Source organism: Pelodiscus sinensis, chromosome 10 (genome assembly GCF_052426305.1).
Source record: "Pelodiscus sinensis isolate ZL-2025 chromosome 10, ASM5242630v1, whole genome shotgun sequence".
NCBI lineage: Eukaryota > Metazoa > Chordata > Testudines > Trionychidae > Pelodiscus > Pelodiscus sinensis.
Genome location: NC_143061.1, coordinates 19,518,728 through 19,590,816, shown reverse-complemented (window position 1 = coordinate 19,590,816; position 72,089 = coordinate 19,518,728). Strand labels below are relative to the sequence as shown.

The 72,089-nt window shown below is 42.8% G+C and overlaps 1 long non-coding RNA gene across 2 annotated transcripts; it reads right to left on the bottom strand.

Annotated features, from left to right (window-relative positions):
• Nucleotides 1-23,930: 23,930 nt before the first annotated feature.
• LOC142830868 (uncharacterized) lies at nt 23,931-61,247 on the bottom strand. Of its 2 annotated transcripts, none has more exons than XR_012906400.2 (3): nt 60,805-61,247; nt 28,011-28,057; nt 23,931-24,900 (listed from the first exon to the last, which is right to left on the bottom strand). It is a non-coding gene; the product is annotated as an uncharacterized LOC142830868 (long non-coding RNA). The 2 variants fall into 2 exon arrangements; XR_012906399.2 differs by lacking the exon at nt 23,931-24,900 and adding an exon at nt 26,656-27,119.
• Nucleotides 61,248-72,089: the final 10,842 nt, after the last annotated feature.

Below are 72,089 nucleotides of genomic sequence, written 5' to 3'. Positions count from 1 at the left end.
TATCTTCTGTGGAATTAAGGTTACCATATTTGAACTTTCAAAAGAGGACACCTCTGAGAGGGAGTGTATCTGTATCAGTATCTACCAACTCATGTTGTATTATAACACATTAATACAACATGAACTGGTAGATACTGATACAGATACACTCCCTCTTTTTTGAAAGTTCAAATACGGTGACCCTAGTGGAATACAATACATTCAGCAACACATATTGTAAAAATACCTTAACATTTTCAGTACTTCCACTATTGTATGGATTAAATGCAAATCTAGGGGTGCTCCCCTTGCATGGCGAACGGGGGTTACTCCCGGAACCCATCCGCCCACGGGCGCCAAAGGCGCACCTCCCCGGGCTGCTTCCTTTCCCCCTCCCGGGTGATCTGGCCCAGGGAACCGTCGTGGGTCCTTACCCCCGCTGGGCCGTTCTCTGGTCCTCCTGGGTGGTCCGGTGGCCCTGGGGTCCCGTGCTGCTTCCTCCAGTGCGGAGGCAGGTCCTCCCTCTCTTGGCCGGGATGGGGCCGCTTCCTCCGAGCATCCCCCCTCCGCCTCTAGTCCTGCCGCTTTTCAAGCGGCCTGGGGGCAGATGCCAAGTGATGGCGCCCCGCCCCCTCCGCATCACCCCATGCCACGTTGGGCAGTGCGGCAGGGGCCCTGCCCCCCGTGCCTCCCAGCGTTTGCCGGCTTGTCTGCTCCCCCGGCCTCATGCCGGGGACTGCCGGTGTACCTTGGCCCAGCCTCCCACGTGGCGGAGCTGAGCCGCTTCCCCGTTCCTCCCCAGCCCCGCTGAGCCAGGGATTGGGGCTGCCGCAGCTGGCCACAGCACCGGCTCGCCTTCTCCGCCTCCGGGGGGGGGCGGGTCCTCCCCCTTGGCACTGCGGGTCTATCACACACCTCCCCCCCTTGCGGTATCTGGTCCGGAGTGAGTTCTAGTTCCCCTACCTGCGGAAAAAGGTCCGTGTTTTGGGGCGCGATCCCCGGCCAGTGAACCACCCCAAAACAGTACAGCTGGAGGGCCAGGTGCCCGCATTATGCGCTGGTATTTGTGTCCTTCATTGAATTTAACCACACGAGAGGGGCATGGTCCGTTATCAACTTAAATTTATTACCCCACAAATAATACCTCAATGAGTCTATAGTCCATTTTATCGCCAGCGCCTCCTTTTCGACTGCGGCATAATTTTGCTCCCGGGACGCCAGCTTCCAGGTAAGGTAGAGGACGGGGTGCTCTTCCCCCTGGTGCTACTGCTCCAGGACGGCACCTAGCCCAACATTGGAAGCGTCTGTATATAAAAGAAAGGGTCTGTTGAAGTCGGGCTGAGTCAACACGGGGGCCTTAGGTAACTGGCTTTTGAGTACCCGGAAGGCTCGTTCGGCCGGAGTGTTCCACCGTACCCGTGCCGGTTCAGTTTTCTTGATTAACTCCGTTAAAGGGGCAGCCACGGTGGTGAACTGCGGCACAAACCTCCTATAATAGCTGGCTAACCCCAGGAACTGCCATACCTGTTTCTTCATGGTCGGTGTGGGGTAGTCCCGTAACGCCTGCACCTTGTCATAAAGGGGTCTAAGCTTGCCCTTCCCTGCCATGTATCCCAGGTATGAGACTTCTCTCTGGGCTAGATGGCACTTCTTCGAGTTCGCGGTTAGTCCAGCCTTACTCAGGGTGGCAAGTACCTTTTCCAAGTGTACCAGATGGTCTTCTCAGGTCCGGCTATAGATAACGATGTCATCTGTATACGCGGCTGAGTACTCCTGATGGGGCATCAGCAGCCGGTCCATCACCCGTTGGAAGGTGGCGGCGGCCCCATGGAAACCGAAGGGCATGGTTCGCAATTGGAACAGCCCAAACAGGGTAGAGAAGGCGGTCTTTTCTTTGGCTTCGGGCTCCAACAGTATTTGCCAGTACCCTTTAGACAAGTCAAGAGTTGATATGTAGGTGGCTCGTCCCAGGCGTTCCAAGAGATCATCTACCCAAGGCATCAGGTAGGTTTCGAAGTGGGAGATGGAGTTGACCTTTCTGAAATCGATGCAAAAACGGGTTGAGCCATTGGGCTTGGGGACCAGCATGATCAGGCTTCGCCACTCACTCTCGGAGTCCTCTCTCACGCCCCATTGGTGCATCAGCCGGACTTCCTTCTTGACTGTCTCCCATATTTTCCTCGGCAGGGGCCTGTGAGGTTCGCGCACTATTTTCTCCACTCTCGGTGATTATTCGGTGGACCCCGAGGGGAGTTCATCCAGGTTGGGGAGTGAGGACTCTGGGGTGGCGACGTAGAAGGGTTTCCAGTTGCCCTCGTTGTTGGGTCGTTAACTCCCCTTCCCCCACTTCGACTTGGGTCTCCTCTCGACCATCTGCCCCCCCACGGCCCGAGCTGGTCTGCGCTCCCCGGCGGGGCAATCAGGACTTCAAGAGACCCACTTCAATAAATTGATGTGGAAAACCTGAGTGTCCCTCCGTTGTCCCGACATGCGCACCTCATAATCTACCTTGCCTACTTTCCGCAACACCTCAAAGGGTCCCTGCCATTGAGCCAACAGCTTGGACTCACATGAGGGCAACAGGAGTAGTGCCTGGTCTCCGGGGTGGAACTCTCGCTGCCTCACGTTGTTGTTGTAATGTTGGGCCTGCCTCTTCTGGCTCCCCTCAAGGTTCATCCGGGCATATCTCCCCAGGCGGCTCAGCCTCTCTCGCAGCTGGGCGATGTATTGAGCCGTCCCCCGTCCCGTCGTGGGCTGTGACTCCCAGCCCTCCCACTCAGGAGGTCCAAGATCCTTCTGGGTCGTCGCCCGTATAGTAATTCGAAGGGGGAAAACCCAGTTGAGGCTTGGGGGACTTCTCTCACTGCAAATAGGAGGGCTGGAAGCATCTGGTCCCACCCGCACCGATCATCCTGGACGAATCTTCGTTGCATTCCCTTGAGAGTCTGGTTGAATCTTTCAACCAGCCCGTCCGTTTGTGGATGGTACACTGAGGTTTGCAGTCGCTTGATTTTCAACATTTGGCATAGCTCTTTCATGATCCGGGAGGTGACGTTCATCCCCTGATCCGTTAGGATTTCCCTGGGTAGCCTGACTCTTGAGAGGATCTTCACTAGTTCGCAGGCCAGTGTGGGGGCAGTAGTATTCCGAAGGGGGACCGCCTCAGGGTACCGAGTGGCATAGTCCAGGATGACCATTATGTATCGATGCCCTCTCCCCGAAGGTTCCAGGGGCCCCACTAGGTCCAGTGCTATTTGCTCGAAGGGGACCGCGATGATGGGTAGGGGAATAGGAGAGGCCTTCGGGACCCAGGTGGGGGCCGTCTTTTGACATTCTGGGCAAGACTCACAGAAGTCATGCACTGCCCAAAATACCCCGGGCCAACAGAATCTCTAACATCTGGGCCAGGGTCTTTTCTTGTCCTAAGTACCCTGACCGCAGGTTGGCATGTCCCAACTCCAGCACCTCTCGCTGGAACCGTCCGGGGACCACTAATTGTCTCAGTTTCCAATCCCTCTGTGCCACCGTCACCTGGTACAAATGGTCATTCACTACCTGGAAGTGGGGTCCTTGTGCTTGGGAGTCACAGCTCCCCTCGGGTCCCTCCTCGGTGTCCGCCTGGTCCCACACATTTTGCTCAAGTTCACTCGTACCAGCGTGATGGCTGACCCGGAGTCCACCAGTGCCTCCGCCAACTTCCCCTCAACCTTTACCCAGCTGACCATTTGGTCCCCCTGAGGTGAAGGTGCCCCGCCCCCACCGCATCACCCCATGCTGCGGCTTCAGGCAACGCGGCGGGAGGAGCGCCAGCGTACCTTGGCCCCGCCTCCCGTGCAGCGGGACTGCGCCGCTTCCGCGTTCCTCCCCAGGGGATCGCTGAGCCGGGAATCGGGGCTGCTGCAGCCGGCCGCAGCACCGTCTCATCTTCTCCGCCTTCGGGGGGGGCGGGTCCTCCCCCTTGGCAGTGCGGACCCTCGCAGGTCTGTCACAAGCACCTTAATGTCTTAACGCCAATATCCGTAGCTATTTCTGTTTCTAACTCACCTATTCTACTAGCTTCATCCAGTCTCTTCCAGTCGTGAGGAAATGTGGAAGAATGATTTTGAACATCTCAAGTTCACAATGCTCAATATGAGACAGCTTAACAGGGCTGTGAGATTCTGAAATAGCTGAACACCCAACCTCTGAAAAATGACACCTACATCCTAAAAGTCTAAACAATCTTCAGTGTGGATTAGGCACCTAAGTACTTGTGGATCTGGGCCTAATCCTCACTAAGGTGTCCAAAGTTGGGGAGCCACAAACTGAAGCACCTACAAATCACTAGCCACTTTTTAAATTGAAGGCTTATTTTTGCTAAGAGCTGTTGGAATAGGGAGAGTAAAGGTTGAGAATACATTTATCAGTGTGCATAGCTTAATCAAGGAAGATGTTTCATTTTATATTGTGGTTTTACAAACTCTCTCTCAACAGCCCAGAGTTGACATATCAGAGTTTACAAATACACCACTGGCAAAAATAATTACAATATGTTTTGCACCTTCATATGCTGACACTATTTGCAGTCAAGAAGATGATATGGAGGAAAGCACAGTCAGAAGAGCTGTGTGATAAAGAGAACAACAAAAAGAGACTTTAATACAGAGCTGCTGTGAGTTGGCAGGATGTCATTTAGACAAATATGGGGTTATGCAATCCAGCTTTTTGAAGAAAGTGTTAAAGTTTAAGTATAGTATTACATATCCGTATAAGATATTTGGTGCCAGATTCACTTTTTCCTAGCTAACATGTGAATGAAAAAAATTGATAGAATTTTTATGAGGTCACAGCATGTCAGTCACTGAATAAATATCTCAGCCTTAGAATTTTAATCTCCTCCTATCTGCAGTTTGTAGGAATTGCAGTAATAGATTTTTACTTCCCAAGCAGCATCCTCAACAAAGAGGCATACGTGCTTTATCATCCAGTTGCATTAAATGACATTTACTCATTCTCCCTCTAATGCAATTGTTAGTATTTCATGCCAAATTACATTTTTTAACAATGAAATGGACTTGCACCCGTAGTATTTATTAATGGTGACCCTACACTTGAGTGATGGATCCAAATATCTCCCCCAAAGTTGGAATTTGGAACTGGATCTTGATCCAGACACCATGCTTCACATCTCTCTATACAGTAGACCAAACCAGAACAAATCCAATTACCCTGAAGAGTTGTGGAGAATTTCTTGACTGATTTGTTTCCAATACACAAACCCAATATACCCAACAATAAGCTTAAACTTTTGTAAATATTATATATTGAATAAGGTTGTGCAAACATGGTTCAGTGTCTCTTCTGTCCTCTTTTATGCTGCTCCTGCTACAGATATTGCTTTGTAAATAGAAGTCTCTTCTTGTACAGTGCTTGATGTCTCTGGTGTGTTGGCAGCAATAAGAGATGTATTTATCCATAAGAAGCTGACACTTTTCACCTTCCATGTTTAGGAAAATCCCAAATGAAGTAGCAGAAAATAAATATGAATCAAAGAAAGAATGGAATAGAAGTAAGAACTGTCTGAAGAGGTTTCCATTGCATGGTGAAGGCACCACGTTCACATCTACATTTCTTACGCAAATACTTGTATTTGGAAATGGAATGGAAATATTTTTCTTTGTTAAAGTACAAAGTGGATATCACAACAGATATTCCCTTTTGAACTCTGTTTTGGCACACAGAACCTACTCTCTTTATAAATATGGTGTCCTGGATGGAATGGAAGAATAGACTTTTCTTAGTGCTTTTTTCCCCTCTGAGCAATTATGGCTTCCCTGCTGCCCTAAGTCTTATATCTTGACCATGCCCAAATATGGCATATACCTTGAATTGACATCCATGTGCTCGATGGGGACTTCCTGCTCTGGGATCCTTTTGCATATTATACTCATTTATGAAAGGCTAAAAATCTAATTATCCAGTGTTCTAATGATTTTTGATGGGAATATGCTTTAGGAAATCAATGCATTTCCTTAGCAACAAATGAATACAAAAAGACCTACTGGTGGAAAAAACTGGTTTCACCAATAGGAGTCTAAGTTGAAATATACTGTGTTAATCTTCTGCAAGGCAGTATACAATAGAAAGGCAACTTCATATATAGCACATTAATAAGTATTGCAAAGTGCTTTACAGATTACAACAGTGTAATCACTAAAATAAACAAAAGATAATAGATTAGCTAAAATATTAAAAGTCACAGACAAGTCAGGAAAGCTGTTTTCCAATGACATTTTTAAAAGGATGGTGAATCAATGTGATGAAGATTCAGAAAGGCTGTTCTAGATGGTAGGATCTTGAGAGGAAAAGGGTTGAACATTAGTAGCAATATAATATTACAGTGAGAAAATACTAGATGAATTAACAGAGGAAAAAAAGGGCACCAGAAGAAGAGAAAGCAGCATGGTCCAATGGAGTGGGGCATTCTAGAGACATGAGTTGCATTTACCCATTTGCTGGGTAAATGTGAGTAGTCTCCCACCTTCAGTTTTTTACCTCAAACCCTTTGTTTCCTTTTTGGATGAGGATGAGAACAGTGAGTAGCACAGTAGCAGAACCATATCAATGGGGCCCTCCTGTAGGCATTAAAATAGGAACAAGGGCCATAAAGAAAAAAATCCAGTGAGAGGAGAGAGAGAGTCTTTTAGAAGAAGGGCAATCAGGAACTGCAGAAGGGGAGATGTCAGATAAGCAACATAGTCAAGTTGCTTATTAAGTAAGAGCGAGAATTCGGGGAGGTCATAGAGAATGAAAGTGAGAATTCCAGGAAAGAATCCAGGTACAACATATAGGGAAAAAAATTGAAATAGGAATCTTCTTTAGAAAAAGATTAAGAGTGGAATTTGTATATCGGGGGAAGGGGGAAGAAGGGGAAGGGAGGGGTTTCAGACCTAAAATAAATGGCAAAACTATTTTCTTGTTCTCAAAATTAGGGGGAAAAGGCAGAATACCTTTAGATTCTATTCTCACCTACATATAGAATTAATCAACTTCAATGGAAATTTGTCTGTATAATTATAGGATTGATCGCACACAAGTTTAGGCTTGGAAACATTCCTTCTGAATCTTATCTAGAATATGCAAACTACTAATGCAGGGTATCAACAAACTTATCAGTCATGTACAAATTTCTGAGCACATATTAGTTTGGATTATGTCCAAGTTCAAGGGATAATAATACAGCAACCTTTTGTTTTTTCCCTAAACTCCTTAGAAAAAAGTGTACGTCACTAAATGTCTTGTCTTTGCTTGGGAAAACTGTCATTTAACTGGAGTGTATTGATCATTAGCACCTGTGTAAAATATTAGCATCATACATGCAGGGTGCCTTTTAGTCATACAGTATCTGGTACCATTAAAGCTATCTACATAATTGAACAAACTAAATTAAGTAGTACTTGTTCTGCGTGCTGATTTTAACAATATCTTTAGATATCATTGCAGGTGGCATTCTGCAGACTTTTAGAAAAAATACAGCATTTTCAATTAAGATCCTCCATACTTATATCTAAAGTGCATGAACATCACAGAAATGTGATAAAAACCATTCCCTGTTTCAAGCAAAGCCATTATTGCATATTAAATTGGTATAATTTGATTAATGGAAAAATTGAATAACTAAAACTATAGTCTGCACCCAAAAAATAGACTTTGATCAGTTGAAAAGAAAGTGTCAGAGAGTGTGGTTGGCCCTATGTGTGTGTGCAGAAGAAAAGAGCATAGGCTCCTATTTGCTTTCCTCTAATCATAACTTAAAGCATGTTCAGAGTTTGGTTGTGCCAGAATAATTGGAGGTGTTTAGAATTTGATTGTTTCTTGTAAAATGGAAAACCAGTGGTCTGGTGGGAGGGACAGTTATATTGTAGTGTAGAATGACCACAGGAGGCGACCAGGGTCCAGAATGGGGACTGGGACAGCTATAACCCAATTGGGCCAGCATGGGGCAGTGGTGGAGAAAGAGAGGGCTATCCACTATATACTTCAGAGAGTTTATCTGTGTGCCTGTCTGTCCGTCCGTCAGCTGGGGGACATGCACCCCTCCTACCAGCTGTGGCTATTGGAGCAGCAGCAGCCATGGAGAGTTGCTTCTCATCTTGCCCCAAACTTCTGTGATGAGAGAGGGCTGGGATTGTCCTCTCTCCCCAGGGCAGCCTGAATACTGAGCTCCTCATCCCCAAACCCATCCCAGCGCAATGATTTAAGTGAAGAAAAAACCTTTTGAGTTAGGACCCGAGCAACACCAGGTAATCTAGTAAATCTTTATAATTGTTATTGAATGATAGGCAAAGAGCTACATCTTCAGTGACTTAAGGAATGATATCAAATTAAATAATTCTTAAATTATTTTAAAACAAATTTACTACGAGTCATTTTCACATAAAAACAATGTTACAGATATATACTCTCAGCCTAATTTAAAATCACAGACACCATTAAGATTATGTCTACACTACCAGGTTATTTCAAAATAAGTGACTTCAAAATAACTCCCAAAACAGCCATTTTGAAATAAGCTTATTCCTCTTGGCTTGGTAATGTGGACGCTCTCCTTGGGGTTTTTTTGAAATAAAGGAGGTTATTTTTAAATAACTCCCCATAGTAGACATGCCCTAATTATGGAGCACATTTAAGAAGAGGTAACAGTGCTTCTATTTCTTTATTTGCATTGTATAATAAAATAAAAGAGGACAAGGTCTCTCCCTTGGTTATATATGTACATTTCCAGTTTACTTGAAAATCAAGACCATCTGTATTTGATGGCAGATTGTAGTTCATTGTGTATTAGCATTATAGAGTACTGCTCACATGTTGGTCCAATCTATTGTCTTATTTTGTACAATATATTCAAGAGATTGTCATTTATCTAGACTTTGTCATCTCAGGCTCCTTTACCTATAGGTGCTTAACAAGTTTGGAGAGGTGCAAAGCAATAGAACTAGTGGAAATCCTGAACTCAAATTTCTTAAGCAGGCAATGCACAACCAGATCTTTTTTAATTTAAAGCACCAATTGAACTCTGACTCTCAGCAATTCATCACTAATTTGATGTCCCATTTTTTTTCCTCACCGCCATATGTACCTAGGCCAAAACTAAGAGCTAGTCATCTTTACTGATCCTTGTGAAGACCATCTGCCACCACCGTATCAGCCATTTTTATGAGTTCATGAGTTAAAACAAAAGCCTCATTTTATGGTTGTTTTTTTTAAAGTGTCTGCTCCACTTCACTGAAATGCAGTTCTTACTTCCTCTCAGTTTCCCTTTAACAATCTGTGTCAATACTCAGTTAAAATAAGTCCTGAGTGAAAGAGTAACTACAGGGCTTTCATTCCTCACCCACTTCTACCTGTATTTAAAAACAAATACCAATTCTTACATTTTGTAAGAAAAGCTACATAAACAAATGTTTCTACTGGATGTCACACACTTACTGCAAAGATAAAGAAATAACTTGTTCATTATATTTAGGGTATTTGCTATGTGTATGCTTACATTTCTGTACTAAGCATTTTAGTGAATGAATATATCCAAAAACACAGCTAAGGGTATGTCTAGATTACGTTCTTCTTTCAAAAGGAGATATGGAAATTCGGTGCTAATCTGCATATCTTCTTTTGATTGTGTTTTCTAAAGCGTTTTTTCAAAAGTGAAAGCATTTTAGATGGGTTTTTTTTGAAAGAACCCCGTACACCTCATTTTTAAGGAAGAAGGGTTCTTTCAAAAAAAAAAAAAAGGGGGGGGGGTTCTTTCAGAAAAAAACATCTGAACTGCTTTCACTTATGAAAAACCCATTTTTGAAAAAGCGATCGGAAGATATGCAAATTAGTGCTATATTTGCATATCTCCATTCGAAAGAAGAATGTAGTCTAGATGTACCCTAAGTGTTCTAAATATGATTCTAAATCAATTTATCATAGGCTGGAAAGGATGACCATTGAAGAAATAGTGCCATTAAATATTTTTGTATAAAAGCTATGTTTAGCCATTTTTATTCCGCTAAATCCTTTAACCCAAAGGATCTGAGAACACTTTACAGTCTAAAGATCATCTCATCCCTTCTGCATTTTGCCACAAGGAGGAAGAAAGGAGAAAAATAGCCAAAACTGTGTCTCAAGCATTGGTCTCATATACAAATGCCTCTCTACTAGTCCTGCCAGATTCCCTGTACAAAACCTATGCCTGTTCAGTGTTGCGTCAGTTTTGATGGGAAGTGGTTGTGTGGAATGGGGAGGGAAAGTTGGAAAGTTACAAAATCATCTCCCTGAAAACCTTAAGAAGTGGTTGAGGGGCTTCACCAGCTCAAAATTCTTTTTGTGTAAGGTAATTCCCAGAAAGGGTAAAGATCTGTTAAATTGATTCAATGGCAGGCACCTGCTCCTGGCATAGTACTATTCCAAGAGCACTATCCTGGCTACTCCTGAGAACTTGCTAAGTGATACCAAATTAAAAAAAATACTCATCTCCCCCCCCCCCACCCCCACCCCCTACACACACTACAAACACACACCATCCAGAGTGGGACTGATGCATTCACACAGACTTGGATGTCGTGGCCTGTCTTTATAAGAATCACACTGATTATTTTTCTCACTTCTGAAAATTCTCATTTAGACAAGAAGAAAAACAGTGAAATAGAAATGATTTCACTGAGGTAAAAACTGCAGAGCATCTCCACATATAATATACCTCCACAGTTACTGAAGATCTTGGAAACAATAAGATGTTTCTCAACTATTTTCAAAGTATTAAGTGGAAATTTTAACGAAGCCCAAGAAATAAAAAAGGAATTATAGTGAGATGATAGACATATAGAATAAAGGAGACTTCTTTATATGTAACTAAAATTGTATTATGATAAAATAATAAGCTTAAACATATTTAGCTAGATTAGCTGTACATTATCCAAATCTCTGACTTTATAACTGAGTGGGTCTACTAGATTTGTCAAAAAGGCGCTCAAAATAAAAAGTACAAGATCCCACTCTGGATATTTTTCAATATAATATCAAATCAATTGTCAGTCACTTGCCTCTCATTTTATATGATGAGTAAACAGGAAACTAGTTTCAAAATTCTGGATGGGGCTATACCATAGTTTATCCAATTAAACTTATAGCTCCTGGATCCAGTTATTTATATGATCAATCATGTTAGTCTATAGAATTTGATACAGGATCAAAATAGGAGCATACAACAAGCGTGGTCTGTCACAGTAAAGTGAAGGAAGGAGGTTTCAGGAGAAATATATAGTTAGAAAGGGAATAAGTTAAAAAAAAAAATCTCACTTACATGATTAGGCACCTAAGCCCTGGTCTACAGTAGGGAGTTTTTTCGAAATAATCAGAACAGAGCATCCACACTACCAAGCCTGTTATTTTGAAATAACTCCTGCTTTCCACAAGGAATAATGCTTATTTTGAAATAGCAGTAGTGGGGATGCTGCACTACTGCTACTTCAAAATAACTACTCTCTAGAGTCATTCGAAGTAATTACTCCCCATTGCTTCCTAGGGCTCTATGTCAAGGTAGTATGTCTACATTAAAGGAGCCTGCTTTGGACTAATTTTGAGGCTTCTCTGTAGTGTGGGTACACTATTTCAAAATAGTTATTTTGAAATAAGTTATTTCAAAATGATGTCCTAGTGTAAACATACCCTAAGTAACTTATCAAGACTTTGATTTTTTTAAAGATGTACTGTAACTCAAAGAAGTCATGAGCCTGCTGTGAAAAGTTAATGGGTAGGGTTCCATGACCTGTCTTATGCAATTGGTCAGACTAGATGATCACAGAGGACTTTGCTGGCTTTAAATTCTGAATTTAGGTTCCACTCTTCAAGGGAACTGAGGTACTTTGGAAATTGTACTGAAAGATCTATCGAGAGATTGCTACTTTGTGATACTAAAACCTAGAATCTTAGGTCCCAAACTGACATTGAAAAAGTGTTTGTTTCTCCATTTCTATAGAAATGACCTTGCTATAGCTTTTTGGAACATACTTCTCAACATTGCATTTAAAAACTGCATGCTCTTCATAGTGTGCATAAGCAATCACGCATAGATGTGTTAGACTTTTTGTAATGTATTTACATGATATAAGCTCAATCTCTACTTGTTTATCAATATTCAGAGCATGCCCAGGGTGCAGCAGTAAGAAGGCTACTTGTCAAGCTTTACAAAAAAAAAAAAAAAAGAGCAAGAGCTACTGGAGTGAGGATTCTGCAAAATGACATTTGCTAAAGTGACAAGATAGAAAGTGCTTTGCATCCTCTTAAAATGAGGGCAGCAGCAAAAAGATCTGGGGGACATGAAACCTTCCAAAGACATTTAGTGGATCAGGTATTGAATTATACTGCCTATTTGAAGATGAGCCATCCTTACAACCTGGAAATAATTGCACAAAATAGATGTCCCATCTTTGAACTTGGCTTCATCATGTTATTAGCAAAATATTTTTAGCTAGTTCAATTAACCATTTAATAAAAATATAGTTTATCTACAGAGAAGCAAAATAAAAACACTTTAATTTGATGTTTTCTGTCTCCAATATAACTTTTAAATATAGAATACATGCTGCCTGGATATAGATTAGAAGCCAAGAACATTAACTCTTAGCTTGAAAGTGATTTTATATATAATCCATATCCTGAAAAGCGTGTGTGTGAAGTTTAAAATAGCATTTTAGGGAAGTATGCAGAGATTCAAACATACCGTAGAACAGAGGCACTAAACAAGTTCTCAGGGCCATGAAAGGGGATGTAATCCAGCCCTAAGTCATGTGTACTATTGCAGAGACCTGGGCCTCTGCCAGCTTTTGGCATATGGGGGCACAAAGTAAGATGGTGAAGCTTCTCTTCTATGCCAATCCTCAACTGGTATAACTCGTTGCTACCCGGCAGCATCTCTAGGTGGCATTGAGGACTGAACTATTCCTCAGAATAAGAGCATCAGAACCAAAATGAAACCTCTTTAGATTTTCATTTATTTTCTAACTACTAAATAATTCTCTCAGTTACAGCAGTTTAATACACTGTCAGTTGACCTTCTCTCAGATGTAGCTGCTATATATTCTCTAGCTTTAAAAAAGGGAAAAAAATAGATTGATATGAGCAGATGTAGTTTGTCCACTGGAGCAAAACTCAGGAAGCTTGGGTTCTATTCCTAGCCATGCCATGCGCGTAAGTCACTTTACCCTCAGTCTTCTGTTTCCCCATCTCTAATATAGAAATACTGAACAAGAGTAGTAGGTATTACACATAGTATTGCTGTCCTTGGATTTAGAGGAAACTACATAAATGTTTAAAATAAAGTTAATTAAGCTCATCTGAATTCAGAAAACAAAACTGGTGGGGAGTATTCTTCAATGGTAATATCAACATGTAGCAATAACAGACAATAGCAAATTATTATTGAAACGCTGCTGGACATACAGAGAGCTGTGAACCGTTGTTATTTCTCTGCCTCAGCAAGCATGAATTTTGGTGGCAATTAGACTGTCAGCTCCCTGCCCCACCAATGAACCTCTCGGCTCCCTGCCCCCCTCAAAGCTCTCTTGGTCCAAACCTTGCCTAGTAGGTATCTCCAAAGTTTCACACAGATGTTTTTCTGCAGTACACAGTTCCTCCCACTCTTCATTCACAGGAGATACTGAATGATCCATTCTGTCAGAGTCGGTACAGCACATAAAGGGATGTAGAGACAGAATTTATTCTCCAAGTAAAACAAAATACGGGACTATGTAGCACTTTAAAGACTAGCAAGATGGTTTATTAGATGTGGGCCAGACCCACTTCCTCAGATTATATAGTGGAAGAAAATAGTCACAGCAATATATACCAAAGGATACAATTAAAAAAAATGAACACATATGAAAAGGACAAATCACATTTCAGAACAGAAGGGGGATGCGGGAGGGGGGAGGGGGAAGGAAGGTGAATGCCTGTGAGTTAATGATATTAGAGGTGGGAAAGGGTAGATGTCTGTGAGTTAATAGTACTAGAGGTGATAATTGGGGAAGCTATCTTTGTAATGGGTAAGAGAGCTGGGGTATTTGTTCAGCCCCCTGTGGAGAGTGTTGAATTTTAGCATGAATGCCAGTTCAGAGGATTCCCTTTCAAGTGCAGATTTGAATGTCTTCTGAAGTAGGATGCAGGTTAGCAGGTCATTCAGACAGTGTCCTTTCTGGTTGAAATGGCAAGCAACTGTTTTTTCTTTGTGATCCTGTCTGTCTGTTTTGTGGGCATTGATTCTTTGGCGAAGTGTCTGAGACGTTTGTCCAATGTACATAGCAGACGGACACTTTCGGCACATGATAGCATAGATTATATTTCTGGAGGCGCAGGAATATGTATTCTTGATCTTATAACTCACTTGGTTAGGCCCAATAATGGTGTCAGCAGAGCGAATATGTGGACAAAGCTGGCAACGGGGTTTGTTGCAAGGGAAAGTACCAGGGTTACTAATTTGGTATTAGTGTGGTATGTCCTGTGGTTGTTGGTAAGAATCATCTTGAGGTTAGATGGTTGTCTATAGGAGACTATGGGTCTGTCTCCCAGAGCTTCTTGGAGTTTTGTATCCTGTTCCAGAATAGGCTGTAATTTATTGATAATGTGTTGGACAGGTTTAAGTTGGGAGCTGTAAGTGATGACAAGTGTCTGTCTGCTATGTACATTGGACAAACGTCTCAGACACTTCGCCAAAGAATCAATGCCCACAAAACAGACATTAGACAGGATCACAAAGAAAAAACAGTTGCTTGTCATTTCAACCAGAAAGGACACTGTCTGAATGACCTGCTAACCTGCATCCTACTTCAGAAGACATTCAAATCTGCACTTGAAAGGGAATCCTCTGAACTGGCATTCATGCTAAAATTCAACACTCTCCGCAGGGGGCTGAACAAATACCCCACCTATCTTACCCATTACAAAGATAGCTTCCCCAATTATCACCTCTAATACTATTAACTCACAGACATCTACCCTTCCCCACCTCTAATATCATTAACTCACAGGCATTCACCTTCCTTTCCCCCCCCCCCCCCCCGCATCCCTCTTCTGTTCTGAAATGTGATTTGTCCTTTTCATATGTGTTCATTTTTTTTTAATTGTATCCTTTGGTATATATGGTTGTGACTATTTTCTTCCACTATTTAATCTGAGGAAGTGGGTCTGGCCCACAAAAGCTCATCATCTAATAAACCATCTTGTTAGTCTTTAAAGTGCTACATAGTCCTGTATTTTGTTTCAGCAACACCAGACTAACACTGCTACATTCTATCACTATTCTCCAAGTGAGTTTCTTTACAGACTCAGACAACACTAGTATTCAATTCATTTGTGAATGTGATAAAGACTTAAGAAATTTTTTCCAAAAGTGTTGAACCTGTCATAATATCATCATGACAGTTTCTAGTACAACGCCTATTTATTACTAGAAGTTTTACCTGGTGTTGCACTGGTCCTTCGAGGCACGGGGCTGTCATTGTGGGAGGTACGAGTCAGGGTAGTAGCCGGGTGTGGGGCTCAATGCAGAAGATTGGAAAGTGTGAGTACAGGAGTCAAGGCAGAGGGTGGAGGAGCTCAGGGAAGAGGACTGGGTGTTGCGGGGGGACCGAGGTTAGGCATATATGGGTACATGAGTCAGGAGAGGGGGTGGAGGGGCTCAGGCTTATCCATATCCCTGCATATGATTTACTGACTCTAAGGTTACATCTACACTACAGCGCTATTTTGTGATATCGGAAATATCCTGAAGTAGCTAATCCACATCTTTTGAGCACGCCCATTATTTTGAAATATAACAGGCTTGCTATTCTGATGTCCCTGTAAACCTCATTCCATGTGTAGTAAGGGATATTTTGAAATAGTGATTTATTTCGAAATAAGTGCTGTATAGACAAAGCCAAATTTCGAATAAGCTGTTTCAAAATATCAAAATAAGATACATAAATTATGTAGCTCAGATCTTATTTCAACCTACAGTGCAATGTCGATGCACCCTAACAGAGCAATGAACTTAGTATCTCTTATGACTGTACTATGATAGGAGCTGCACACTGCAGAGAAAAAATCCATGTGAGATCTGGACTTGCGGACTGGATTTAAACAGACATTTTGGGTTTGTTTCCGATTTTGGATCAATTTGCATGATCAAATTATTGCTAGGGTGGTTTAAGATTTGTGTGTGTTGTTTTGTTATGTGTAAAGGAATAAAATGAACTGGTTTCTTTCTTTATGTTGTATATTTACTACAGAACACTGGTGGTTTATGTATGCCTGTTGAGCATAGGCACAAGTGATCTATTTAAGCGCATCTGTACCCTTTAAATTCGCATCTTTAATTAGTTTGGATTAAATTGTCCTTAAAGTCGATTCATTGAACTGCATTAAATTCTTATGTGGACACACTTATTCAGGATTGAAGTGGCCTATATTCAAATTTTTTTAAGTGTACTCTGGGTGTCCAGCCTAACTACACTGTTAAGAGAGTAGATTTCCAGCAAATCTCAATCACGTCTAAAAAGTACTGGAAAGTCCCCATTCAGCTAGGAAGAGCTTTCCTCTGGACATCCACTTCATGTGATTTTAATGAAACTATGGAAATATGGTTCAAAATGAATTTCCCCTGATTTAGCCAGCTTGTCTTTAAATCCACTTTTACTTTATGATTCATGAAGATTAAATTGCATTTTAACCTCTTGTGACAGGACGCCTGCCCTGCACTGACCCTTTAAGACCAGGACTCAGGCCCTGAGCTGGGGCTGGAAACAGAGAGGCCAGATGAAGCTGCTCGGGCTAGTGAGAGCCCAGCTGGCAGCTATATATAGAGAAGCACAGGGCTTAGGAGAGGGAAGCCAGTGAGGGGCTGACTGCGGAGGAAGCAGGAGCTCCCAGGAGGGAGACCCGCCGGGGATAGCCAGCAAGGGCTGGGAGAAGGCCAGCTAAGACTCCCCTGGCTAGGGGCCGGAGGCAAGGCCCAGGGTTTGGAGGCGGATCACAGTGCGGCTTAGGAGATAATCCCGATGCCAATGATGAGCCACCCATACAGACTGTAATTTGCTCTGAGAGGGGCTATATGAGGACAGTCGGGGGTACTGAGGCACAGTGGGGGGCTTGCACCCCTGACACCTCTAATAAAAATAAAGTTAGCATAATCAAGATTTGCCATAGCTCCAGTGGGCACAGCTGGGAGAGGGGCACCTCTTTCCCAGTTGGGGGAAGTGCAGGCTAGGCTGTGGGGGGGCACAGAAGGGGCACCTTTTCCCTGGCAACAGTATCTTTTGGACAGCTCCAGGTGGGGTGCCATGGACTAGGGAGGAAGGCACCGCTTCCCCACCAAACCCAGCACAAAGCCGCTGTGGCCAAGAGGGAAGGAGGATGCCCCATTGCCGCTGACCCTTCACAGAGTTGCTGAGGCAGCTTCTTGCTGAGAGCCAGCAGGTAGAAGTGAGATGCTTTTTCAAGAAAGGGTTTTCCGAAAGTGAAAGCGCGGTCTAGATCGGGTTCTTTTGAAAAAAAAAATCCCATTTTTGAAAGAACCCATACTCCTGAAAAAAAAAAAAAAAGAGTGAAAAAAAAAAAAAGTGAAATCAGTCCGGGTTTTTTCAAGAGAACTCCGTCTAGACTGCTCTTTCACTTTTGAAAAACCGTTTTTCAAAAAAGTGCTCGGATGCATATATGCAAATTAAGCGTGGGATATTTAAATCTGCGCTTCATTTGCGCTTTCGATTTCCCTCATTTACATTCCTCTTTCGAAAGAGGAATGTAGTTTAGACATGCCCTAAGACACCAGAGTTTTCAGAAGAGATTACTTTTCCAAAGTTTTTTCATCTGGAGGAGTTAGTTCAGACGAGTGTCAGTGCTTTTAATATTTTGCAGCATATTCCTGTTTTGGGCCATTGGTACTTGGCTGGATCATAGATAAATGCAAGAGTTCTCTGGAGGTCCATGGGAATTCAGCTCAGTTATACTATTCAAGGGACTTATTGTCAAAATTATGTCTTTTCTGGAAAAAGAAAGTTATCCATAATCAAAAATGAGATATTCCATCTGATTTTTTCCCCCTAGTATAGAAGCATGTGTAATGTACTTTAAATCTACCTAGGGAGGCTACTGGTTTTAAAGAAGAATACATTCAAAATTTAACAGTAAGTTAGTCGACCTTCATACTGAAGCGTGATTTCAGATCTGTATCTCTAGTTTAATTTAAAATGGATATATTCAAAAATAAAGTTGGCCCAGAAAAAAGGTAGTTTATATTATCATATGTATTACTTCCTTCCACCTACATAGAAGGAATGGACTTTTCCCACAAGAAGGTTAGGTCTCTGCTTCTTTTTTATTCCTTATGAGGAAATATGTAAAGCACAATTATAAATTATAAGCAGCAAATGAGACATCAACATCTTGTGGGAGAAAACTGATGCCAAGCCATAGAATTTAGAGTGGCAGAAGTTCCTTTCCAGAGATTCGTGGTCTGGAAAATGAGTTAAAAGCTTACAAACACTGCCAGTCTTACGACAAGTATCAAGCTTCAGACTAGCAGATGTGGACAGATTTATCCTAACTCTATTAAGCTTTTGCCATTGTGGAACTTAACGAGGACTACCAATTAAGGACATTCTTTCAGAAAGGGAAGGTTGCATCAGTGATCAAGAAGGAAACATCACAGCCCAACACATTAGTGATACACATCAAGGCTGAGACATTAGCAAGTTAGCAAAGGGATGTACCATGCGGGCAGGAGACTGAACTCTATGACCTCTCGAGGTCCCTTTCAGTCCTAGTATTCTATGAGTCTGATTTGGCATCCTTTCAGTATCCTCAGCTCCAATGCTACTATGTGTGCTTTGCCACCCGTGGAAAACCCACATGGTGGAAGACAAAAGCAGACAAAATACCACTTCTGCTTTTTAAACGTATCTGCTGCAATGGGAAGGTGACACTGCCTTATGCTACCTTGGCTGAAGCTGGCTCATTCCTATGCAGGGCCGAATCCTTAATTCCTTTCTCTCAATGACAAATTTTGAGTGACTTGAGGGAAATTTTGCCATAGCAGTCTGAGTAAAGATTGAGTTAACAAGTCATTCTGAATTCAGGAACACTCCATCTCAATCACCTGGGCCTTTACAACTTACAGAACCTGACATTTTCCCTAGATTTGTAAGCCAAGTCTCTCAGGGCACATCTACACTGCAGTAGGGAGCCAATCTTCCAGCCCAGGTCTGCAGACTAATGCTGACACTTTTTTTTTTTTTTAAAAGGAGCAGCATAGAGGATGTTTTGACACTGCAGATTCAGAACTCAAGCCATATCATCCACACTGCTATTTTTTTAGAACATCAAAATGATCTGGAAGGAAGACATCCCCAGATGCCCTATGAAGTTTTGGCTTGTTAATTTCTTTAAAAATATTAACAATTAAATAGAATATATTTCTCAAAGCAAAACAGATTCATCCCTCATGAACAGGTATACCAACTATCTCTATATTTCATAAAAACTGACCACATCTATGTCCTAAAACAGGAAGAATACCGGTTTGTCCTCAAACTTTACATCATAGGATAATTTCAAACTTCATTACCTTTCTTGGAAAAAAGGGCAGCATTTTATATCGAAATGAACTCCGCTGGTATGTCTGGAGAGTTCTCCAGTGCATTCCCTTTGTTAGGCATCTAATGGAACAGCTGGTGTTACATCCATCCATTAAATCAACCCTGTGTTTAGAGAAGTGGTACAGTCCCGTGGGTAAGGCAGTGCACTTTGAGTCAGCAGCTTTGCTGATGGATTAGTATGAACTTTGGCAAGATGCTTAGGTCTAGGTCCTCAAAGGCAGAGAGGCAGACAGACTTCCCGGAGCATGCCACACCACCCCCCAGGCATCACAAAAACCTGAAGCTTATTGCTCTGTGCGCTGGTGGCAATATAAAGGGTCCATAACGCCCAGCTGCTACCGCAGGAGTAGCGGCGACCTGAGTCTCTTTAAATTGCTGGGTTGCAGTGCAACTGCCACTTTTTCCTGACCCCCATTGATGGGCATGCTCAAAGGTATTTCAAATCTAATTTCCACTGATTTCAAATAGACCATAAGAGCCTGAATGGCTCCTAAGAGAATAACTTTAATCACGATGCCTCTGTTATCCTTTTCACTCTTCGTATGGTCTTGTGTATTTATACTGTAAGCTCTTTGGGCCAGTGTTTGCCTCTTACAATATACAAATACAATGACTAGTGCAGTGGACCCAATCTTGGTGGTTGAATCTCTAACCGGAAATGTAATACCAATAAATTATACAGACATGGTCATGTCTAGAGACGGAGACTATAAGGCCTGGTCTACATTGGAGGAGAAGGTTGACCTAAAATACACAACTCCAGCTACATTAATTGTGTAGCTGGAGTCAATGTACCTTAAATCCCCGTCCATTTTGTAGGAGGCCGATGAGAGCACATGCTTCCACCAAGTTCCCTTACTCCTTGCAAAAGGAGAGGTACTGGATGCCGGTGGAAGCTGCCCTCAGTGTTCAATTTAGGGGGCTACACTAGACCCACTAAATCAATTGCTAGGAGAGCAACCTCTGGAGGGTCCATCTTCTCTGTAGTGTAGACATGCCCTAAGTGTCTAAGAAAATAGGACTTACAAGCTGATAGCAAAGTTAAAGCTATTGTTACTTCACCACCAGCAATTGATAACAAGTATCCAGTTCCTTCAAAATATCACAATGTACTTGTCACAGGCACTCCCAAGCTTTATGAAAATTGGCTTATGGATAGTTGTATTTATAACTTGAATAGACTTTAGACAAAATATCTCATGCAACCTATCAAATTTAATGTTACAGTCTACTGAATGTGTATATTCTATTTTTTTGTACGTGTCATTCTTTTATGTGAAGTTAGAAATATGATGTGTGGATTGGTTTATAATTCTAAATGTGACAATGAGAGCCAATATGATCCAGTACTCAAACCAATGATTTGTAAATGGATTTAAGGACAAACATGAAAATACTGTAGTAGATCCTACAAAAACACATGACCATGACACCTGATAGAGGAATCCATCTTGAACCTCGTATTTTTCCATGGGGATAGGCGTGTGTGTGCACCAAACATAGGATTCCTGACCTGGGAGAAAGTCTATTTAAACAATGGGAAGCAATCAGCTTTTGTTTTCAGCTGGTCTTTGAAACTACTGGCACACCCAAAGAGGACACAAAAAAATGTTGAAGTATGGACCCCAGTCTGAATGATCAACTCTGTTTGGAAACTCTTTACCCAAGATAAGAAAAACAGCTGTTTATAGTAAGAATTTGCATGTAACAAGTGTCTTACTGGATTAGAAGTAGTTAAGTATTTTTGTTCATTTTAATTTAGTATCTTACCTTGATCTGATTATTTTCACTTAAGCCACTTAAATCCTACTTTTTATACTTAATAAAAACACATTTATTTTCAAGTACGCTGTAAATAATTGTTACCTGGGGAGAGAGCTACTCTGTGCATCTCTCTTCTTCATTGATAAAGTAGGCAGACCTTAGAATCACAGAATACTAGAACTGGAAGGGACCTCAAGAGGTCATCAAGTCCAGTCCCCTGCCCTCATGGCAGGACCAAGCATCATCTAGACTATCCCTGATAGAGGTCTATCCAACCTGCTCTTAAATATCTCCAGGGACAGAGATTCCACAACCTCCTTACACAATTTATTCCAGTGTTTCCCTGCCCTGACAGTTAGGAAGTTTTTCCTAATTTCCAACCTAAACCTCCCTTGCAGCAGTTTAAGCCCATTCCTTCTTGTCCTATCGTCAGAGGCCAAGTGGAACAATTTTTCTTCCTTCTCTTTTTAACACCCTTTTAGATAGAAGTTTTCAAGTATAATGCCCCTTTTTAGTCTCTTTTCTAAACTAAATAAGCACAATTATTTCAGTCTTTCCTCTCAAGTCTTGTTTTCTAGACCTTTAATCATTTGTGTTGCTCTTCTCTGGTCCTTCTCCAATTTCTCCCCATCTTTCTTGAAATGTGGTACCTAGAACTGGACACAATACTCCAAATGAGGTCTAATAAGAACATGAGAATGGCCATCCTGGGTCACACCAGCAGTCCATTTAGCCCAGTATCCTGTCTGCCAACAGTGGCCAATACCAGATGTCCTAGAGGGAGGGAACACAACACGTAACCCTCATGTCACTCACTTCCAGACAAAGAGGCTAGGGACACCATTCCTACCCATGCTGGCTAATAGCCATTGATGAACCTAACCTCCATCAATCTACTTAGCTCTTTTTTTAACCCTGTTAAGGTCCTAGCAAGGAGATCCACAGGTTGATGGTGCACAGAGTAAAGAAAAACATCCTTTTGTTTGTTTTAAACCTGCTGCCTATTAATTTCATTTGGTGACCCGTAGTTCTTATATTGTGGAAATAAGCAAATAACTTTTTTTCATTTTTTCCACACCAGTCATAATTTTATAGACCTGTCATATCCCCCCTTAGTCTCCTCTTTTCTAAGCTGAAAAGTCCAAGTACAGTCGAGTGAAAGAATCAGTGCAGAGTAGAGCAGAATGATTTCTTGTGTCTTGCTCAAAACACCCGATAATGCGTCCCAGAATCAAGTTTGCTTTTTTTGCCAGTGTCACACTTACCTTTAGCTTCTGGTTCACTATAACCCCTAGATCCCTTTCTGCAATACTCCTACCTTTAGCTTGTGGTTCACTATAACCCCTAGATCCCTTTCTGCAATACTCCTTCCTACACACTTGTTTCCCATTGTGTATGTCTGAAACTGATTGCTCCTTCCTAAGTGGACTGCTTTGCATTTGTCCTTATTAAACTTCATCCTATTTACCTCAGACCATTTCTCTAGTTTGTCCAGATCATTTTGAATTAGGACCCTATCCTCCAAAGCACTTGCAACCCCTCCCAGCTTGGTATCATCTGCAAACTTAATAAGCATACTCTCTACGTCATCATCAAAATCATTGAAGACGACACTGAACAGAACCAATCCCAAAACAGACCCCCGAGGAACCCCACTTGTTATGTCCTTCCAGCATGGCTGAACTGGAATAACTTTAATAGCTTTATCCGCAGAGCTGGCCTTACCATAAGGCGAATTGAGGCAACTGCCTCAGGTGCCAGACTGTGGGGTGGTGCCACTAGGACCTAGAGTGTAGAAATTTGTGTCTGCTGCTGGTGCATGTATTCTCTCTGCTCTAGATGCACAGAGATGGTGGACTGCTGTGCTGGCGGAAGGAGGGCAAAAGAGACATAACAGGCAGGAGAAATGGGGAATGGGGGCGTCATTTGAGCTCACCACTTCAGGTGCCAAAATATTGTGGGCTGGCCCTGTTTATCCAGCCAGTTATGCTCCTTATGAGCTTTCACTGTGTGCAGCTTTTACACAGTGTAAGAAGGATTTGTTTGTTCCCTTTTGCAGGTTGTTTTCCTGGTTGCTGAGCCATTAGAATTGAGTCCTCTCAAAGCTGAACTAGTTACCATCACTGGAGTGGAGATGGTAACCACACACTGCCCTATTAGGGAAAAGATAAGAGCTTCTGGTCCAGCAGCACAGGTTGGTGGGGCTCCCGAGAGAGCAGGAAGATCAGTGGCATGCTCTCAGGTGACTTCTGTGATTCACCCCATCGTATTCCAGTATACTGCTTAATATTTAGAGTGTCTGGATTGTTTAGTTCTGTCCACACGGTGATTTAAATCTTAAAGAAAGCAAAGAAAACTATAGAGAAGCTGGCTCAATGTAAATCATCTACAAGTTTTGTTTCTATAGCTAATTAACTAAATGTCAACGTAATGCTTATGTAATCAGTAATGTAATACCTAGAAGATTGCTTTGGTCCTGGGCTTTGTGTATTATTCTTCACATTTCTCTAGTCCTTCACAGGGTTCACGTTTTGATCAGACAGTAATGTTTTAATAAAACACATCTGTATCTCATGGTCCTATTTATTCAATATATTATCAGTGAGGTTAAGCGGCTCTTTCAAAGTATTTTGCTCAATGCCAACTCATGTTCTAATCCCCAGACTCCACAATCAGGCTAAGCAACGCTCTGGGCTCTGCGAATTCCAATAGACGGTGTCCACAAATGACCTTTACATGAGGGTAGCTCAGTAGATCCATTGCAGCTTAGAGAACTTTTCCTTCTACTAAACAGCTGAAATGTTTTTTTGCAAATACTTTATACTACCCTGCATTCTAAAGAGCCTTCCTGGAGCTGAGTTCTATGAAAGGAGCCCACATTCCTGTACAGCCTTCCCCTACCCAAATTCAGCAATCAGTTCTTTCACCAGAAGCAGGATTTGAGCCCTATCATCAAAATCAAATGATGGGGATTACCAAGTATGAAATCCTCATCTGAGCAAAGCCAAAACAGACTTGGTATGGGGAAGATTAGAATCAGTCCCCCACAGCCCATGAAGTTGCCACAAAGGTAGTGTAGTATTCATGGCCCATCAGACTCTCCTGCATTAATTTTTGACCAGTGGCTATGCCTAGTCATGCTTCAAGCAATTTCCTTCCTAGACTGTGACAGTGCAATAAATAGAGCAATGAAGGAGGGCAGAGCATCTACACAGATTGTCCACTTCTCACATAGAAGAATCACATCAAGTTTCACTACATTTGGGGTCTTGCGTATCTAAACATGGGATAAAGATGGGTGGATTTGTCGGTTAAAGGTGCCTGTGTCAGTGGTATGTAGAATTTAAATCCAACATAAATCAACCCCTTCATAGCTTTGAAAAGGTTTCCCTTGGTCTTCTCTTTTCCTTTCATTTTCAGTTGCTGTGCTTCCTGGTGGCCAACAGCAGTGAAAGGAAAGGGTGCTGGAGGGGTGGGTGAGAAGCTGTACCACACAACCACACTCCTGTAAGAAAGTTTGAGATTATTTCCATTACTTTGCTTCTGGCCAAAAAATTTTACGGGAGCTTTTGTCTGAAATATCCAGCTCTGTGCTCAACCTTTTTGATCTAAGACAGACCAGATAATCCTCACAAAATTCTAAGCCTTTTGAAGTTCACCCATAGATAATTCTCCCTGGATGCAGGTTAATACTATGAGCTAATAGTATTTTACCTTTCAGAAAATATCTGCTCAAACTTACCTGTTTGTGTGAGGAGAGGGACTCGCAAAAGAGAAAGTCTCTTTATATATTTACTCAGTACTCCAATTTTTCTAGGACAAATTCAATACTCAGCAAATAATGGTGCTTGTTACACAATTGGATTGGCCCTCCATTCACATGCCTAGAACTTGCACATGCGTATGCAACACCAATGGTTTTAGTGGTTTAGTGACCCAGTGACAGAAGAGTCTCAGAATAGGTCTGTATTTACAGAGACAACTGGTTTGTGTGTCTTACCTTTCTTAATCTCTAAAGTAGCCATCTTTTTTAGAACCAGACAAAGAAACAGCAGAGCTGCCATTCTGTGATTTCCAGTCCATGCATCTGACAATGTGGTTTTTAGCCACAAAAGCTTATGCCCAAATAAATATTAGTATAAGAGACCTGCGACAGGGTGTACCAACCTGGCATTGGGCCTGAAGGGGTCAACCAGGGCCATCTAGCTGAAAGAGCCCCTTCCCTAAGCCCTTTTAAGCATGCTCCAGCTGGAGGACCAGAATAAAGGCCAGGGGAACAGCACAGTCAGTTGCTACTCCTGGAGCCCTGCAGGAGCAGCTGCTGGAGGACCGAACCATGGAGGTCAGTCAGCAGGGAACTTCCAAAGAAACCATCAGGCTGGATGCAGCAGGAGAAGAAGCTAATATCAGGGAGGCTTGTAGGAAGTAGCCCAGGACAGGGAGATAAAACACCTGAGAGCTCAGCATGTTGTGCGTCAAATGGTAGGACACACCCACCACTGACCCAGTGGACAAGGAGGGCCCCAGGTCCCTATATCCCCACCCAAATAACCCCCCCAAGCAGGTGCGACAATGACTGCTACTGACTTTGGCTGGTAGGCCTTATTGCTCTGTGAAAGGGGCGTGATTCCTACAGACTGACTGCTAGGCTTTATTGCCCTGCAAACAAGGTGGGATTGGTACTGACTTGGGCTGCTAGACTATCACTGCCCTGAGGGAAAGGAGTGGAAAAGACTGTGGCTGTGGTGCCCCACTACTCTCTGGGAAAGGCTGTTGACTGGCTGTCAGGCCAGAATTTTTTAAAGGAGAAGGTATGTAACGAGAGGACATTGGCCCCTCGAAACTGAGACACACACAGGATGGGGCACCTGGTGAGAAGCCTGAAATGCTGAAGGCCCTGTCTTCAAGGGGGATAGGCATGCCTGCTCCAGTGACAGCGTCACAAGACTCCTCGTTTTTATAGAGAAAAAAAAGTTCTTGAACTACTGCTCATTCCAGCAATGATTTCTATACATAAAATGGAAAATAGTTAAAAAGGTCAGTAGTTAGAATCAGAACATGCTATTGAAGACCTCATTTCAGGTCGACATTTAAACATGCGCTTATTCTGCTCAACATCAATGGCACATTACTCATGTCTTCGTAGCTAGGTTTATGCCTAAATCAACTGCTGGTTCAGGGTCACTGTGCATAGGAATCAGGCTCAGTAGATGGGCCAGATGATTTATTTACACCCAGAAGGCTGCCACTCTACCACATCCTGGACATTCAGTATTGAGGGGACAGCTGGTCTGTTTATCTCCAAACAATTGTTTTGGGAGCCAACATAATTGGCCCTTTCTCCACAGCACTTCATTATCTTTTAAAACAAGTCATCCTTCCAGCCCTACCATTAAGCATTTTCAGCCCTGACAACTGCATTGTCACATTCAAGGATCCTATTTAGCTCATATTTTGAATGTCGTATTTCAAGATTGGAAAAAAATGTTCATCTGATCCCTTTATTTACATTAGATGGATTAAGATGACTGGAAGGCAGGGATGACTGAAATAAGAGGATTAGGGTGACTGGAAGGCAAAGGGAGTAAACTAAATATATTCACAACTTTCTTCCTGTCAATTATCCATGTGTAATCCTTCTCTCCTAGAAACCCTCACTGGATGATGATGATGATGATGTGATGTGTGTGTTTATAGAATCCCCAAGTAATGGAATGCCAGGTACTAAAGAGAGAACAGAAAGAAATACAAGATCATTAAAATGGAAAGACACCAAACAGAAGAACCGGGGGGGGGGGGGGGGGGGAGGAAAAAGCTTAAGTTTGTAATCTTCTGTTTAGCTAGTTAGGAATTAAAGCTCATGGGGAATTTTTTGCCAGATGTGTCTCATTGGAAAATGCCTATTGGTCTAAATTTAAGTTGTTCATGTAATTCTGTGGGATGGCAAACCCACTGCCCTGTTCCCAGAACTCTACTAGGAGCAACAAGCCAACACACTTGTCATTAATGTAACCTTTCTGATAACTGCTCCCTGCATTTCTACTCTTTCCTGTTGCTTTTGGAGTTAGGGAATTCCCCTGAAAACCTTTGATGCATCTTGCAATATAATACTTAGTATCTTTCACCACTCTGGAAACTGATAATACATAATTCTGCCATCTCAAAAACATAAGAATTTATGTTAGGCATGTTATTAAAGCTCAGTATTTAGCATAAAGAATAAGTCTGATTATGTTTTAAAATTTATATGGAAATCTTTACATTATTAATTACATTTTTTTAAATCAGATACTGTAACTGGTAAATTAAACAAATATAGAATTATTTGTTCAAGTCGCCAGTCTGAAATAGGAAATAGGACAGAGAATGTGTGGTAACATAAGCCATCATTTTCTATGTTAAAAATAGTATTGCAATGCCATCTACTTGTTAGTTTTGAATATTGCTAGCTGAGGAAACAAGAACTATCTAATATGCCTCAGCGAGGCTGCAGCCTTTAAGAGTGTGTGTGTGTGCGCGCTCTCTATCAGCTATGTCAAGACTTTAAATGAGAAATGAAGGATCAAATTAACATGCATCTGGCATATTCAAAGCATCATTTCTAAAATAACCTACCTCAGTTATCCCTCTTCTTGAGGTATTGCTTCCCAAAGGCAGGATTTCTGAAAATCATATCAGAGTGTCAGTTTATTGGCACCTTCTAACACTAGTGTCATTCTACATAATTGAAAACCTTTGCCAAGAGTCTGATCCTACCCCCACTGAAGTCATTGAATGTATCGCCACTTTTATGGGGGGGGAGGGGGAAGAGAGGAAGTTCAGGCTCCAAATTCAGAAGCAGATAATGTACAAAATTACCCTATAGATTATAGGATGCAAACTTGTGTAGGTTTTTTGGTTTTTGCATCTACGTTTTCAAGGAGGACTAATAAACAGCTGTGTAGAGCGTCAAACAAGTGCAGATGAACCAGAGACTTTGTGATAAGAATCCTTCTTATCCCCCTTATGTGATTTTTTCCCCCATTACAAAACCCCATATCATAAAATACCTGCAGAAGGAATCTGTTTATCAGGAAACAAAAGGCAGAAGGGGAAAACAAAGGCTGATTTAGAATATTTCCTGCTCCGTTTTTCAGAGACCTAAGCCGATTCATTTGTTTATTTTCTAATTTTCCCCTGCATTTTGTTGTGGCTTCCATGTGGGTCTCTATCACTGGCTTGTAACACTTCTGTTTTGTTAAATAAGTCTGTTTCCTGGAGCTGCAAAAGACTGATGTAGCCAGTGAGTTTGAAATGTAGAGCAATTCTTGTTTCCTAGCAAAATAACGCATAGTGTGACGAAAAGCATTAGAAAGGAGACCTACGATTATCACCTGTACCAGTCAGATACCATATCACCAATTTTTTAACATTTCTCTGTCCAAAGCATTAACTCTCTTTTCAAAGATTTTAAAATTAAGTTGGATGTGTTTTCTAAAGACATTACTTTCAACAAGTTTTGTTGGTTTCTTAGGAATCTTTAAAAAAAAGCAAGTCCAAGGAGGATTCACTATTCTGTAGATTACTCTTTTTTTTTATTAAAGAAGCAGAAATTTACTATCAATAATACCAAGAAAGATTATTTGTTTTCAGTCCATCCCATAGCAATAGCCAACTACATGCTCAAGGAAATGCATAGCCTGTTCTATCACTCTCTGGGTGGGACTATGACTTTGTTTCACTGTGTGAACTACCTCCCTATGCCTCAGTTTATCAGTATTAATGTCAAACATTTAAAAAGAACCCAAGAGTTAAGCCTTCATCCAGGAAAAAAGTCTGGAGATTGGCTTAATAGGATATTTTGGGTTCTTTTTATTTGCCTTCTAATTTTTGAGAGTGTAGTGTACAAAGAGGGCACATTTTCCTAATTTACTTTGCAATCAAGAGGACTAACATCTTCCTTTATTAAATAAAAATGGAAGCAGATATTCTTAGTCACAGGTCCCCAAAAGCTAGGGCTTTAAGGAAACAGATTATCACAAGACTTGTCATAAGATCATGAAAGTTGGTACCACTAATTTATTCTTCTGAAATGTCCATACAAAATACTAAAGGATTAACCAATCACCAGTTGAAAAGGCACCATATGAGCTGCAGAGCTAGCCAGTGGGACTCAGGTAAGTCTACACATCCCGGGGAAGGCATATAAACCTTGCCCCTCCAGCAATAGCCTCTCACGCTCAAAACGGTGAGCGGATAACCTCCTTTGCTAGCTCCTTAATCCTCAGACAAGGGGAAGGTGTGAGAGGGTGTCCCAGCAAAGAGTTGGCCCAATAGCACCCCTCATGTAGGTAGAAACTAGGAAAGGTGACCTGTGCTGTATATGTTCTTGCTGGTTATTTTCCAGTTGAGTAAAGTTAATAACATTGTAACCTAGTTCATCCATATCCCTTGCAGCTTCTCTTTTCCTGCATGCCTGGATAAGAACCCATCTTAATCCTCAGACCTTCAAACTACAAGGCAAGTTATCCCATTGTCAGAAGTGTGACTGGAGTATCATCTAATTCATGTCCTGAGAGGGAGAAACCCTACAAGCACTTACTAGGCTCCATTTTCAGTAAACGTCATCGATTGTACATACAAAACTGCGCCTAGAATAGATCATTCTCTATGCTTTGTGTATGCAGAATGGATGCAGCTTCAAATTCTGCAGGTCCAGCTCAGGATAAACAAGTAGCAAAACTGAAAGAACATGCATGCATCTGAGAAAGTGGGTTTTTACCCACGGAAGCTTATGCTCAAATAAATCTGTTATGCTATATCTAAACAGTGGTGCTATTTCAGGATACCAGAAGTATTCCAAAAGAGCGATTCTGCATCTTTAAATGCACCTGTTATTTCAAAATAATGGGCATACTATTCCAGCATCCCGTAATGCTCATTCCATGAGGGTTAATTGACATTTCAGAATAGAGCTTTATTTCGAAGTTGGCGCTGCAAAGACAGCACTGGATTTCGAAATAAGCAATTTTGAAATTAGATACACAATTTGCATAGCTCAAATTGTGTATCTTATTTTGACCTATGGGAGCAATGTAGATGCACCCTTAGACTTTAAGATGCCACAGAACCCTTCAGTGATTTTGCAGGTATGGACTAACACAGTTGCCCGTAAAACAGATATTTGTAAGAGGAATTTAATTTAAAAAATAAATCTGATTAAAATGCTTGATTGGAGCAAGGTGTTATTAAACTATAAACAAGTAGCAGGATGTTATCAGATTTTGGAGATGGGAGCTGTTGTGTAAAAATGCACAGCATACTGTGGGCACTACATAGATGGAAGAACACATTGTCCATGTCCCAGAGAGCTTACAGTCTGAACAGCTAACTTAAGAATGACTGTTGGGGAAATACTAACATTAAAGTATCATCTGGACACCCTCACTTCTGAATCAGTAGAATACCAGGCAATCTTGCATGAAAACTTTAACTTAGCTAACTTCTTTGATTCAAGATTTCTTACTGCTCTGTAATGGAATGGGCATGAAGGATGTGAAGTCAGACATTCTGATGTTCCATGTTCTGTGATCAATTGCATTCATGGTCATTCATGTGAGAAATGAAGACAGTTTTCTTTCAGTAGAAACTCATTCCCTGACATATTCTGATTACTATCTACTCAACTACTACACTATATCCAAAACCAGAACTGGGGTCTTTACATAGTTTCAGTTGCTATTTTGCATTTGGTATATCTATTTATTTTGTCTGGAGCTCTGAAAGAAACAACCTGCTGTGGTATAACATAGGATAATAGGAATATATAAAACAAAGCCATGCCAGTCTGGGGTAGATTTGAAATAGGAAAATTCCAAGAAAGTTTTTCAGAACAACTTATCCTTCTCTGTAACTGTTAGAAGGATTTTGTTGGTGTGTCACACTATCATTCCAATTAGGAAGGTTTAGAAAGAGATATTTATATCCGCTCCCCAAGTTGAGAACAGTCAAGTTACCACCGTTCGCACTTATGACCAAAGCTCCCATGGAGCGGCCATAAAGGCGGTCCCCGAGTTACGAACGCGACCCGCGCTTATGAACAACGTGGTCGCATGTAACTCAATGGGGTCTGAGTTATGAACAGATCAAGTTACGGCCAAGTGTTTGGTCCTTATCTCATTCATAACTCAGGGAGAGGCTGCATAGGGGTTATCTTTCCAGGATGCTTTGTTTATTACTTTGTAGCAAAAACAGGGGCCTTCTCTCTTCCCTTTTCCATGTCCTTTTCTCGGATTTTTCTTGATGTATTCACCAACTAACAAGGGCTAGATCTCCCACTGTGACCAATGTTACCTCTTATCTTTTCCATTCATGTGCAGAATAAATTAGTGTCCATCAAGGCATGTGTGAGTGTACACTACCAGTAGAAACAAAATCGAGTTTTGGGCACTCTGCTAATCAGCAGAGCAGCATTTGAATCTCTCCTCGGTGGCCGCACAAGGGCATAGCTTACAGGGAAGACTGGGATATGTTAGTATAATTCATTGAGTCTCGGAGGTCAATGTGCTTAGGTCAGTGTGGGCCTGCTGCTCATCTGTTGTAAAATATTTGTTTTATCTTAATTAACATGCAGAGTGGTCTTACAAAGAAAGACACTTTGGCCATTTACAGGGGTTGCCACCAGGACTACAGCACCAGATGCATAAACCTCCAACCCCTCTAACTGCTAACAGGCTGCTACAACCACTATAGAATACACTTAACAAGAGGTGGACAAAAGTACCTCCACAAGTAGGTTGATCCAGCCCATGGAGGCCGTGCTGCTCCCCGCGCCCAGGCCAATCAGGGCCTAGGACCCAAGGAGCATGCAGCGCTTAGAGTCAACCTTAGTGGCTGACTAAGGGTGTGTCTAAACTACATGGCTCCGTTGATGGAGCCATGTAGTTTAGGCTGATCAGCAGAGGGAAATGAAGCTATGATTTAAATAATCGCGGCTTCATTTAAATTTAAATGGCTGCCGCGCTGAGCCAACAAACAGCTGATCAGCTGTTTGACGGCTCAGCGCGCTAGTCTGGATGCTCCCACGCCGACCTGAAAGTCCTTTATCGACCTCCCTGTTATGCCTCGTAGGATGAGGTTTACCGGGGAGGTCAATAAAGGGCTTGCATGTCAACAGGAGAGCGTCCAGACTGCCCCAATCTGCCGACAAACAGCTGATCGACAGAGTGGGGCAGCCATTTAAATTTAAATGAAGCCACGATTATTTAAATCGTGGCTTCATTTCTCTTTGCCGAACAAACAAATCTACATGGCTCTGTCGACGGAGTCATGTAGTCTAGACGTACCCTAAGTGCTGCATGCCCGAGGGCATAAAGCTTGAAACTTTGTGTGCTGCCCCCACCCCTAAGCCAAGCAGGACTTGGAGATGGGGAGGGAATACATGAAGTCTCCTCCACCCTGCTCCCATCCTGCTGCGTGCTCCTGTCGTGTACTCCAGCTGGTGGTTCTCTGGGGATGGGCAGGGGCAAAGACTTCATGCACTCCCCTACCTCCAGACCAATCAGAGTCTGTGGACAGGCAAGCATGGAAATATCCTGGCCCTGCCCCTTCCACCTGAGGCCCTCCCCTTCCAGGGTAGCCTAGGACCACTTCAAAAATTTCTGAAGTGGTCCCCAGTCAAAAATTATTGCTCATACCTTCACTAAAAGGAGGCATATTTCTTGGTCTATCTTAGGAAGAGCAGTCCCCTATCTGCATATGTCAAATGTTAGTGAATATGTATGAATTAAAATATATAGTTGAGCCCTATATTGATCACTGAGTGGCTCCTTTATTGTAGCTCTGGCTTTTACTAGAATATGAAATGGAGGTTAGGAAAAAATAGCTTTTTACTGAGCATCAGCAGGCCTTACTCATAGCATGTGTGTTTTGGCATTAAATACTAGAGAGATGACAACTGGCATAACACCATGGTGTAGGACAGTGGTCACCACTGATCTTGGAGCCTCTCACAGGTGATCTTGACTGGTTTGGCTAAGAAGCTATCAAGTGCGGCACTTCAGCTGCCCCTCCCACCATTGCTGTGCATCTCCTTCCCTTTGCCTTGGAGATGCCCGCCTCCCCTATCCCCTCCAGAGGGAGAGCAGGGAAGAGAGAGAGGAGGGGAACTGATGTCAGGGTGCCCCTTTTCCACTATGTATTCTATCTCCACAGAATGGGGAGTGGGGGAACAACAAGACTTGGGATGGAATGTGCTGCTGCTTTTGAGAGTGATGCAGGGCCAGGGTGAGCCTGCCTTAGCTCCATTGCACCACCACCCAGGAGCCACCTGAGGTAAGCTGGAGCCAGCTACAAACCCCTGCCCTAGTCATGAACCTCCTCCTGGACCCCAAACCCTTGCCCCAGGTTCAGCTCAGAACCCTTATCACACTCCAAATCCCTTAGCCCAAGACCAGAGCCTGTACCCCAACCCTCTGCCCCTGCCTGGTGAAAGGGAGGGAGAATGGACAGAGTGAGCAGGGAAGGGCCTTGGAGAAAGGGCATGAAGGAGGCAGGGCATGGGTATTTGGGTTTGAGGTAGATCTTGGATTGCACTTAAATTCAAAAAGTAATCTTGTGCTTAAAAAGATTGGATCATGAGTTTTGGAAGAAGGTGATAAGTCACCAATCCCATATAAGAAGGTAACAAGGAAAATGACAACTAAAGAGGCCATAAAAACAGTTGCTATGAACTTGTTTCTGTAATGGTGTTTTCATGGGTTAGTATAAATCAGTATATAGGACTGCCTGAAGTTCTTGCCTATCCCTCCAGAGATCCATTTAAAGTATCAGTGCTATTTCGCTACTGGAAGCGCTTCAAGAAAAATAAGATCCTTATATAAAAGGAAATATTACAAACATTGCTGAATGTTGTTGGCATTGCCTTACAGTACTCCAAGTGCCAAATTTCCAGACGGCCTTTTGAAATTGCATTACTAGGTTTTGTGGTGCATTGTGATTATAGTTCATGTCATTTGATACAATGAAACTGTTTGAAAACTTGACTGTCTCTAATCCTTATGCTTAAAACTCAACATACATACTTCATACCTGGTTGTAGAGTGACAGATTCAGGTAAGATAAATTCCACCCACTTTCTGCCAAACTATGATCCATTTTTAGAGTCCCATATGGAAAGAAGGGTTTGGGTTTTTTTTTCTTTTTTGAGATTATGAAATGCCTGCATTCCACTTGATATCAGAATGAGAATTGCCAAAGTACCTCAGCGTGCATGGTAGGAAGCTCTTACGATATTTCCAGCTGAAACACAAAAGGAAGTGCTGGTTACCTTGTGAAAAAAAAAAACCACCATGTTTAATGAGATAAACAAACTCTGCACCTGGAGAGTTAGAACAAGTATCCAAAAATGCACAGGGACACAGAGTAAGGTTCTGTGCATTTTCTTCCTGAATTTATATAGGATCAGCCACAATCTAGAACCCTTTGCAGTTGAAATTGTGCAGTTTCCTTGAGACTGAAGCAGTAGACTATAGAGTGTTCTTCTTCCACTGCAAGGAGGCCTCCTCTACACAAGTCCCTTAGGGTACGTCTACACTGCATCCCTAGTTCGGACTAGAGATGCAAATGGAGATGGCCGAAGTAGTTAATGAAGCGGGGATTTATATATCCCGTGCTTCATTAACATGATCTCGCCGGCGCGCTAGTTCGAATCACAGCTGATTCGAACCAGGAAGTGCGTGCCAGGACACGTTAGTTTGGACTAAAACCCTTAGTCCGAACTAATGTTACTCCTCATTTTTTAGTCCGAACTAACACGTCCTGGCGCGCACTTCGTGGTTCAAATCAGCTGTGATTTGAACTAGCACGCCGGCGAGATCATGTTAACGAAGCACAGGATATGTAAATCCCCGCTTCATTAACTACTTTGGCCCTCTCCATTTGCATCCCTAGTCCGAACTAGGGATGCAGTGTAGACGTACCCTTACTTGGCAGTGTGCAGGATTTAGGAAGTGATATGCAGAGGTGAACCAAAGAGCCACAGTTCCTCCTCTGAGTATATACATTTCAGTCATTACTTAAGATTACTCTCTCCAGAGTAGTTCTGCTCCCTGGAGAGAGGGGGAGACAGATGAACAAAGCTCCCCTAGTCTCCCTCCCCTTGTCCCCTTGCCTTATGGGAGTATGAAACTGCACCCTTCTATAAGTTTGGAGGCAGAATTAGGTACACCAAGCTGTGGGGACTAGATACAAGTTACATTCCTTCTATGAGCAAGCTATTGTAGGCCATTGATCAAGTTTGGGTGCTAAATGCATCACTGTCTATAGCATGGAATGATACTAATTTTATTTATGTAGAATTGTGGCTGTATCCAGAGAACATAAGAATAGTCATACTGGGTCAGACCAAAGTTCCATCTAGACCAGTATCCGGTCTTCCAACAGTGGCAATGTCAGGCACAGAGGGAATGAACAAGATGTTTAATCATCAGGTGATCACTCCCCTATCACCCATTCCCAGCTTCTGATCAACAGACGTCAGGGACACTATCCCTACCCATCCTGGCCAATAGCCATCAATGGACCTATCCTCCATAAGTTTATCTAGGCATTTTTTTGAACCCTGTTAAAGTCCTGGCCTTCACAACCACCTCTGGGCAAGGGGTTCCACAGGCTGGTAGTGTGGTGTGTGAAGAATTACTCTTTTATTTGTTTTAAACCAGAGCCATAGCGAAAGGGACTGGGGAAGGCAGTTTCCCTCAAGTGCCATGCTGGGGGGTGCCAGGCTGGGGTGGGAGCAGAGCATACAGCCCCACACGTCACAGTGAGCCTGGTGCTGGCAGGTCACGTGCTCCCTGTGCAATCAAGCCTCCAAGGCTCTGGGGGAGGGGTGGGCATTGGTTTGGGGGGGCTGGAGCTGCCTGGCTCTCGGGGAGGGGTGGGACATTGGATTAGAGTGGAAGTAGGGGTTGGAGCTGCCTGGCTCTGGGGGAGGACGTGGGTGTATTGTGGGTGCTTTTTTTAAAATGAGGTACTTTATAAAAAAAGGTTGAGAAACACTGCTCTAAACCATTCCTTTTGGCCTCCCTGTTTCCTTTCTCCTCCTGAGAGTTGGACAGGTAGCAGTTTTGGTAAAAAATATATTATATATATATCAGACATGTGCACACAGTGCCCACCCTACCTCATAGAATACTAGGAGTGGAAGGGACCTCGAGAGGTCATCAAGTCCAGTCTCCTGCCCTCATGGCAGGACCAAATACTGTCTAGACCATCCCTGGTAGACATTTATCTAACCTACTCTTAATAGCTCCAAAGATGGAGATTCCACAACCTCCCTGGGCAATTAATTCCGGTGTTTGACTACCCTGACAGTTAGGAACTTTTTCCTCATGTCCAACCTAAACCTCCTTTGCTGCAGTTTAAGCCCATTACTTCTTGTTCTATCCCCAGAGGCCAAGATGAACAAGTTCTCCCTCTTCCTTATGATACCTTTTTAAATATCTGAAAACGGCTATCATGTCCCCCCTCAATCTTCTCTTTTCTAAACTAAACAAACCCAATTCCTTCAGCCTTCCCTCATAGGTCATGTTCTCTAGACCTTTAATCATTCTTGCTGCTCTTCTCTGGACCCTCTCCAATTCCTCCACATCTTTCTTGAAATGCGGTGCCCAGAACTGAACACAATACTCCAATAGAGGCCTAACCAGCTGCTGCTGGATAATCAAGGCTTCAATTCTAAAGTAGTTGGCATTACTGAGGTGATCAATCCCCCCATGTTTTGTTGCAGATTTTCCAAAGAAAATGCTGGTGTTTTCTATAGGTCACCCACCTCTCCCAGTCCTAGCAGAGACTTGGGATTAACATGGCTCTCACAACTAAAAGTCTTATACGTGTTTGGATGCTGTGATTGTGAACACCCAGCGAGGCACTCTGCCAAAGGCAAGGTTGGCCTTGTGTGAAATTTGGAAGAGCCGCTCAGAGAAACCTCTCCAGGTAAGTTAATCTCTTGTATTCATAACTATGGTGTAGTTTATCACTGTGCGATAGTATGAAAAACTACTAAGTAAGTAACTAGGCAGTTAGGAAGCATTACAGATTGCTTACAATAAATTTGATAAAAGATAAAAAGATTTTGAATGTATTTATTAAAGCAACAAATTACTTGTTTGCTATAATAATGGTTTCAAATACTTGATTGAAATATAGTGATGAAATTCATATTTAGGTTGTATAACATTGATTTCTCTTGTGTTTTATAAAACTTACAGATTTTAAGCATTTGACATTTTTTATGTAAAAGACATGAACCTAATGAGAACGGGATACAAAAATTAAAGAGAAAAAATGATTTAACAGAATGTAAACCACAAAAACTATAATTTATGTTGTAGTAGTTATGATCTACTAACTGATCCCAGTATCAATAAATATTAGCAGTATTTGTTCTTTTTTTTATTATTTACGTTCTTATTTTTTGAATTGTGGGTATTGCCCACGAAAGCTCATGATACCATCTACACGTTTTGTTAGGCTAGTAGCACCTTAAAGACTATGTTTTTTTTTTTTTTAAAGTTTTTCCTGTTACAGACTAACTTGGCTACCCCTCTGAAGCTTTAGAAATAAACAACAAACATAGTAACAAATGATTGGGGGGAGGGGCGCAAATTTTGCCTTTGCCTCTGGGCACATAACACTCTCGCTACGCCTCTGTATTAAACCAGCTATTTATTAACTTCATTTGGTGACCCCTACTACTTGTGTTAGGGGAACAAGTAAGTAACTTTTCCTTATTTACTTTCTCTACACCAGTCATGATTTTATAGGCCCCTCTTTAAGATGAAAAGTCCCAGTTTTACATTCCCTTGATTTATAGATCCAAATTATAAACTGGATTTTGCCCTGACTTCTGCTATCAGCACTAGTGTGCCCTTTTAGACCTGCTTTGCTTGGTTAATAATACTCTCAGACTACAGAATTTGACTCCACCCATTCCCATAAAAATCTTTGGGAATAGCTATGTCTTCCAAAAGGAAGATTTCCATCCCATCACTTCTTTGGGCTTGCTTCTGAAGTTCACAAAGACATATTTGTACCTAATGCCAGTTCACATGAAGCCCAAGATACCATTCTAATCCTCCCTGCACTGGCCCAGTCATTTCATCTTAAAAATTTAAACTTTGCAGACAATATTTGTTTTTTCTAACAAACAAGGGTACATTCTAGTCAGGAAGTTACACATTTTGTTGCTGTAGTTCCTGCCAGAAGCATAAAAAGCAATGAGACTCGCAACTGCCAAATGTGACAACCATAAAAACAATAAAAGTTAGAGACAAAAAGACAATCCAGTGGTGAAAGCCCTAAAAGACTTAGTTTCAAGTATTCTAACAGACTTGCTGAAGTTCACACACAGTAAGTCATGTAGCCTCTATGAGGGTATGTCTACACTACCCTCCTAGTTCGAACTAGGAGGGTAATGTAGGCATACCACACTTGCAAATGAAGCCGTGGAATGAGGAGTAACGGTATTTCAGACTAGGAAGCCTAGTCCGAACTACCTAGTCCATGCCGCGTGTAGCCACGCGGCAGGGGTTCAAACGAGCCGGGATTTAAAAATGGCGGCGCCCGGCTTATGCAAATGAAGCCCGGGAAATTCAAATCCCGGGCTTCATTTGCAAGTGCGGTATTCCTACATTACCCTCCTAGTTCGAACTAGGAGGGTAGTGCAGACATACCCTGACTTATTTCCCCTACCATAGTATTTCCCCATCTTAAAGGAAGATCAGGAGGATAAGTCCATAAAAAACACAGAGTACTCATATGATGATAAAGGAGAACATCAGTATGTAGGATAGAAATCCTACCACCACTAAAACACTATAACATGCTCTAGTTCTATATATCTGTCAAAACTATTAAGTTACTTATGTTCAATGTAGCCTTGTTTCTTTCAATTTAAAAACAGAGAAGACCCTTAAATTGTAAAATAAACTAATGGGATATGGAGAGGCTCATCTCTAAGACTGCAAGTTTAATCCAGAATAGGTTGGTGGGGCCAGAAAGTTATTTCTCTGAAATGTCTGTGACTAGCCTTCGCATAATGCAACTGCTTATCCACTCTGGTTTCTGCTGAACAGCTATCCCTAGCACAAGGAAATAATGACATCGTATGAAGTGTCTTTGATGGCCCTCTCAGTAGACTCCAAGAATTGGGTAGGCAATGATTTCTCAGGCCGAATGTTTCCATTTCTTCCAGCGCATCTTGTGAGACACCGAGTATGTATGGGGGCAGGGAGAGGGAAATTTTAGTATGCTAATCCCTGTTCTGCACAGTACCTTCTTGGCAAACGAAGGAATTCAGTCCCCTCCACAGCTGTCATCTGGCAATTTGTCCTGTGCAGGTACATTACTTTTCTTTGAAGAAGATCTTTATGGCTATTGTGTTTATCTTTATAATCCAGGATTACAAAACCCAAGCATTGGCTATGCTCTCATTTATGCAGTACATGTCACTCACCCAACACGTTCCACAGAAAGAAAACTCCAAGCTCTAAGAATTTCTGATTTCATCCCTACTCTGTAAATTAAACCATTGCCTAATTCATGAACATGTACAAAATCCTTTGAATGTATTAAGTTTCCTTCCAGAGAGTACTGTCAAACTAACTAATACTGCTTAATGTAATTAAACCTACTAGCTCCAGAAAATGATAAGTCTTGTACAACAAAAGCACGAATCAAAAGATAAAAATGATTAGGAAGTTTCTAACAAATTATATCTTCTGCAGCACATGACTAAAGTCTCTTCTTAGAAGTAAGGATGTGAGGGTTGTTACCCCAAAAATATTCTCTCTGGAGATCACCCAGGGTTACACTAGTATGGGTTTATTTCCACTGGGTAAAACTAAAGAGGGGGAGAACAGCCACCAAAGATTTAAACTAAAGAAAATAGAGCTCTCTCTCACTCAGAGACATGCACGCAAGCACACATCCGTCCATTCATTCATACCCATTCATTCCTGCCCTCAGGCACTCACACAGGCATATGGGTTGCAGAAGGAACCAAGGCATGTAGATCCTGGAGGGTCTGTCTGCTCATCATGGCTGGGGAAGCTGGTCAGGAGGAGAGACATTAGGGAGGAGCTTCTCAGGAGCAAGGGGAAGAAAAAAAAAGTCTCACATGTGCTCCCTTTCCTTATATAGTGTCTAACTGCCTCCTGTGACTCATTCACCTCATCATCAGGGAGCATGCCCAGACTTCCCTTTATCTAGCAGGGAGCATGCCCAGATTGTGATGACTCATTGTCATGTGCTCCATTGTCTTCTTCAAACACAAAACACACATTCACACTCTCTCCATTCAGAAGAGAATGCAGTTTAGAGAAAGTTACAAGCAAGGTGGCTGAGAGTTACACAGATTACAAAGTTTGACAAAGATCACAATGAGTTGCAGTTTAAAACCTTAGACCTTACAGTTTGGCGTAGCTTTGGAAAATCCATGTATAGAAATCAAGTAAACTCAGGCGGAGGCTTTTTTATGCAACAGGGATTTTTTTATCCTTGTCCGGTGATAAAAAGATTTAGTGAATAGCAGGGACAGGCAAAGACAAGTCAAAAGGTTCCAGTGAAACTGGATCCGTCAGGGGCCCGTAAGGCCAAGCCTCATTCTCCCACTCCTCGAAAATAAATTCACATAGCTCCTCTTCCATAATTGCCTATAAAGTCTCTCACTTTCCCTTATCTGCATTCTTGAGTTGTAACTTGTTAATTTCACTTGATATACCTCCGAGTTTCACAGAAATTATCTTTCACCTGCATTTTCCCCTCAGAATTGCAGAGATAGCTAGAACTTTCACTTGTTAGTACAGCCATTCCAAAACCAATTCATGCATGGAGAGTTTGATCAGTGAATTATTAGTCAACTGACTTCCACCACAAATAGCTAAAAAGCATTAGAGAAGTGCTCAGACACAAGCTTCAGCAGACCTATGAAATGCCAGAAGAATGAATTTCTTGAAACATGCAAAGTTCATCCATGTTCCTGGTGAACAATCTACTACTCACAATTCCAAGTTTTCCTTATCTCATGAGGACATTGATTCAGGTTCATCAGGCTTGGGTACTGGATTCTGGGACAGAAAGTCATCCACTGATTCTTAATGCAACTATTATTGATATGGTTACTGGAAGCTATTTGATATTGAATGCATGGGCAGGATTTTGACTTGGACAAGGCAAAACTAGCTATCTAGCCATAATTGATGGATTCCGCTCACCGCTTTTTAAATAGAAAGCACTCCAATTGTTAATTCAGAACAATACCTTTAATCTTAAATGCAAAGGAAAGCAAGTATTAAAAGAGTTTTGTCAAAATATTTAGCGGAGTGTTAAACCAGAAATCTTGATCAGCTAGACTTGAACAGTTAAACTTCCCTGCTCTGTTTCACTCTTCTAGCCAGATTCTAGTCTTTCTTTAACCTGTAAAGCTAGGTTTAAAAACTTTTTCCAATTTAACAAGAAAATATGCCAACATGAACTCTTGGCAAAGGAGAGGAAGAGGGGGAAACGTGGAGTCCGTTGCTTGCTGAATGGAACTTGAACAGTTGGAACAGGACTGTGTAATTGGCAAAAGATAAGCAAACATGCTATACGTGACACACTTTTGTATTGCCTTTTGGATATTTGTGTCAATAGGTGAAGTTCAGGTTTGAATGAGAGACTGGACAAACCCAGTAATGGTAAGTGAGTATGTTTGAGCTTCTTACAAAGGTAGGAAAGGGTGGTGTGAGATCAAATGCAAGATACAAAGACTTGCACTAAAGAGGTGATGTACTTATCAATCTGTATTCAGAATTCTCTATCATGCTTGGATTTATTCTAGAACCCTTCTGAAGAGAGTAAGTGTCTCAGGTGTTAAGGTATGTTGATTTTTTTAAGAGACTGAACAAATATTCTTGAAAATGTGGTACATTTAATTGGTATCCACATCAGAACAGGGCAAGACACTACAAAAGTTACTTTAGAGAAGCTAAAAATGATAGTTTAGGTAACACTGACTGCAGGGCACAAATTTATGACAAATAGGATTAGTATACATGTTTCACTGCAAACAATTCCGCTGTGTAGGAAAGATAGAAAATATGGCAAAAGACCAGCTGGGCTTAACAAGGAGATCTTGCACGATCTCAAAATAAAAAAGGAGTCATATAAAAAATGGAAACTAGGACAACTAACAAAGGATGAATATAGGCAAGCAACACGGGAATGCAGGGGCAAGATTAGAAAGGCAAAGGCACAAAATGAGATCAAACTAGCTACAGGCATAAAGGGAAACAAGAAGACTTTTTATAAATACATTAAAAGCAAGAGGAAGACCAAGGACAGGGTAGGCCCACTGCTTAGTGAGGAGGGAGAAGCAGTAACAGGAAACTTGGAAATGGTGGAGATGCTCAATGACTTCTTTGTTTCGGTCTTCACCGAGAAGTCTGGAGGTGTGCCTAACGTAGTGAATACAAGCAGAGAGAGGGTAAGTTTAGAAGATAGGATACACAAAGAACAAGTTAAAAGTCACTTAGGAAAGTTAGATGTCAGCAAGTCACCAGGTCCTGATGAAATGCATCCCAGGATACTCAAGGAGCTGATAGAGGAGGTATCTGAGCCTTTAGCTATGATCTTTGAAAAATCATGGCAGACAGGGGAGATTCCAGAAGACTGGAAAAGGGCAAATATTGTGCCCATCTATAAAAAGGGGAATAAGAACAACCCAGGAAACTATAGACCGGTCAGTTTAATGTCTGTCCCAGGGAAGATAATGGAGCAGGTAATTAAGGAAATCATATGCAAACACTTGGAAGGTAATAAAGTGATAGGGAATAGCCAGCATGGGTTTGTGAAGAACAAGTCATGCCAAACTAATCTGATAGCTTTCTTTGACAAGATAACGAGCCTTGTGGATAAGGGAGAAGCGGTGGATGTCATATACCTAGACTTTAGTAAGGCATTTGATACGGTCTCGCATGATATTCTTATTGATAAACTAGGCAAATATAACCTAGATAGAGCCACGATAAGGTGGGTGCATAATTGGCTGGATAACCGTAGTCAGAGAGTTGTTGTTAACGGTTCTAAATCCTGCTGGAAAGGGATAACAAGTGGAGTTCCTCAAGGGTCTGTTCTGGGACCCGTACTGTTCAATATCTTCATCAATGATGTAGATATTGGGATAGAGAGTACGCTTATTAAGTTTGCAGATGATACCAAACTGGGTGGGATTGTGACTTCTTTGGAGGATAGGGACATAATTCAAAATGACCTTAGCAAGTTAGAGAAATGGTCAGAGGTAAACAGGATGAGGTTTAATAAAGAGAAATGCAAAGTGCTCCACTTAGGAAGGAACGATCAGTTCCATACATACAAGATGGGAAGCGACTGTCTAGGAAGGAGTATGGCAGAAAGGGATCTAGGGGTCATAGTGGACCACAAGTTGAATATGAGTCAACAGTGTGATGCTGTTGCCAAAAAAGCAAATATGATTCTAGGTTGTATCAACAGGTGTGTTGTAAGCAAAACTCGTGAAGTCATTCTGCTGCTCTACTCTGCACTAGTTAGGCCTCAGCTGGAGTACTGTGTCCAGTTCTGGGCGCCACATTTCAAGAAAGATGTGGAGAAATTGGAAAGGGTACAGAGAAGAGCGACAAGAATGATTAAAGGTCTAGAGAACATGACCTATGAAGCCAGGCTTCATGAACTGGGCTTGTTTAGTTTGGAAAAAAGAAGATTAAGGGGGGACATGATAGCGGTTTTCAAATATCTAAAAGGGTGTCACAAGGAGGAAGGAGAAAATTTGTTCCTCTTGGTTTCTGAGGACAGGACAAGGAGTAATAGGCTTAAAGTGCAGCAGGGGAGGTTTAGATTGGACATTAGGAAAAAATTCCTAACTGTCAGGGTGGTCAAATATTGGAATAAATTGCCAAGGGAGGTGGTGGAATCTCCCTCTCTGGAGATATTTAAGAACAGGTTAGATAGACATCTGTCAGGGATGGTGTAGGTGGAGCTTGGTCCTGCCTTGAGGGCGGGGGGCTGGACTCGATGACCTCTTGAGGTCCCTTCCAGTCCTATTATTCTATGATTCTATGATTCTATGCTGCCCACCCAGTGATTCTTGTTGGAGAAGCTGCTGCAATGATTGTTCTAAATTGTTCTAGATTATAGAATCCAGAATGATTAACATAAACTGCTTCCAGGTCTGCTAGTCATTGGGATCTGCTAAGGAAACAAGCATATTATCACAGCATTAAAATTCCAGAGCATGATGAAAAGGTCACCAAGGATAAATGTAATCCATCCTTATGGCATCAGGCCGAGGGTGATCTTGATACCTTAGACAAGGTTCACATTTAGAGTCAGAAGTGGATAACTTGCAAATGAACATTTCAGAGTGTGTTTCTTGGTTTGGCCAAGACATGGTATGTTCCCAATAAAAATAAATGTTGTGAGCAAAAAGTTGCCAAGTCCAATTTTTAACATTCAAGTGGCTTGCACTTTATTTAGTAGTGGTCAAAAATTGTCATCTAGACATAGCTTTAGAGTAGTCTGAAGGCTGCTTTATCTTATACCAGCTGTTGAAAACCCTCTAGATTATTCCTGCAGCCAGGGACTGCCAGAGCACAGGCTCCTTGACTGTCCCCCCTACCACAGAGGTTAGTAGCAAGGCAACATAGCAGCCATCTTTGTCTACTTCTGCCCTGGGAACTAGGGCCGAGAGTCCCATTTTGCACAGCACCTATAAGCAGTGACAAGTGGTAGCATGAGATAGCCACCAGGAGGACAAACATTTGATTCCTCAGTACATACTTAGGTTATGTAGCCAATACTGCAACTCACCACTCCTTATACTACTGAGGCAGCTCTGTTAACATCAGTGCACTAGCTCAATGAACGGAAATGTAAGTATGTCTATATGAGCTGGGAAAGACACTCTTGTCTCCAAAGGTAGATAAAGCCAATGTGTCTCCATAACACTCAAGGAACTTCCTATGCAGGGGTAAACCTGCAATGGCCAATTTCGTCATCAGTGATGCCATGCAAAGCAACTTTATCATACGAGCGAATTGGTTCCCCCACTATCTACAATGAGAGTGGCAGGCACCCTGCACCATTCAACCTCAACTCCTTAAACAAATATATTTGAAATAGAACTGAGTGATATTTGGAACTGTTAGAAACAGTCTGTATGATAGGACATAAGTACAATCAAGTGGAAGGAATGTTTCTTCTTTGAGTGCAAGAAAATGAAGTCTCAACCACCATGAACTAACGGGGCATGCTCAAAATTCACTGGAGGATTACACAGTTTCAAGAAGCAGATTGAGCTCTCTGCCAGCTTTTTCCAAGTGACTCTCTAATGACTTGGAAATAAAAGTGTCCATTGATTTCCTTAGCTACAGTCACTAAAGGTCTTTAGACATGAGTCTCCCTAAAACAAACAGCGCTACTTATTTTTTGCTGTAACCATGGCTACCAAGGAAAGGCTAAAAGCAATCAAGACTAATCTAAGAATTTCCTTGGGTCAGGAAAGGTTAAGCCACCTGGCAGTTACTTCCATAGAGAACTCATAAGCAAGGTGAATAGACTGGGATGTGCTAATTAGATTGCTTCAGAGAAAGTTAGGAAGCTTCCTTTGTAAGAGTGCGTGAAAGATCGGAGTGCTAGCCAGCACTCTTATGATTGAAGAGTTAAATTCATGTTGCTACGGGGTGTTTGCAGGGAGCCAGAAGAAACAACAAGATATTGTGCTGAAATTTGAATTGTAAAGATTACCTGCCTGCCGTTTCAATTTGAGGGAGTTTTAAATCATGAGTTGGGAGAAACCAGAGGATTTCAACCCAGACAGGACTACCATGCCCTCAAGAAATTGACCGGACCACGAAGGGCAAAAGTGTATATTTAGTCGTGATCAGATTATTTTCTTTGGTTAAGCTCCTCTGTGTGAAACCCAGGTGCCTTCCCTTCCCCGATGACTCTATCTAAGCTGCAGCCCAACAAGATTAGATTTCTGGGGATACAGCTACACTGCACGCTTGTTTTGAAATAAACTATTCCGGAATAGTTATTCTGACATTCTATTTTGAAATAGCACAGCTACACTGCAGGGAAGTCTCAAAATTAGTCTGAGGTAGGCTTCCATAATGTAGACATGTTATCTCAATTGAGAGCCCCAGGAGAGGAATAACTAGAATGGCCCTGGTGAGGGGCTATTTCAAAATAGCAGCAGTGGAGCATTTATACATCCCATATTTTGAAATCGCTATTTTGGAATATGCGTTATTTCCTGTAGAATGAGATTTATAGATTTTTGGATTAAGCTGTCCATTTTGAAATTATTTCAAAATAACGGAATGGCCATGTGCATATTCACATTAGTGTTATATCAAAATAACAGTTCTCGAAATAATGGTGCAGTGTAGAGGCACACTTTGTGTTTTAATCTGTTCTTTCCTCAGTTGCTCTGTAGCACCTAGTAACCAAGTATGCTTTATAAAATATATCTTTGTTTGGTTAATAAAAGTCACCTTTAAGGTGAGGATTTCATTCTTGTGTCGTGAAAAGTATCAGGAGATCTGCCTGTGCGCCCGCCTACACTGAGATTGCAGTTTGTTTTCTATAGGGATTCCTCCCCCCACCCCCCATGTTTCTCCACCCGTGGTGGTGGACTTGGGGCTCGAAACACCCATCATTGCCCACCCGGAGCTCACTGAGGAGAAGGAAGCAAACAAGAGCAGCAGAGGCAGGATGAGAACATGGCCAGTATTGTGATGCTGACCCTGGAGCTGGTACTCCCGGGTCTGGATGTGTCTCAAGCATCCTCTTACTGTGGGGAGGGATCTTCAGGTGAGTGCTCTCAGTTTTAAACACACACACACACACACACACACACACGGGATGGGGTACGATCATCGCTCAGCCTCCTTGGCCAGAACATTGTGCTGCAGTCAGGGCACGTTAGAGCACTTTCAGCTCCAGTGTGCACCACATGGCTTCAGGAAGCAGTCCTGGAGCATCCCCAGAATCCTACTCACAGGCTCAGTGGGGGGAGGGAGGCACACAGCACTGTCTGGCCTCCCACCACCAGCCACCTCTAGAAGCAGGCCGGGCACAAGGGTGCATGCACGATTCCATACACGCTAAGGACTGCTGCACATGGGCATGCTTGCCTACGCAAGGCACCACCTGCTCCCACAGACCGCGCTGACAGGTGCAGGTATGTGTGTAGGCCCCACTCTCATCCATGGCATCCCACTGTGGCCGGACACTTCCTTTGCCTGCTTGTATATGGGGGAATGGGAGAGAGGAGGAAGCTGCCATCATGGTCCGCTGGGCACTTCAGTCATTCATGTAGACATTGTCCCTGAGGCCATACCTTCCTCTGTAAGCAGCAAGCAACAATTCTGATCACCTCTCCTATGGAAACACTGGGATTGGGAGAGGGGAGAGAAACCTACTTCTTTCTAGATCAGTCCAACTGCCAACAGAACTTTATTGTAGAAAGAATTTTTTTTTTAAAAATCTCCTACAGGTATTTCTGCATAATCCTTTTTTCTAGCCTGCATTAGACCTTATAGCTTGTAGAAGAGACAGATTCAAGGCCACTGAGGCAATCAGCAAATATTCAACATGTTCTTTTCTCTGTTTGTGGGTCCCATTTGGCTCCTTGAAAAATAAGTGAAAATGAACAATAAAAGAGTTACACGCAAGTTACAAGGGAATTCCTTTTTCTTTGGGGAAGGGGGGGCATTTCAGAAGGAAAAAAAATGAGGCTGCTTGACTCCAGACATGATGCCTTTGGCCTCAAGATTTAAAGAAAGTGCATGCCATTAAAAAAAACCCATATTAAAGTTATTGAAGTAAGAATTAAAGCTTTTATCACCACAAAGCTTGTGAATAGAGCTATGAGAACATGTTCTTAGAGCAGGAGGAGGAAAACCAAATTCTTTTCAACAAGTGCCCTTTGTTCCAGACCTTCTCTTAAAAGTTTGCAGTGGCAAAAAGTAACGGAGTCTGTCTTTTTGCCTCAGATTTGTCGGAGTCCAGGTGCTTTTTGACCAAGGCCTCAAAGAGGTTAAGTAAAACAGAAGAAATTCACGTGGCACATCATAACTATCCCCTTAGGAAGATGGCACCAAATAATTTCGTGGCACATGCCCACAGTGCAGAGTGGAGATTCCCCACTAAGTCCCAAGCAGGCTCTTGCAATAACTACGCAGCCAGCACTACTGCTGGGCATAAAACTGATTGTCAGTCCTCTGGCAGTTCTCATTAGAAAATTTTTTTTGAACAGGAGTTGAACCAAATCTCAAACCTGTGAAAAGATGTGGACAAGTTTAATAAGCATTTGGAATGCTGTCCTGGGGTCTTTTTTATAATCTTTAGCCCAGTAATTAGGTTAGAGAAGTCACTGACAGAGAATTGGGTTGGATTCCTCATTCTGTTTGATGTGGAATAGGTCAACCACCAGACTGTAGAACCACCCTCACACATTCCTTGATCCAATATGTTTTGGATGGCTTTGCATTAGTAGTATGAACTGAGACTGGGAAAAAAAATAATTGCCACAAAACAGCCATAGTGGGACATGTTGTCAGAGCCAGACAACAGTAAGAGACCAAGACAAAACTAGAGAGGAAAAGAAAATTGTTTTCAAAGTGGAGATGGGAAACTATTTATAGGAATATCACAAAGATGAAGTTTGGTTCATTTTCTCTGGTAATGAGGTGCCCAGATGATTGCAGCATTCCAGGTGAATTGACAGCAAGGCCACAAACAGGATTTAATACCCCTTTTATATGTTCTCATTACATGTTATGTGTTACATGCAGCTCAAACTGGTATTTTGTCTTTTTTGCAGTCATAGGACACTCCCAAGCCTTTCAAAGCATTAATGTTACCACTGAAGAAATGGGTATCAGATAATTGCTTGCATTGACGAGCCTCATTTCTGCACAATTCTTCTACCTTTCACCTTCAACAGGACCTTACTCTTCCACTATTCCTGAGAATCAATGTTCCTACTTGTGAACTAGATACTCCAGTGTCAAATATCAGAGAACTCAAATCTTTAACAATAGCTGCATCTTTGGGTATGTTTTGTTTTTATTTGCACTAACTCAAGTTTCTCTGGGAGAAAAAAATAAAGTAGCATAAACTGAGAAGGAAAGTCAGGGTAAGCCTCAGATATGTTTCTTTATAGATGTTGGGAATACCAAGTTATCTTTATTGGCTGGTGTTTGGGTTTTGTATTTGCAAATGGGCTATGTTACCAATTTGCAGTCTGAGGAAAAGACTGTGCACAGCTGCAGTGTCTCCCAGACAATCTACTTAGGCAATACAAAACAGGACTATGTAGCACTTTAAAGCAGTGGTCTCCAGCCTTTTTACACCCAAGGTCACTTTTTAAGTGACAGACCAAGCCAAGATCTACTGCCCCGCCCCTTCCTTGAAGCCTCTCTATGATGTGCCTCTCTATTCTCCTCCTCTCCATCACTTGCTATCCCCAACCCATATACTGCTGCTTTTAAAAAAAAAAATTCTTCTGTAGGAAGAAGTTTTTCCAACATTTGGCCTATCTAGACTGGACCAAATGTCAGAAAAAAAAAAAAAAACCCTTCTTTCGGAAGCCACCTTATTCCTTGTGGAAAGAGGAATATAGGGATGACCAAAAGAGCCTGTTTGGTCTTCCACTAAAAAAAAAGCAGAAGAACAAATGCAACCCTGGATGCAGAAGAGTTTCTGGGATATCTCCAGAATCCTGAAAAACTCCTGCAGTCTCGCCGGACCCTCTCTGGTTGAAACAGGATGTGTAGTCTCTGGGGTGGGAATAAGGGATTTGGGTGTGGGAAGGGGTGATCAGTGCAAGCTCTGGGAGGAAATCTGGATGCAGGAGGAGGTGGAGAAGGGGACATTGGCTCGGGGAGGGGGCTCCAGGCCGGGCAGTGTTGGGGTACTAAGCAAGCCACAGGCTTGTGAGGGTGCAGGAATTTGGGTTGGGGTATGTGAGGGGCTCAGGGCAGGGGGTTCCAGTGTTTGATAGGCTTAGATCTAGGGTCTGGGGAAGGGGGAAATGCAGGAGTGGTTGTGGCCCCAATTGGGAGTTTGTTGGCCAGGCTTAATTTTTAAATAAAACACCATGTTAAACACAAAAAGTTTCTGCATTGTCTTTATTTATGAGAATGGCAAGGAACCTGCCTTGAGTCAGGGCTCACTGACCCATAGAAAAGTCATTCGGGAGCAGGGGACACAGTACTGGGGAGGGGTGCTAGTTGGTTCTGGGGCAGGGAACAGGGTGCCAGTGGGGGCAGGGGAGAGGGGGCAGGGTGCCAGAAGGACAGGTTTCTGCAGCAGGGGATAGGTTGCCAGAGAGAACTGGTTTCTGCAGGGAGGGGGGGGGGGCAGAGTGCCAGGGGGCAGGTTTCTACAGCGGGGCGGGGAGGCAAGGGAACAAGGTTGGGAGCAGGGAGTTCCCTACACCAGCCACGGAGTGAAGCCTCCGACCCACGCTCCCTCCAGGCTGAGTGCAGGGCAGCTGGGCTGGAGCGAAGAGAAGTGGCTTCTCTTCGCTCTAGCCCAGCTGCCCTGCACTCAGCACAGAGAGGCTGCGCCTAGTTCCAGCTGTGCTGGAGCAAGTTTCCCAGGCTGAGCGTAGGGCAGCCAGGCTGGAGCGAAGAGAATCCCGATGATTCTTACCAACAACCACAGGACATACCCCAACTAACACCACCCCTGGAACTTTCCCTTGCAACAAACCCCGTTGCCAGCTTTGTCCACGTATTCATTCTGCTGATACCATTATTGGACCTAACCAATTGAGTTATAAGATCAAGAGCACATATTCCTGCTCATCCAGAAATAGAATTTATGCTATCATGTGCTGACAATGTTCGTCTACTATGTACATTGGACAAATGTCTCAGACACTTCACCAAAGAATGAATGCACACAAAACAGATATTAGACAGGATCACAAAGAAAAAATAGTTTACCATTTCAACCAGAAAGGGCATTGTCTCAATGACCTGATTACCTGCATCCTGCTTCAAAGATCTTTTAACACCAGACTTGAAAGAGAATCCTCTGAACTGTCATTCATGCTTAAAATTTGACACTTTACACCTAGGTCTTAATAAGGACGCCAATTACCTTACCCATTACAAAGATAGCTTCCCCAATTATCACCTCTAATATCATTAGTTCACAGACATTTACCTCCCCTCCTCATCCCCCTTCTGTTCTGAAATTTGATTTGTCCTTTTCATATGTGTTCATATTTTTGATTGTATCCTTTGGTATATATGGTCATGCCAATTTTCTTCTACAATTTGATCTGAGGAAGTGGATCTGGACCACAAAAGCTCATCACCTAATAAACCATCTTGTTAGTCTTTAAAGTGCTACACAGTCCTGTTTTTCATTTCAGCTACATCAGACTAACACAGCTACATATCTATTACTTAGGCAATAGAAGGACTGAAGCCGCTCCTACAGACATCCTTTCTTATGCTTACTTCCAGTGCAGTGGACATGAGAAACACTGCCAGCTCAGTTCCTACCAGTCAGGGATTTCCTGTTAACAGAGGAGCCCTTTCAGCCATAATAGAGCAGTCCAAAGCACCTTTAATTTATGCAGATTAACAACCCTGTACCTGGCTCCCTCCTGGGTGGCTCCAGACATGGCTTCAAAGCATCCCAAGATCAGGGTGTGTATCCAATATGCAGACAGAGCAATTAATGTTGAAGAAAGTCAGCCCTACATTTTTTAAAATGCAGGCAAGAGAATTGTTACAATTCTCTGCTTGCTCAAGTGCCATTTTAAAATAAAAGGCAAGACTCTAGAGCCCTAATCTTTCACCTTCCTGTGCTTCCCTTCAAAAGAAACTCAGTTTGGATGCAAAAACAAAGCCTAAAGTAGGACAGCATTGCCATCATATTTTTGTGAACAGCTCTGAACCACTCAGCAATAATCTTATATAACTGCTATATTCATCAACAGATAAAGACAACATCAAGTCCGAGAATAACCCTGACAATAAAATTGCTGCACCACACTATTATTAGTAGTACAATCAGTCAAATGCTGAAAGATTTTTAAAGGAATTTGGGGATTTGTATTTTGTCAGCAGTATACTAATGATGCCAATTCAGTCTCATGTTGAGATTAAGTTTCAAGTTCAAGTAGTTGCTCTTCTTTCATCTTACTCTTGCATTCTATCTTACCATTTGTTTACACTTACAGAAAGAGGATCCCTTTTCCTATCAGATACCACTCCTGTTTGTTATTGCCCCTGTGCAGAAAACTAGCACACTATCAGCCACTTAAAACCACCTCAAGCCTTATTTTGAGATCTGTAAACAACTGTGCTAAAGCAGCTTTGTTCTTTGACATCAAGCAATTACCCATTTGTGGAGGAAGGATTTGTGTTATAGACCATAATTACTATGAATTATTTTAAAGCCATTAGCAACAGCTAGAACTGAGTTTACTTGAATATTGTGTGTCTCATTCAGCAAAGGTCAAATTCTGCCCTCTAATGCTAATGCTCAGCTCCCAGCTAATTCCATAGGATCTGCATGCACTCATGTGGATGATATTCACCACTATGCAGAGGGCACCACTTAGATCATCTGACTAGAGATTAAGTGGTAGTTAAGTGGAAAGTAAGTGACCAAAAGCCAGAACAGTGGTAAATTGTCTGAATGCAAACCTTTTCTACAAATACCTTGTTTCTTAATTTTTTGGCCAGGATAGGGGAAGGCAAGTCCTAGTGTTAAATGAGTACAGGAAAAATTGGAATGAATAACCAGGATACACAGGAATCAAAGTTATTTCATCTTTGTTTTACAGTTCTGATCCATGTACGCACAAATATAGTTGGTGCATTCTGAGAGTTAGTACGAAAAGAGTTATAAAAGATGGACATTATTTGTGTGTGTCACGTGAAAGAAAGATAGATGGGCATGTCAGGGAGAGAATGGGAAAGTTTTGTTTGTGAGAGATGAAGGTATTTATGTAATCACTTATTTTACCAGTAGGAGGGGTCAATTGCTACTATTTTAGAACTCGCCCTAGGCTGGGGTCCCTAGAACACTGGTGATATTGAAGCCTATTTCCCCAATTTACATTCTCTAAATTCCAGGGACCTGCATGCTAGAGAGAAATACTGAGCCATTGCCTCACCTCTTCCCCACCTGCCTTTGGATGAGAGTGTGCCTGTTCCTTGTAGGAGAGTTTCTGGTGAAGGTGAAAGCAACTCAGGTTTCCCAGCACAGAATGATCTTTAAGAGTTGCTAGTATAGGTGTCGAGTAGACCCTTATCTTTTGCTCTGGCTCAGTGCAAGCCAAGCTTTGTAGTCACATGGAGCCTTACTGAAATCAGGGCAGCTTACACAAGTACAGGGGGGACTAAGCTTCATGGAGTCAATTCCAAAACTAGTTTGAATCTTGAACTCTATTGCCAGGACTGTGTATGAAAGACGAGGTATCAATATTTTGAGAATCATGACAATCTACTTCTTCCCACTGTACAAGGCAAACTGATAAACCCTGTGACTGAAGAGTATGTAAGTGGAACAATTTTGCAGATGAAAGTTTTATTCTTTAACAATTTAGCAAGTATAAATACTAGGAATGTGTATTTTCATGAGGTCTTGGGTTCTCTATTATCCTATTATAGCCTCCACTTCATCATCATCTCTATGCTTGATTACAAATGGGATTAAAATTATACAAATAGGCTGTGTCTAGACTGGCCGGTTTTTCCGGAAAATCAGCCACTTTTCCCGAAAAACTTGCCAGCTGTCCACACTGGCCGCTTGAATTTCCGTAAAAGCACTGACTTCATACTGTAAGAAATCAGTGCTTTTTGGCAGAAATACTATGCTGCTCCCATTTGGGCAAAAGGGCCAGTGTAGACAGCTGAGATGCGCTTTACCACAAAAAAGCCTCGAATGCCATTTTTGCAATCGGGGCTTTTTTGCAGAAAAAGCACACCCAGATTGGCCACGGACGCTTTTCCGCAAAAAGTGCTTTTGCAGAAAAGCGTCAGTGCCAATCTAGATGCTCTGTTCCGAAAATGCTTTTAACAGTAAACTTTTCCATTAAAAGCATTTCCGGAAAATTATGCCAATTTAGACAGCCATACAGTGACCAATCTACAGTAGTTCATAACAGTCACATGATTACTGTTTTTTGCTTCCTTACTCCAACCTTTCACTCACAGTAAAAAAGTTTTTAAAAAATAATAATAAAAAAAAAAGAGGCCACATCAAGGATCTAAGTCAGCGGTTCCCAACCTTTTCCAGATGGGGACCCATTTTGACAATTCAGGAAGAAGTGGTGACCCAAGGTAATTCAAAAATGCAGGGGCCGGGGGAAGAGGAGAGCTGTCAGAGCCACCTGGGGAGATACTTGGCAATCCTTTTGAAATGTAATGGTGACCCATATTTGGGTCCCGACCCACGGGATGGGAAACCCTGAGCTAACTTAATCCCATGAACACAAGTACATTCTGAAGCAGTTCAAATTTGATCAGAAACAGTTTCTTCTCACTTGCCTCTAGTTCAGAGATTCCATGCATGTTCAAGAAGCTCTCCATTTTCCCTCTGGATTATATTAGACAGGATTTTGCCACTATCCTTTCTAACCCTAGTTTTATAAATAATGTGAATAGTGAAAGCCTGGCCTGACTGAAATCAATGAGAGCCAAGAGATTCTCAAAATGTGTGTGTTTTAGCAGTCAATGCTCCTTTCACTTTTGCAAGTTCCATCCAACCCAACAATACCCACTGAAGAAATCAGATCAGGCCCATCTACATTTCCTGTAAGCTGAGTGCTTGGGCAGCCACCCAGGACAGAGTCACAAGCCGCCCTAAAGATTAGCAGAGCTGGCAGCATGTGTTTCTACTGGTGGTACACATCCACACATGCCTCAGTGTACATAACGTTACATGTGCAGTCCTCTTAAAGGTGCCTGCTTATTTTCTGGGAAGACCCCATGTGCTGCAATCTAGCCCCACAGACTTCCTTCCTGGCTTCCTCCAGAGCTCATGGGATTTATGGTGAGATCTGAGTTTTGGAGATCTGAGTCTTTCCACTCCTTTTCCCCCCAGCCTCCCTCAAAAAAGACAGCCAAGCTGCTGTGGAGGAGTTTTTAATCCAGTCCAGGTGCAGTTGCAGTTAAAGACTGGGATAGGGAGCCTTTGGAACTGGGATCTAGCAGGCTGCTTCTGATTGCTCTAGAGGGGAGATCCTTTGGCTGTACTTGTGGCTAGAAGCTACTCTGCATCCAGAACACAGAAGGAGACTGTGAGTAACTGGGTATCTTTGGGAAAATGCTGCCTGGGACAGACCTCAGAGATTCAGACTAACTCTGGGTTCAAAGAGAGGCCAACCCAGACAACCAGAGCTGCTGCATAGCTTGGACCCAGGTACATGCTACCTACAGAGAATCTCCATTACAGCTGCAGTTCTTCAAGTGTGCCCACGCAAGCAAGAGTCTGGACACCTCTTCATAATATCATTGAAGTTAGAAACGGAAGACACCTAAAAGGGGTCATAACCAAAGCCTGCCAGCCCTAGCTCTTGGTACAAGTGCAATAGAGAAGACTCTTCCCTACTGAAAATACAGAGAATCTGTCCATCCATTCAGAAGATTGGGGGCCAAATCCATTGGGCTGCACTAAGTCCTTTTGGAGTAAAGACCCATAAACCCCAGTCTTCCTTCCAATCAATGTTTGACATTACAGTATTATTTTCGGCCTCCTCTTTAGTCTTGTGAGAAAGTAAGCCCAAATGAAAGGTTAATGCTGTGACAGGAGAAAAAGGTACCATTAGCAAGCACATGGGGTTGAAGTTAATTAGCTCCAGCTACACAAATGGCTTTAGCCTGAGAGTACTATGTGAACTAGAAACTCAGCTGATTCTCATTTTCAGGCCAAACACAACAGCACCCTTAGTTTCTAATGCAAGAAAGCCAGTGAGCTAAATAAAATGGGTCACTCATTCTATTTTAATAATGGACTAAATACATGACTAACTCCAGCCACAATGATTGCAGACAATTTGGTCATGAAGTTACCCATGGAAATTCCATATATAAAAATCAAGTTAGGCAGGGAAATTTGTGTCCTTCATTTTATAGGGTGGCCAATCCCCCCCCCTTCCAAAACACACATGACATTTGCATGTGGAAAGGAGGAGTCAGTCACTTCAGCCATAGTGATGCTTTTTCTTCACCATCTAGGAGATGCCTAAAACCAGAGCTGCATGTGCCCAACCTTCTCATGTTAGATTAGTCTCCTCTCCTTAAACTGAATATCCAGATCCTAGAGTGACTGATCACATTAGTACTTGGGTACATACATATTGCATGGTATTGTTGCCCAAGAGTGACAGCTGGACATCCTCTTTAAGCAAATTCATTTTGGACTTATAACAAATCGTTACTTGCTTTATTGAGAGTTAATCTTTATTTATTAAAGTGAGAGTATGAGAGAATGGCTCACTTGTTTTGTATTTGCAGAATTATGACATTGCTTGCAGTGTAATTGTAACGCTGAAACTTGAAAAATGGACTAAACAAAGTCTTTCAAACATACTAATAAATAGGCCAGTTAGATGAAGGTGACATTACAGACCAGAACACTAAACAAACAAGACAGTAAAGAAGATTAGGACTTTCCATATAAACATTATCCACAATGGGGATCGGAGCAATTTTACCAGTGCTATAGCAATAGTAACAGATTATCCTAGCACGAAAAGTATAATATTGCTATTTAATCCAGAAACTCCCTGGTGCACGTGGAAAGAGAAGAATTAGCCAAGGAGGACTTACTTTAATTAGTCCTTCTCTTATACATGGGCACTTAAATGTGTTCCTTTAACATTTATTTAAACACTTAGGCTCTAGGTCTTAGAGTCGGATTGTCAGAAATGCTCAACGCCTGCTGCTCTAGTAAATTCCAGCTGGAGTTCAACTCTTCTCCAAGCCAGGCCTTTATTCCTCTCCCAACATAGGTTAAAAAAAGTAGACTGAATATTTCTCCTCGTTACATATGAACCTGAATAATTTGCTTCATGCAGACCACATGAATTAAACTCTGCAAGAGGCATTCATTCCCAAGGGCAGCAAACCAAGACCTTCAGTTCTCTTGGAGATCCAAGTTCTTCAGTAGCCCTAACTTCCAAAAAAAAACACCACTAGCTACTCTCAGTGACTATAGAACAGTCAAGATTAATGAGTCTACGATTTCCATTTTGGCTGGCTAAACCATCCCTTTCCCTCTCCACAACCTAGTTTCTCTGCTATTGAGCAACAGCAGAGCTCACTTAGCCCAGAACTGTCTCATTTATAACCTAATTTTCTAGTCAGATTCACTGTTACAGTGGCAGCATTTGCTCCATAGCAGTGGTGCTGCCAAGGGCCTGAGGAGATCAGAAGCAATCCTATGGGGCAAAAAACAAAATCTGAGTCTCATCAAAAGGGCTGGGGTTAAACAAACCTCACTTTTCACCAAGATCATTCCACTTATCTATTTATATACAAATCTTTCCCTCTCCCCCAGGAACGGGCACCATTTATGAGGTGTTAGAGGGGCAGTAGCCCCTCCCTCCCTGAGTTTGAATCCCTGGATTTCATACTGGAGGTCTGCTTAAAGGCCATACCCTGACTTCAGAGGCAGTCAAGTGCAACATTTTGGGCTGTTTGCAGCTTTGCTTTTGGGGCAGGGAATTTGTTATAAGTAGGGAAAGGGGCAGGGTGACTAAGAACAATAAAAGGCTGGTTATTCAGGTAACTGAAGGATCATTAGATTATCATGAAAACATTGCTGGGTAGTCTACCTAAAAGATAGGGAGGGGAAGTGTAGGAATGAGTGTTGTGCTGCAGGGATCTGCATTTGAATCGCTGCTGTTAACATACTTTCTTGAAAAAGGGGAAGTCTAACGATGACTAATCTAAAGCTGACAGCAAAGAGTTACAAAGGGATCTCACAAAACCCGATGATTGGGCAACACAGAGGCAGATGGAATTCAGTGCTGATAAGTACAAAGTAATGCACATAGGAAAATATAATCCTATAGTTACAAAAAGTGATGGGGTCCAAAATATCTGTTACCACTCAAGAAAGATTTGGAATCTTCGTGGATAGTTTCCTGAAAACATCTGTGTAGTGGCAAACTAAAAAGCTAACAATATTGGGAATTACTAGGAAAGGAATAGATAAAACAAAATACCATATTGCCTCTATGTAAAGTCACTGTATGCCCAGATCTGCATACAGTATTCAAGATGTGGTCACCCCCATCTAAAAAAAGATATTATTGGATTTGGAAAGGTACAGAACGGGCAACAGACATGATCAGGAGGTAAGGAACAGCTTCCATATGAGGAAAGTAGCAAGACTGGGGGCTGTCAGCTTGGAAAAGTAGTGACTAATGGGTAGGGAGATGTTAGATGTCTAGAAAATAGACTAAGGAAACATCATTCATGCCTTTGCCAACATAAGATGTACCAATTAGTTTACAGGCAGCAGATTTTAAAAAAATAAATAAGATAGTTACAGGGGATGGATCAGAATGATTGCCTCTTTCGTTTATTCCTTCTGAAGCACATGGCATTGGCCACTGTTGGAAGACAGGATACTGGGTTAGAAGGACCTTTGGTCTGGCCATTCTGATGTTCTTCTATAGAGCTAAAATATATCTGCCCCCTTGCTAGAACCCACTAGACCCCACCCTTGTTCCAGAGCAGAGCGCCTGCCCGGGAGTTCAACAGGTTCTCTCCTCCCCCGAGAGTAAGTAACAAAGTAAGAATACACATTAATGTTTTAAGGCTAACCAGTCCCTTAAGTGATTTGCTACAAGATGGCAGAATGTTAGCATTAGAGCTGAGTAGGTGTAATTTCTAATTCACTTTTCTTTCCTTTCTATAGAAAAGAGATACAGTGCTCCTGTCAGCTAACTTGGCTGCCAAAAAAGAAGAGTTTTCCAGTGCCTTAGTAGCCCTGGGGGAGAGATTATTGGGGGGAGAGAGAGGGGAAGGAATTGGTTCCTCCCAGCCCTGCCATTTGGTGCTTGGCTTGTACTGAGCATGCTCAGTAATACTGCTGAAGCCACTGTCCTCAGTCTGTCTCCCATGCTCTCACTCCCCTCCCCCAAATCACAGCATTCACAGACTCCCCCCGCTCAATGTGAAACAGCGCCTCTTCCCCCAGGTTCTTGTATAATCCCACAATCACCTCAATACAGTAGGATTTTAAAAAGGGCACACTATACTCCCCCTCTCCCTTTCTCCAGCCCCACCGCGCCTCCTTGAGGAAGAAAGGAGGGTGAGTCTGCTGTTTTCATTGCCACTGACTTTCACTGAGGCAGGGGCAGAGACATTTCACAAGCCTGAACACACTAGCCAGGATGCCCCACACACGTTACTTCACTAAAATATGATGAAGCATCTGCTTCCATTTGCTCACAACTGACACCATTGTCATGTGAGTGTTTATGTTCCTAATCCAACAGTGATGCGGAAGCATTTTGTTCCCAGGAAACCTTAACTGTATAGGGAATAAGCTGCACTTCCCAGACAACCAGAAGATCTTACCCTAAGCAGCACTGTCATCTGACACCCAGACCCAGGCTCCAATAAAATATGAAGGGATTAATCTGGGCTAGGCTCCAGATTACAGCAGAAATTGAGAGCGTAAAGTTAAGGAGGTCTCTCTTCAGGCCCGTCATTGGCATATCAGAGGAGTATTTGCTGGGATCACAGGGAAAGTAGAACTATGCAGATAGCATTAGGTCAAATTCTGTATACAGCAGCAGAAGCATGCACAGCACATGGCAATTCCTGCCCCAAAGAGCTTGACTTGTAAATACAGATGTCATAGAAAGTAAGCACATTGAGACATAGTATTAGAGGACAAGAGCACAAAGGTATGACCAAGTAGTTGCCTTTTTTAGTACTGCACATATTTCTAAGCAATGGATTAGAGACAGAGCCATTCCTAGTTGGGGATGGTGATGAAAGCAATTTCTCTGGGCTTCATGCTTAAGGGGGTACCATGGATCAGCATGATCGGCCAGTGTGGTCAGCCCCAGAAGTAACATTTATCACTTCCACTCTGGAACCTACAGCTTCCTAAGGACCACTCTGGTTATAGACTAAGGTAGCTTATTAATACACGTGATCTGTGTTTGTAGGAGTGGAGCAGGGAGCTGAAGAGAACCAAGTAACACAGAGGTTCAGAGCTCAAACACCATAAAACCTATGGAGTGTGCACCCACTTTTATTCTAGATGGTTTCTGAATGCTTTCAAATATTTCTGTCAAGGATAATGCCCTGAGGTTACACAATTGGGTTGAAAGCAGGCACCTTTTAGGTCTTACCTTATGCAGCATAGCACCACTCTTGTGCTACAAGTGTAGCAAGCCTCCTGTACTTCTTTTCAAGGCCACACGTGTCCATGGGAATATAAAACAGTCCAGATGAATAGTCCCAAGGCACATGAGGGCAAAACAATTTTTCAGGAGCTACAGGAAGTCTAGTACAGCTACAGGAGCAGAGTCACCCCTAGAGCTTTCAATAAAACAGGTTCGCCAATCCTCCTGTTCACAGAGGACATTATCTTGAAAATAGGGTTAACCTTTCTCAGCCCACTCAAGCACCACTTGTTTCAGAGTGCCAGCCAACTCCTCTGTGCACCCCCCTCTTAACGGCTTGTCTCAAGGCCTGAAATGCCACACAGGTGTGGGAGGCTGTGGGTGATAAAGAACTCCTGTGGTCCCTAACCCCTTCTTGAATGATGAGGCCATCTGCCTCACTTGCACAGATCCCTGAAAAAACACACAGAGTTTGGATTTGATTCTATCAGATCTAATTCTAAGAAGAGCAAGGAGGAGATTCCCAAAGGCACACTAGCAATAATCTGTCAGTGATTTGGACACAGGGACCATCCCAGCCATTCCCCACAAAGCCATCTTAGTTCAGACTGGCAGTAAACATGAGCCACATTGCCAACACTGATACAGTGTGGCCTTTCCATGTCAGTTATTACATGACCTATTTCACCTCCTCCATGCTACTTACAAATGGAGCATAGCCGGGCCTGTAGCCTCTTAATTGTCCAAGCTCCTTTACATCCTATTCCCATCTGTCACAGGGTGGGAAGCCCAGCCCCCTGGAAGGTCAAGCAGGGTGCCTATTATGACTAACCCCATAATCTAGCCCCTGTCTATAGCCTCTATCAGCAGGGCAGTAATGCACAGCAGCCAGATCAATTAAGGCACACCTCCTTTGGGGGGGTCAATGGGAGTGGGCTAGAGGAACCCAGGCCCTCCCTCTCCACCAGGCCCCTGCCCAGAGCCGTCAGTGGTGGGCATGACCCACCCCTAGCTCAGCAAGGAATCTGCTCAAAACACACTGAGCTCCCCAGGAGCCCTCCAGCTCCCCTCCCTGGGCTACTTCCTACCTTGTCTGACAGCCAGCTTCTTCCCCACCTGCAGCCTCCAGGCTAATTGCTCTCCCTGTCATCCACTTGCTGCAGTAGCCTACAACAATGTCAGTTACTACTGCTATGCTCAGACAAGAGCACCTTCCCCTCACTTGGTCTGCCCTGATTGGGCTTTTAGTCTAGGTCTGCAGTTGGAGCATGCTCAGCAGGGCTGTGGAAGTTAGGCCCTCTCAGCCAAATAGGCCTGGTTAACCCCTCCTGGGCCAGTCTGGGGTTGGTACACCCGGTCACACCACCCCTCTAGGGTAGCTGGCATCTTTCCTTGTGTGCTGAGATAGATAACTGGGATTTCAATCACATGATCTCTCAGAATGTGTATAGGGCAGAGTAATGTTAAGTGGATGGGGGGGGGGGGTGTTAATCTTGCTTAAGGGCAAGCACTCCTTCCAGATCAGCCCTAGCCAAAGGATTCCCTATCCCCAGACTTGCCCACAGAAGAAATGAGGAATCTGGGATTGCTGGCTCTCCCTCACACTCCTAATATATCTAACAAAGCTTTGCAGAAACTTGCATTTTAATAAATGCAGACTCATACACGGGAGGGGGGGCAAAGGGTGCAAATGCACCTTCCCATGGTCCTCCTGTCCTGCATTAGCAGCTTCTCTCCCGTGGGCCAGGTGAGAAGCACCTGCCCACGCTCACCAGCATCTCAGCCTCCTGCTCCAGCTTCCCCAAGTCTAGGCATACCGTGGGCACCATGGAAACCACTCCTCACTGGGTGTATGGAGAATGCTGTGACATCAGCATGTTCGAATGTGGGTAACATGCCAGTCAAAGGGCGGGGGCTAACGTCCCAACATTTTCTGTGATAAGGGTGGGGCTATGAACTGGAAAAGGCAGCCACCGTGCGTTCAGCCTTGTTCTGAGCTGTACTGAGCCACCCTCCCGCACACACCGCAGCACCCTCCTGCTAGAAGCTCTGCACTGGAGCCAGCTCCCTGTGCTAATGCTGTGGGCGCTGCATGGTGCTAGGCATATGCACATTTAGCACAGGGCTCATTTTGAGCGTGGTTGTTGCCCTCCCTGTGCAGGGAAGGGAATTTTCATTACCTTTTATTAAAAATGGGGGTCAGGGCTTACAGGGGGTGGAGGGAGAAGCCTGAAAATGTGACCGAGATGCTACCCCCAGGTGCACACTGAAGGGCAGTGCTAAGAAGGCCTCCAGAACTAGTGTGTTATGGGGGTGAGACTGTATTGTCTGAGCAGTTGGAGTTGGCCACATCAGACCCTGACTGAAATCTCTGAAGACAAAGACTGGAATATTTTGGAATATTGTTTTTCACTTACAATATTACAGCAAGATCCCTTATAATCCCTTATTGTTTTTCACTTACAATATTACAGCAAGAAGGTAATTTTTATAAAACCTTTATAACTATATACATTTTTAGTATAACAAAATAATTTACCAATCACTGTTCCGCTCACATTTTTCATTAAGCTCTCTCATACACATTCATTGCATAACTATTTTGAACTCCTTTATATTTAAAAAAAATAACTTGCGGTCCACATTTACAAAAAAAGCACACCCCCCCACAAAAATTCATGTGTGCGGGCCTGAAGTGTTGCCTAATTTTTCTGTATATACTGTTGACTAGATTATACCAACATGTCTGAAATCGCATTTTGACAGTTCGGAAAAAATGTTCAGCACTAAAATGCCATGTGAGCTTTTAAAATTTTCCCCCTAACTGTTTAAATGGGCTTTCAAGGCAGGTTTTAATTCAAGAACTTTGTCCTCTCTGTTGAACTGGGTTTATTTGTGTCCTATGGTTTTCAGTGTTCTTGAAGAGCTATTAACTAGCTGTCAGCTACTTATGCAAATTAGGTGAGCAGATATTGAGGGTTTGCAGCAGTGGTGGAAAAGCATCCTACTGAACCATTCAGTTCTGCTGTGTCCTACACTCTTATGAATTAGTAAATCTTTCCAGTTTTAACTGTTTGTTCTCCTTTCTGTCTTTTGTTTACAACCAATAAATATTTTCATCCCAAGACAATGCGCTGTTGTTAAATTCACAACCATGTGTATCTGAAAACTTCCCTTTCTCCTACCAATAAGCCACATAGAATTTTCTTTCAATAAATGTGTCCTTTCACATGAAAATTTTCAGTTACTGAAAGAGTCATAACCACATTTCAATTCCTTTACTGATCCCTTTGTTAAAAATGAGCTCAAGTCAGAGGGCCTATCCCTGATCTCACTTGTGTTGGTGTAAATCAGAGGTAACTGAGTAGATGTCAGTAGAATTACACTGATGTAAAACCATTGTGTGAGTGTGTGTGTGTACACAAGAATTTCAAGCCTCTTATTCTACCTGTTCAATTTGGAACAGATTTTTTTAAGTGTATTTCCATGCTTAAATATGCTAATAGGCACCCAGTGGAATTTTTAAGTGTACCTAAGCAAATTAGAGGCCTAAGTCCTAATCTGTCTATTGCTTTTGAAAATACCTCTAAGCTCCTATACACATATTTGGGCACTTAAATATTTTTGCAAATTTGGTCTTTATCAGCCCCCTAACCCCAGTAGCTGCATTTTTGTAATAAATGTTCCACCCTCACAAGAGCAGCTGCTCTCCAATTTCCATTCTACTAGGACTGAGTTCTAAAACAGTATCTAAGTCAGAACCAGAAAATAAATCCTTTCCAAGTTTGGACTGAATAGGACTCAAAAGAAGCCAACGTATCTTCAGATCTGTGGATTTAAAATCTAAACCTCACATACATACACTGAAATTTGCAGTGTTTCAGATTCAAGTTCCTTGTTTTTCCTATCTCTGCACATGACTGAATTTGAGAAATCTTTACCTATTATCTCTCCAAAGTGAAGAATTGCAGCAAATCACAGCTCTGGATAAAGTTGAACTTTTATATCACAATAACCCTGATATCTGATAGAAACTAGAGGCAAAACTTCCAGCCACCCACCAATCTGTTTCTACATACAAATGAGCATCTGTGTGCATAGATTGCTCAATTGCCCATCCAACTACACTTTGCAAACACATCTCTGCAATTTGCATATGCAAATTTATAGCTTTTCACATTCAAATAAAAACACCTGCAAGCATCTTTTAGAGCCCAGCTGAAAATGTTGCTTTGCTTTTGTTTAATCAGATCAGTCCTTTTCAATGCATGTCACATTTTTCAAAAGCTATTCCTCAATCCTTTATTGTTTTCATCTCTGCCCTCAGACAATTATTCAGTGACTCAAATCATCTGCTAAAGTGACATGAACAGACAATAGGAAGTCCAAGAAAGGAAGTGGGTTGAACTTATAAACACTCACAAGACAAAGGACATTTTTTTAACTGTTGTAGTTTGTTGCATCTTCTTTTTCCCTTGCACAATAGGACTGAGAATTTTAGATGGGGCAAGAGGAAATTATTGATTACTATTCTACTTGTTGTTTCATACACTCCATACCCATAAACATTCTCCTTTAAAAGACAGCTTGCATCATCTACCAGGTTCCTATCCAACTTCCAATGTCCTCAGACTGCACCTGCAACAATGTTTGTGAAAAACACTTGTGTATAACATTGGGATTATCTAACAGTTACACACTTGAGTGAGCATTGAACTATAGAAAAGGCAACACAAGTCATGGGCCATTTGTAACCAATTCCCACTGGAAGAGTAGATATATGTCCAAACAGAATTCTGTGTATGTGAGGGGAGGCTGCCCATTGAAAATTTGCTCTATAGTCCAAGAAAATAGAATAGCTGCTTAGCAAGAAGATGCTACTATCATTTATAGCCTGAGGCAATAGGATTCATTGAGTAGCTTCCACTTTGAATAACCTCTAAACTCTCTTAAAAGTAAGGAATATTCTTATCAGAAACAATAAGGAATGGGATTTACCACTCTGAATTCACAAAATGTATCGGAGAGAGATATTCCAGAGCTTTACCTTTCCTAAGCAACTTTTACATAAATATTCTTTTTCTAATAAGGAAGGACTAATACACTCAAATAAGTGTTTCGTTCACTTAGATATGATGTATTCCAATTTTACCCTAGATCTGAATCTTTGAAAGGATCCTCTGTTGTGTCAGCATCTCTGATGCATGTTTGGGTGGAGGTACTATAACATTTCAAGATAATGCAGTTAGACCACTGAATTGCTGATAGCAATCTTCATGCTAAATATCTGAACTTAGAATTAGTGAATGTCAAAAAAAGAAAAAGAAAAGCAGCAGCAGGGTTGGCACTATTAGCATAGGTATGATCTCTCTGGTCCAGGACTCTTTGGTCCAGCAATATCATGGATGTTGCTGGTCCAGAGAGCCCCAATGGCTGGGAGCAGGAGCCTATCCCAGCGGACAGAGTGACCAGCAGCCAGGAGCAGAGCTGGGCTAGTGGCAGGCTCCAGGAGCACAGCTGGGGCCAGCAGCCAGGGCTGGGAGCATTCCCAGGGCAGTGCCCAGGGCTAGGGCTGGGAGCACTGGGGCCAGGATCAAGGTCAGGGCCAGCAGCAAATTTGGGAAGAAGGGGGAGGGGAAGCTTAGCGCTTAGAGCTGGGAGTCTCGCTGGGCTAAGCACCTCCCAGCACAGTGGGGGAGGAGGCTTTGGCGTCCCCGGGGGGATGGGGAGGAGGGTGCGGAGGTTGAGGTGGGGGGTGTGGACATTGAGGAGGAGGGTGTGGAGGAAGAGGTGGGGGGGCAGGAATGGGAGGAGGAACAGTAGCTGGGGGGGTAGCAGACGCAGGACTGGCACAGGGCAGCATGCTCTGCAGCAGAGCCTGCAGGGTTGAGCACATGACTCGGTCCTGAGCAAGCTGCTCCTGACGGAGCTGAAGGGCCTCCTGTGTCCAGGCCTGGATGGTGCGGTACAGGGCTCGCAGGTCCCCCAGGTGCTGGTCCCGGAACCCCTGCCTCGTGGTGGTGCCCCTGCTGAGGCTGCGGGTGCAGGAGCATGTCCTAGGCAGGGTGGTGCGCCCTGCACGAGCAGCTGGTGCAGCTGTAGAGAAGGAAGAGAAGTGGTCAGTTCTCCCTGAGGACACAGTGGATGATGCCCAGCCCCCCCCCCCCCCCCCGCAACATGAGGGCAACCGTGCCCTGCACCGTTAGAGCCGATGTGCTTGCACAGAGGCCATGGTCAGGATGTCTGGCTCTCCCCAGGACTGGGAGCTGCTCCAAGACCGCACCCATGCCCCTCTGCTGTGTATAGTGTGGCCAGGGCGGGGGAGGGGGGAGATGTCCCCTGCCTCTGTGTAGAGGGGGCGTGTGAAGGGAGAGCATCCTGCTGGGTCCCGCCCCGGGGTCAGGAGTGTGTCAGGTCTCTTCACACACACATGTGCCTATTGGGCCACGGCCCCTGAGTGTCACGCATGTGGAGCCACCTGGCCAAGGATGGCCTGGCATGTGCTCGCACGTGCACAGGTGGCTGTGTGATCCCTGGGAGGCATGACCCACATGCGCGGTCCCTGATCTCCCTCTCCGTCTCCCACCGGGCAGGGGACAGTGCTGGCACTTACCCAGTATGGCCTCCCTGGACGACCCCACCAACCCCAATGCCAGGCCAACTGGTGGTGGCCCCTCTGGTGCGCCCGGGTCAGGGACCTCAGCTCCCAGCTCGCTGCCTCCCAGGCTGGCATGGACGAGGGCAGGGAAGTAGGGGCAGGTGGCAGCCCCTGCTGCAGCACCGCCCTTGGTGGCCCTGGTATACACCTGCCACAGCTCCTTCACCTTCAGGCGCACCTGCTCCTGGGTGCACCTGTGGCCTTTCCTGGCCATGGTGGCCACTATGTGGCTGTAGACAGCCATGTTCCTCCGCCTAGTGCGGAGATCATGGACGTTGGGGGCCTCCCCACCAACCTCAATTAAGTCCATGATCTCCGCACTAGTCCATGAGGGCACATGCCATCTATGACCCCTGGCTGGCTCTTGGGTGCTGGGGGAGTGGGCGGGGGAGAGCTGGCTGCCACTGGCTGCCATCATGTGGCCACTGGCTGAGGGTCTGCAGATGCTGGCAGGCCTGGCTCTTGCACACGCCCAGTGGCCAGAGTCTACTCCTTTAAGGGTCTGGGGCTGGGGGAGAGGAGAGGAGTTTTCCTGGTTTGGCCCAGAGTGGCCACCAGGGAAAACTGGGAAGGGCTGGAGGCCCCCGTAATTTGAAATAAATGTCTACAAAGCACTTATTTCAAATTAGCTATTTTGAATTTGGTGTTATTCCTCGTAGAATGAGGTTTACCAAATTTGAAATAAGGGCTGGACTATTTCAAATTAATTTCGAAATAGCGGTTTGTATGTGTAGACACTATTAAAGTTAATTTGAAATAACATCTGTTATTTCGAATTAACTTTGTAGTGTAGGCATACCCTCAGTGTAGACCTTAATGGTTTTGAAAGCTTAGAAAAGAACACACAATTAAGAAAAGTAAATGGGGTTTGAAAATATGGGAGATAGGAGGAGAAGAGGGAAATCCTAAAAAGATTTAAAAGCATTATGCAGAGACACTTGCAGGCTGATAGAAATGTGATGCACATGATGTAGGGATACTGATTAGATTTCATATTGTGTTTACTTATTGCTAGCTAAGCAGCAATCAAATTTGAGTCACTGTCAATTTGGACAGGATTTGAACCAATGTACCACCCCCTCCATGTCATCTTATTCAGTATCTGTGCACCAACCAGTCCTTAGTACAATCTGTGTTTGAAATGAGGCAGTTTGCATTTGGTTTCCAGATGAATCATGATTACAGAAATGTAATTTCATTAGTCCATGAGAGAAAGAAAAAGAGAAACAAAAAAGCAGATCTGTAGGTGGGAAAGGATGAGTGAGAACAAGCGACACATGATAGATGTTAGGCATGTTGCTTAATGCAATACTGGAAGGTGCTCAGATACTATAATCATGGGGGTCCTATAAGAACTTCTATACAATAGAAGCATTCACTGGACCAGTAAAAAGACAAGCTTTTGAGACCCACATCAGTTTGCTTTTCAAAGCGCTGATGTGGGCCAGTGATCCAGAATATTGCCATCCCTCATTCCCATAGCTGATTGGGGCAGTGAGCTAAGACTGTCTGACAGGTAATGAAGAGAAGTAGGTAATTCCTGAAGAGAAATAGGATTTGTTTTGCTATCCATATGTACTAGTAAATAGCCAAGTGAAAGGAGACAAGGCCACATCTTGTAAGATGTGATACACTCTGGACATGCCAGTTCGCCACTGACACACCACCTCTCTGGTGGGTGTGGTGTATTGTAGTAGCTCTTTCCACCCCAGTGCTCTTGCTGACAGACACTCAGATCCTTCAATGGCTCTGTTCTCACAGCTTGACTATCTGGCAAAGTTGTGTTTTAATTTCACAAGTAAAGATAAAAGTCCAAAATATCCCCAAACCAGAAGGTCCTTCGGTCCCCTCTTGGGCTGTTCCCCAGCCCCTGAGGCTCACTGCACAGTCAGGGCATGTCTACACAGCAGTGTTATTTTGGAATAACATCAGTTATTCCAAAATAACGTAGTAAGCGTCTACACAGCAAGCCCATTATTTTGATATAAACTCGAAATAATGGGTTTCTTACTTTGACTTCTGTAAAGCTCATTGTATTGGGAGTAAGGGAAGTCAGGGGAAGAGTGCTCTACTTCAAAATAAGTGCTGTGTAGACATGCCCAAACTCAATATAAGCTATTTCGACTTAAGCGATGCAATTGACATAGCTCAAGTTGTGTAGCTTATTTTGAGTTTAGCCCTGCTGTGTAGACATGCCCTCACACACTACTAGCGTTTGGCTTGCATGCCTCTTCTTTGAGTCCAATAGAGGAACCTAATCCTAGCCTCTGTTCTGCATTCTGTCCCAGAGCCTCTGTATTAAGCCACTAGATCTGCTTCTTCAGATGCACTGGTGCTTTTCTGGGGCTCTTCCCTGCAACCTGTACTCAACACAACTGATCCTCTGGCTTCTCCCAAGGTCCTGCTGACTCCATCATCCTCTCCTGGAATGCCACTTCCTCAGGCCTGCCTTTCTGTGCTTTGCCCCTATTTTATCCCTGTGGCCTTCTTCCATCTGCTTCACCACAAAGAGAAGGAACTCCCTATTGCCCCTCTCCTGGGTTTCTATGTCTTGGGTCTCTCTCCTGGATGGGGCAATCCCTGTGTCTTTCACTTCTTTGTTTTATGAAAGTGACTCAGCTCCTCCCCAGCTAGGTCTAATAAAACAAACCGGATACACCTTCCAAGTGAAGCAAGGTAGCATAACTGAATTCTCAAACTGAAAACTTTTGTTCACCTATATGACATAAACAACTCAGGACATGTATTTATTAAGGTGAGTTTAATGTTCAACATCTTGTAGGACCATGTCCCAAATTTCACTGATGGATTTTCATCACTACAAAAGGCAGCGTAAATCATAGAATCATAGAATACTAGAACTGGACGGGACCTTGATAAGTCATCAAGTCCAGTCCCCTGCCCTCGTGGCAGGGCTAAGCACCAACAAAATCATCCCTGATAGATCTTGGTCTAACCTGCTCTTAAATATCACCAGTGATGGTGATTACACAACCTCTCTAGACAATTTATTCCTGTGCTTAACCACTCTGACAGTTAGGAAGCTTTTCTTAATGTCCAACATGAAATCCTCTTTCTTCAATTTAAGTCCATTGCTTCTTTTCCTATCATCAGACATTAAGGAGAATATTTTTCCCTCCTCCTTTTAACACCCTTTTAGCTATTTTAAAGCAGATCATGTCCCCCTTCAGTCTCTTCTTTCCCAAACTAAACCACCCCATTTTTTCCCATTCTTCCCTAATAAGTCATGTTTTCTAGACCTTTAATAATTTTTGTTGCTCCTCTCTGGACCTTCTCCAATTTCTCCAAATTTTTCCTAAAGATGTGGTGCCCAGAACTGGACACAACACTCCAGCTGAGGCCTAAGCAGCATAGAGTAGAGCAGAAGAATTACTTCTTATGTCTTGTTCACAACACTCCTGCTAATGCAGTCTAGAATGATATTTCCTTTTTTTGCAAAACTGTCACATTGTTGAAACTATTTATTCTGTAGTCCACTATGATCCCAAGATCGTTTACTCTAGTAATCATAGAGTCAGACCTCTCAGGAACATCAGTGCCTTCAACTTCCCTTGAAACTTGTGGAAGTCAAGAATTCTCTGCACTGTAAAGGACAGAGCTCAATACAAATAAATCATGAGTGGAATTTGAGTTTCTCACTAAAACCCCATTGCAAAATCTCCTTGCATGACTTTGCTCATGTTCTTTTCTAGGTAAGATTTGAGTGTCTCTATTGGGAGCATTTTCTGTTTATTTTCCATGTCCCAACAATTTATTACAATTGATGTGATGCCATGTTCTGACATCAATATTAATAGTATCACATCAATAATAAGGTTTTTTTTTTATTTTTCTGAACATCTGTGGAAGTTTTCAGAAACTACATAATATATGACTATTATTTACTGAAGAATATAGCTCACTTCAAAAATACCAGGATACTATACAGAAAAACAGAACGATAACTCACATACATCAAAAGTTACTAGGAAACAGGACAGTAATCTTAAAAATGTAGAGCCAGACTTCGTTTCACGCAAGTAGCCCAATTGAAGCCAAAATTTTGCACACACATAAACACGAGCAAAAAATGTATAACTCAGAATCACTGACATGAACCTGAAACTGCAAAGGATTCTTTGGTAAAGATGCCCAGATTAGATATTTAGAAACAGCGCAAGGCCAGAGACATGCCACAAGAAACTTGTTCCAGACTGCAAGCACTACGTGGAGACACAAATACAAATCAAGAGCAGAATTCTGTTCTTGGTTTCCACAAGAAACAGAGAGTCTGTGTGTTGAAGATTCAATAGGAATTTAGCCTGACAGAGTCAGAACTGTTCGTGTCCCATGGAGAACACGCTGAAGTGATAGTTCTGTCACCTGACCTACATAGACTAGAGTGGAAGTTATATATAAGGGTGTTGGCTCACCTTCACCATCTCCCTTCTTACCCCTTTTCTGAATGGTAGAATGCCCATGGGATCAACAGGAAGATTGTGCACCCCAAGGTCCTGGTCCTACACCATTAATGTCAAAGGAAGATTTATCACTGATGAGTGTACACTGGTTCTGTCATCATCATCTGCATGCCTCTGGTGCCTAGCACAATGACAAAGCTCCTCCATGCTTG